Genomic DNA, 72089 nt, shown 5'->3' on the forward strand with positions numbered 1-72089 from the left:
TTTTATTTCTCCCCTTATTCAGATGGAGTCGCCTTAACTGGATGTTTGCCAATTCCATACAATCCGTGGTCAGACAGTAGATGGAATTGAAGACATTCTTCAATTAAGTAAGTGAAGTACACTCAAGCCTGTTTTTTTTTTTTTTTGGCGATGGATAAGGACCGCATAAAAAAATTCATTCATTTTTCCATTCTTCATTTCATTTCATTCTTCATTCTTCTTCAATTTTCATTATTCAATTAAGTAAGTAAAGTACACTCAAACCTGTGTTTTTTTTTTTTTTTTTGCGATGGATAAGGACCGCATAAAAAAATCGCCCAAAACTTCCCGAGTGGCTATAAAAATAGTTTGTAACACAATCAATATATATATATATATATATATATATATATATATATATATATATATATATATATATATATATATATATATATATATATATATATATATGCGGTGGATAGGGACCGCATAAAAAGAGTCTCACGTAGAAAACAACTCAAAAACTTTACGATGTAACTAGGAATCGTTGTTGTTGTTGTCTTGTCCATGAAGTGCAAAGAAAAGCACTAGGTTACTCCGAAGCTGTCGAAGACAGCCTCGGCGACCTCCACAGCCTTTTTCGAAAAAAAATCAAGTCAATTCTAAGAATTGTTTCTTTTAAAGGAATTCAAGACACGACGGCTACTTTGAATCTTTTCAAACTTTTTATAATCTGATTTTCAAATACGTATGCGAACTTTTTAAAACTTTTCCTTTTCATATGTTCTTATTTTCAACATACAAAATTTTTCAAAACGTATAACCTTTTTCCTTCGCAGTCGGAAAACACGCAGACAACATGTAGTAATCTGGTTCAAAACCACTTTGGTCATTCGAAGTACCTACCTCGCACTCGTTTTGTAAAAATACATAACTTTATGGATTATTATGTCCCAATTTGCTTGAAATTTTCACAGTGCACAAAAAAAAAAAAAAAAAAAAAAAAAAAAAAAAAAACCGCACATAAACAAGTTTGTGTGTATATAATTAATACTTTTAAGGATCAAAGAAAAAGGAACTGTTTTACATTTAAAAAAATCTAAGGAATTAAATCTGAATTAGGTTCTGGTAGCAATAAATCTTCTCTTCCATATTCTTTTATGTCACTACTAGTGGTACTCGCACGGTTTGCCCATAGTAGAATATTAAAAGGTCATTTGGTTTACCTGTATATTTACAAATAATGGATGATGAATTTTTCGCCAATTTGCCAATGTTAATTTGCTCGCCCTTTTTATGGTAAATTACTCGTCCACGTTATGGCAATTTGATCGCCCACGTTATGATAATTTGCTCGTCCACGTTATGGTAATTTTCTCGGTAAAATGTTGTTAAAGTTGAAATAGAAAAAGAACAAAATCGAATTTATGAAAAATCACTTCGAGGTGCTCCCCCTATGCTACGAACTAATTTTGTCCCAAATTTCATGAACATCGACCGAACGGTCTAGGCGCTATGTGCGTAACAGACATCCAGACAGATATCCAGAAACACAGACTTTCAGCTTTTTTATTAGTAAAGAAATAACTCCGAAATAGCTATTCTATATTACTAGAAAGTCGCCCGTCATGGTATGACGGGTGAAAATTGCTTCTACATTTGAACGAAGCCATTGCCTGTTTGGGGATATTTTGATAGTTGAAATTTTAACCTTAACACCAATGGCTGAACCCTAAAAACTCCAGTAGATAGCGTCAATTCGCAACTCCAGAGCTCGAATACGCTACCTTGCGGTGATTAACAATACTACCGAAAAGGGTAAAACATTCCATTCCACGTGTTTTCTTTGGGGTAAATCACAGGCTTCAGACAGTTTGTGGTGTAATGTAATTTCAGAAGAATAGAAAAGAAAGCTTCCCACATACACGATAAAAAATTACTGTCATTCACAAATCGTCAAAGCAAGTTATAAGTTACGGAATTTGTTTGTTTTACGTTTTTAATCCGCCATTAGAAAGTGGCTGCAGCACCCCCTATAGTTTATTGGAGTTGCGAATTGTTTAAGTTCCTTTGTTTTCCTAAAATGAGTCTTACCAGTAAAACTGTTAAGTTGCCGGATCGAGTTCAGCCTTGTCACAATAAAGTTTTTCTATGCATGTTAAACATTACGGAAACATATTATTAAATTATCATGTCGTGGTGCGAGTTTCATTGTTGAAACACGCGGGTTACTTTAACGTCAGCTATTATTTATATGAGGATATATGCGAACATTAAATGCAGTCAAAACTAACTTCCTAAATGATAGAAACAAACTAATTTTGAAACTAATGCGTTTCCATTTAAAACAGTGCTGCCCAAGATACGGTTCGAGGGCCAAATGTGGCCCGCGAAGCTGATCACTGTAAGACGTTGATTTATTAAATTATTACTAATTACTAATTAAAAAAAACTGGGAGCCTTCCAAAACAATCGATTATCTACATTCGGTACTACGAACGATTGTTGCAAACTTGACGTCATATAGACAGAAATTCTTTCCTAAAAACAGTTGGAAACTTCCCGTCAATAAAATAGCATGCTGTGTCATAACAACAAATCTTGGTTTCTAATTTTTTTTCCCTTTTCGATTATTTTCTCGTTATTATTTTAAAAAGATTTAAACATATTTTAATTTTATGTGTGTTCTGTTCCGCGAGATTTATCTTAGTTTAAGGTGCAGCCAGCGAGTAGAAAAAGGTTAGACAGACTGTTTTAGAATGACGTGTTTTATTACTTCTACTAGCTGCGTTGCCCGGCTTTGGACGGTCTACCTCGAAAATAAAAGTTGTGTCAAGTGACGCGTGTTCAACAATCAGGCTGGAACAAAAAAAAAAAAAAAAAGAAAGAAAGAACAAGAAAAGAAAAAATACGTAAAATCTTGCGGCAGATTGCTGGAAAATAACAACCAAAAAGGAAACATTTTAAATCCCTCGATTACAGGAAAAGCCTGAAAACAAGAGTCATAATTTTATTTGTTCATATTCGAGAAAAAAAATGGCTACAGATATTTCTTCTCGCTGCAAATTTCAATAAAAGCATTATTACGGAAAGTTGAGATAAAGCACTGAATAATAATTTGAATTTAGGAAAGCATTAGAAAAATAGGGATTTTATGTCGAAATCTAAGTATCATAATTTATAGTTTTTAATTGATATCTCCGCTAATTATTATCGGAGGATTATGTGAAAGAGCCAAACATAAGGATGGGAAAATTATGAATCTATCGATACCTGGTTCGGTTGGCAGTTCACTGTTGCTTGGGAGAACTAACTCGGACATAGATAAATAGGTACATACGCTCAGTTTTTAATTATATAAGATTTTGCTGGTAATCTTATATTTTTCAAAAACTAAATTGTGTGCATTTGAGAAAAAGAAAAATACTATTTCGAATCAACACATCACTTGTTTTCTGCGGATGTCTATACCTAACTTTTCAGAACTTTCTAACCAACCTGTTCTTAATTTATTACAGGACTAAGTTGTTCCATTACTCTCGATTTATTTGCCCTTTTCCCTATTTCTTCCTTTTCTACTGAGTAATTTTTGTAAATTTTTCAATTTACGAGAATTTACATTTGTAAGAGTCATTTGCAAATTTTTCAATGTGATTTCTAGAAATTATTTGATTGATTTCTATACAGTTTACGTTCATGTACAAGAGCTCATTCTTCAAAGTTCAAAACTGACATTTTTTGCCAAAAAGTTTTTTTTTTAAATTTATTTTTTGTGTTGCTTATACATTGATCATACATAAAGAAAAAATGATTTAAAAAATGCTTTGAGAAAAAAAATAAGTAAAAAATTAGCCAAATATATCTCCCTCAGAAAATGAAACACTCAGTTCGTTATTGATAAATAAAAAAATTGATTTCGATAGAACAAACGGTGTTTTCAAAATTCATTATCAAAAGTAAAATTTTACTATTTTGTGCCTTTTCTTTTTAATAATAGTTTACGAAATTAATTATTTTAATGCATGTTATCAGTGCTGAAGGGTAATTAAACATTTAGACACAACCCAGGTACTTACCGTTGAGTTGACAAAATGCCGCTTAAAAGACTGTTCCGATCTGTAGGAGGATCGTGGAACAAAATTGTTCGACAGAGGACTACTGTTTAAAAGAGAATTTTTATGATTCATGTCAGAAATCATCGTGGCAGGGGTCAGCCTCCACGCGAAGCCCTCGTTCGAATGAAAGTTTTCTCACCTGTTCTTTTTCGAAAAGATGCGGGAGAGGTGTTGAGGGATAAATGGGGGAGGGCATTTTTTTATTGTATTATCTTCTTGGATGTTATGCGATAGACCCGAGCGCATGATCTTCAATCAAGAAGGTTTTTGATACTAGTGTGTCTGTTTATCGCCATTCTTGGCGACATTTCGGTATGGTGGGTTATTTGTACTTCAGTAAAGTTCTCTTTGAATAGTATCATCGAGAAGAGATAAAATGGAAGGAGTGAAGATTTTCGTTCGTGAAACAAAGACACCAAATCACGTGATAGATTTTAAAGCAGAGCATTGGAGGAAATCATGTTTCTTTAGTTAGTTTCATACGAAACGTGTCAACCATTCGTCGTTGTTATGTCACGTGACTTGAGATCTTTTCTCAAGCTTTTGCTACGCCAGTGATTGGACTTGCTGCGTCCATTTAGAATTCCTGCTCTAAGAATAATAGATTAAGCGTGTATATCATAGATTAAGCGTGAAGCAAACGTACGTGTTGTAATATTTGTACAGTAAGATGTAAAATATTATTGATTATTGTGTCTGTTTCCCGGAATCAGCTGAACGTTGCAATAGTCAAGGAAAAGAAAGAGTAAAAATAGAATATTTATGCAATAAGTTTAACTTCAATGCTACTCTATTTAACATCAGTTAATTATGTCACGAATACCTTTTCCGTTTGCAAGCCACGGTATCTTTTTTGAGCAATCACGATTGCTTATTGTTCTCACTTGACTGTTTTTGGCGTTCCTTTGATTTTTCCCACCGCCACCCTCCGCACCATCACTGTCGACGGGCTCCTCACGATGCTGCACCTCTAGCGAAAGACGTCTCCAGGTTGCATCCACGTCCTACACACACGCGTATACATACACAACTACACTCGTACACACACAAACACATACACACACATACACCTACACACATACACCTACACACACATACACCTACAGACATACACCGACACACACATACACAAACACATACACACATACAAACACATTACACACACACAAATACCCACACATTCATGCCTGCACACAGACACAAACGCATATGCCTACACACATACACATACGTCCCCCCCCCATAGACACAAACACACATGCCTACACACACATACACATAACCCGTACACACACACACACACACACACACCCCACACACAAACACACACCCCTACATACACACACTCGTGATTGCGAAAAACATAATTTGAATTCAAGATGTCAAAATTCAAATTATTTTTTTTTTTACTTGGGATAATTTAGTTTTTCTTTTATACTTTATACGCTTCGTTCATTTTTAATATAATCTGACCTCCGTGTCTAGTCCACTATCCCTTCTGCACAGTTACGAATATTATACTCAGGATCGTACTTGTTTCTGTAAAAACGTTTGCGAGCTAACTTCAGCTTTTGGGTAGTTATATGGGTGGAGAGTTTCACTAACAATAGCCCGTGATTTTACACTTTAAACCACAGAACTCTACACAATTTAGTTACTGTTAACAACTTTTTGAAGAATTATTTCCGATTTTGCCACACGTTCTATGTTTGAAAAATGTAACTGTGCAGTTAAGGCAACAAAAGTCTATTTTAGTTGATTTTAGCGTTTTAAAGGTAAAATCGATGGATCCTGTTTTGGTTTAAATAGTTCTACATATTTTAATAGCGCAAGAGCCTAAATTCTCTGCACTATGCGTAACTAGTCGTAGTCTGAAAAGCGTAAAAATCATGGGAATAGTGTAATGGCTCATTTAGGTGAGTGATATGTAGCTACAGCTTCGCCCAGAGTCAAACGAGATTTTTTCTAAATTAAATACATAAATAAATCAGAGCTATAGTGTTGTTCCTGTTTTAATTTTCAGTTATTTTTCTCCCTCCGCCCCCCCCCCTTCATCTTTTTATGATGTTTTTATGTGGCAAAAATAGTTTCTGCCTCGACAGCTTAAAAATGTGCGCATACGGCATGTCACTTTGACACTGTTGCTTTCATTGTAGTTTTATAAATTACGAGCAAACTATCAATGGGAGAGCAAATTAACATAGCAAATTGGCGAGAAAGTCATCGTCCTTTATTTGTAACTAGTGGTACCCGCACGGCTTTGCCCGTAATAGAAAAATTAAAAGGTCTTTTGGTTCGTCTGTATATTTACTAATAATGTATGGGGAATTTTCTTGCCAGTTGGCTTGTACCCATGTTACGGTTCCACGTTATGAAATTTCGTAATTTACTCGTCCATCTTATGATATTTTTGTTCTTAAAATTGGAATAGAAAAAGAACCACATCGTATTTTCGAAAAATTGCTTCGAGGTGCACACCCCCATGCTACAAACTAACTTTGTACCAAATTTCATGAGAATCGGCCGAACGGTCTAGGCGTTATGCGCGTCACAGAGATCCAGACATCCTCCGAACAGAGAGACTTTCAGCTTTATTATTAGTAAAGATCAACATTATTGTCTTTTTTTACCGAGTTCAAAAGTTTTTCAACAGCTGCAATAGTTTTACTTTTTCTTACATGTTTTTTAATCATATAGATTCAAAGAAATAAATTTATGCTGACACATCCACACAAAACACTTACATTCACTACAGTAAAACGTTGTGGAGTCATTTGTTGGATTTGGCAGTGCCAAATTTTGATACATCAAACTAGATCTGGCAATACAAAACTTATGAAAGACGGATCCACACAGAACGCCGACTTAGACTGCAGTAACATTTGGTGACGTTACGACTAATTTTGATCCCCCTCCCCCCAGTGGCAGATCAAGGGGGGTCATGACCCCCCTTAAACTTTAGACCACAGTATCCGTCCACATTGTGTTCAAACAGTTTATGAATAAAATGTAAACGATTTCAGTAATCTTTTCAATTTATTAATTATTTTTAAAAGTAAATAATTGAAATATTACTTCTTTTTAATGCTTAAATTAATTAGTAATGTTTATGCCCTGCCTTATTCCTGGCCGATTTGGTGCTTTTTATTGACACCTAAGCAGTTTCAGAAATTCGTGCCCAAACCTGTAGGTTCGTTCATGGGGGGGGGGGGGGGTCAATCTTTAGCATGTCCCCCCTAAAATGACAGTGTACATCCGCCCTTGCCGCCCCCCCCCCAGCTCCTCGCTTTTCCGTCATCGAGCAGAAATCTTGGACTGCTCACTTCAATAGTCAGACGACTCGGTTTTGTCGCCAAATCCGGGCAAACCTTTTTTCCTGGTCTCCGGGGAGCAAGTCTCGCTAAACGGGATGAAAAAGCTGTTAATGGCGATCTCTTGTTTGGTCCGAGTCGCACCTCCCTCATTAAGACAACTCTACTCGGCACGGTGGCACGTGCTCCGAGCATTTCTTTTCGTGACGGCCACTTTTATTTATTTATTTTTTTTTTTTTATTATTTACGCCTTTCAATTCCTTCCGTGAAAGAAGGTCTTTTCCCAAGGCCCTTTGATGTTTACGTCAGAACTTCCGCCATTTTTGCTCTCAAGTCTTTTGCGTTGTTCTTGCTGTTATGCAATCCTCATACATATAATTGCCAATGATCGAGTAACGCGCGTGTTTCAGCAGTGAAACTCGCTCCACAGCATGATAATTTGATAATGTCTTTTGGTAACGTTTAACGTGCAGGGAAAGGTTTTATTGCGACAAGGCTGAACTCGATCCGGTCACTTAACTGTTTTATTGTTAAGACTATGTCATTTCAGGGGAATGAAGTAATGAAAAATGGGTCAGCAATGAACGCTATCTACTAGAGTTAGGGTTCATTCACTGGAGTTAGGGTTAAATTTCAGCAACTAAATATCGCTAAACAGGCAATTGCTTCGTTAAAATGTAGAAGAAGAGAAGCAATTTTTACCCGTCATACCTTGACGGGCGTCTATCTAGTCTTTACTAATAATAAAGCTGAAAGTCTCTCTGTCTGGATGTCAGGAGGATGTCTGGATCTCTGTGATGCGCATAGCGCCTAGACCGTTCGGCCGATTTTCATGAAATTTGGCACAAGGTTGGTTTGTAGCATGGGGGTATGCACCTCGAAACGATTTTTCGAAAATTCGATGTGGTTCTTTTTCTATTCCAATTTTAAGAACAAAATTATCATAAGATGGACGAGTTAACTACGAAATTATCATAACGTTGAACCGTAACATGGGCACAAGCCAATTGGCGAGATACGAAATTATCATAACATGGAACTGTAACATGGGTACAAGCCAATTGGCGAGAAAATTCACCATACATAATTTGTAAATGTACAGGCAAACCAAAATACCTTTTAATTTTTTTTATTACGGGCAAAGCCGTGCGGGTACCACTAGTTATTAAATAAAATTCAGCTAAATATTCAAGGAATCGGGGTCGGGAGTTGGCCATTTTCCTACTAACTTCGTAACCCTGGTAGAAACATTTACGCTTTGAATGCATTTCATTTTGATTCAGTGATATTTATCTTGGACTTGCGTCAATGTTAAGTCTACAAGATATGTTAAATTTTTATTATTAACTTCTTTTCCATTTCTTGAAACCAAAACTTGAGAATATATTCAGAATCTCCGCATTTTTTTTCCAATTTTTTGGTGGTAAAAAATATGCTTTCGTGTTGTTGTTAATGTTTAAAAAAAATTGAATTGGTCAAAAAAAAAAAAAAAAAAAAAAACCTTTAAAAAAGCTGTATTTAAAAAAAGTTTTCTATGCAACCTCTTTATCAACAATCGTTAATGTTAAACAAATGTGAGTTGCTGCAAAAAAAAAAAAAAAAAAAAAATTAAATAGCTGAATCCAAAAGATATTCTGCTTACATTATCTTCATCAAGAGCTTTTTCCCAACAAAATTTGTTGGAGGCAAATGTTTTTTGAACTGTCCAAAATTGAAGGAAAAATTGTTTAACCCTAAAAGTAAAATATGGGAATGAGAGGTCCTCGCCGAGATCTTTTGAACAAAAAAAAAAGCTTGTGCGAATCGGACTATTCAATCAAAAGTTGTTTGGGAGGACTGACAAACAGTCCCACGATTTTTCCTGTCTCAAAACCTTACATGCAGTTCTTTAATTTTTCTGTATTTATTTAATTTGTACTTTTGTTTTTAGCGATATTTTTAGGATGCATTAAACCTTCTTTCATGCCTTTTTATTATTCTCTCTCTCTCTTTTTTTTTTCCTCTTGCAGGAAAGTTGGCTAAAATGCAATAATTGTAGTCTTTACTAATGACAAAGTAATATTCTATGTCTCTGGATGTCTGGATCTCTGTTACGAGCATAGCATCTAGTCTAGACCGTTCTGCCGATTTTCATGAAATTTGGCACAGAATTAGTTCGTAGCATAGGGGTAAGCACCTCGAAGCGATTTTTTGAAAATTCGATTTTAATATTTTTCTATTCCAATGTTAAGTCCATTTTACAGAGCGAATTACCATAGCGAGCAAATTAACATAGAATATTGGCGGGGAATTCACCATCCATTATTTGTAAATTTTCAGGCGAACCAGTAAATGCTCTTTTGATTTTTCTACTGCGGGCAAGCCGTGCGGGTGCCCCTAGTTTTAAAATAAATTGATTAATTTGAGATGAAATCATTTTGATACCATTCATTGATAAATAACACTAACCACTATTACATTAGCCGGAGTCTAACTGCATTTTTATTTATTTATTTATTTATTTATTTATTTATTTATTTATTTATTTATTTATTTATTTATTTATTTTTTTTTTGTTACAAACGTTAGAAGTGAAAAAACGCAAAAAAAAAAAAAAAAAAAAAAAAGAGCAAAATTGAATTTAAGAAGAAAAAAAACACTGACTAATTCTCCAAAGCATTTTTTTTTCTCCCCGAGTTCCGTGAAAATTGTTTTTAAAAGATTCTAACACAGATGCAGCATGTGAACACGAACAGTGCAGACAAACATGCTCTTATTTTTATTTAGCACACACGTTTGTAAAGTTCATTTTATTGGACCAAAAATGGTAGTTACGTGTCAGTTTGTCTCCTAACGGATGTTCTAATTCCTACATTTCTGTCTCTTAAAAACTTCTATTTGTGTGGGAAAATAAATTGAAGTTGACGAGTGCCTTTAATTCCCCGATTTGTGACCAGTTCAGCGGAATTTTCTTTTCTCCTTTTTTTTTCTCCTTTGAAGAAAAGCTGGTTCTCACGTCCCGTTTTAATTTAAGGTACTTTTAAAGGACTGAGGAAATACATTAATGTTCCGTAAGTGGAAAGCGGTTAAAATTGGTAGCGAAACGTTTCAACCAGATCTGTAGGTACTGTACAAGAAAAGGAATTCACGCCCAGACCCATGTTTTATTCTAAGGTATCAAACAGTGTTAGAAACAAGAAGTTCCGTCTAGAACTAAACAAGCCTACTTTTCCGTATAAAAATTTTAAAAAAATAAATAACGAACAAATAAAATAGCAGCACCTCTTAAACAAAGCAGCTAATACACTATTTCCCATTAAAAATAAATTCTTTAACAGCTTTCAAAACGAAAAAATAATGATTAAAATTAATAAGCTCATTAAAATAAATACATCATATCAAAAAAAAAAAAAGAAAAGAAAAAAAGACTGATCGACAGACATTTTTCCCCATCTCAATACCCTACTTTCCAATTTTTAATTTTTCGATGTTTATTTATTCTTTTTTTATTTTTGACTTTTTTTTTTTTTTTTGTAATATTTTCAATATGCATTATGCCTTCTTTTATGCTTTTTTCGTCTTTCTCTGACTTTTACATGACGTCAATATCAAAAGTTGCATTTTGAGCAACTTTTTATATTGATATAGATTATGATATATATATATATATATATAGATTTAGAAATTTATTTTTTTTTCCTGAAATAAAAAACATTAACTAGATAGTAAAGGAAGATAGAAAAACACGTACTTATTAAGTGCGCCCATTCTAAAAAACACTTTCTTCAAATATTTTATACTTTAAATCCTACGTGTGCTGCTAAGTGTTAGAATTTGGAGATATAAACTGAAGTATCACACCTGTCAAAAAGAGTACAGTTGAGTTGTTTATTGATCGGTTCGTCTCCATCCATCAAATAGATTTAAAATTCTTTTTGGCAGGTGAAACTTTTTAGGCTCCGGGCACACGAATTTTCTCTCTTTTTTTTTTCTCCAAGAGGTTTTAGAAATAACGTGATTCATAATATAAATTAATTTCAGACAGAGTAAAGAACACTGGAAAAACAGTGACTCATTCTATAAAGTGTTCGTTATGATTGTACTGTAATTAGAGTGTCAAATTCAATATCAAATTTCATGTTGATGTATCCTCATGTACATAATAACGAATTCACTGATCGAGTAACGCTGTTTCAAAACTTTGAACTCCTTTACGAAAAACAATCCTGATATAAATAATAGCCGATGATCGAGTAGCCCGCGTGCTCAGGGCCTGATTACCACACAGGCCATTTAGGCCTGGGCCTGGGGCCCCATACTCCTAAGGGGCCTCAAATTACTTATGCATAGAATTACAACTATGCAAAAAATACATGCATTCTTAAAGTAATAATTAAAAAATGATGACTTTTTAGTTAGAAGTGAACTTTCTTAAAGGAGAATTTTTATTAATTCTGCCAGCAGCGAGTTTACTATGTCACAATCATGAGGTGCTCCAAAGGGGACTTATGAATGCACATGATAAATGATTTGCATGGTTCTGTGATTGACAAAGGCGCTCCCAAAAATGCATTCGGACCAGGTTATAGAGTATTCAGGGGGCCTCAAAATTAAAGGGCCTAGGGCATCACTTTCAGTTAGTCGGGCCCTGCGCGTGCTTCAACAATGAAACTCGCTCCACGGCATGATAGTTTGATAATATGTTTTGATAGTGTTTGACTTGCAAGGAAAATCCTTACTTTGACAAGGCTGAACTAAAACCTGTCACTTAACTGTTTTACTGGTAAGACTGTGTCCTTTCAGGGGAATGAAGAAATGAAAAAGTGGTCAACAATGAACGCTACCTACTGGAGTTAGGGTTAAACTTCAACTATTAAAATATCAGCAAATTCAGCTTCGTACAAATGTAGAAACAATTTTCACCCGTCATACCACGACGGGCGATTTTCTAGTTCATAATAATAGCAAAATCTATCTTACTAAAGTTTGGATCAGGGATGGATATAGGGGAAGGATCATTCAGGGTCCGATTACCGCACAGGCAGCCTGGATCTGGGGCCTTATGCAAAAAAGTACAAGTGTTTTTTTTTTGGTAATTGAAAAAAAAAAAAAACTTCCTTAAAGGGAATCTTTTATTCTTTCTGTCAGTAGCGAATGTACCATGTCACAATTATGAGGGGTCGAGAGGGATTTTTAAATGCCCGTTATAAATGATTTACATAATTCTGTGATAGATAAAGAGGTCCCTCAAAAATGCATTTCGACGAGTGCCAAGCCTGTAAATCAACCACTGCATTCCGCTATAGAGTTTTCAGGGGCCTCGAAATTATTGTGGGCCTAGGACCTCACTTTTAGTTACTCGGGCCTTGGGATTGCGGCTCATGATCCCCTCCCCCCCCCCCCATACCGTCGACAATAGCATCCGTCCACATTGTGATCAAACACTTCTTCTTTACTAATAATAAAGCTGAAAGTCTCTCTGTCCGGAGGATGTCTGGATGTCTGGATCTCTGTGACGCGCATAGCGCCTAGACCGTTCGGCCGATTTTCATGAAATTTGGCACAAAGTTAGTTTGTAGCATGGGGGTGTGCACCTCAAAGCGATTTTTCGAAAATTCGATGTGGTTCTTTTTCTATTCCAATTTTAAGCCCATTTCTCACAGAAATTTAATAAAATGGGAAAGAATTTGTTCTGAAAATTGCTTTTATTTTCTTTACTTCTTTATCTTTCTTCTTTTCTTTTCTTTTTAAATAACAAACCTGAAAGTCTCTCTGTATAGATGTTTGGATCTCTGTGACGCGCATAGCGCCTAGACCGTTCAGCCGATTTTCATAAAATTTGACACACAATTAATTTAAAGCATGGGGGTATGCACCTCGAAGCGATTTTTCGAAAATTCGATTTTGTTCATTTTCTATTAAAATTTTAAGCCCTTTTTCACATAAATTGGATAAAATGGGGAAGAATTTATTCTGCAAATTATCTTTCTTTATCTTTATGTTTTTTATTTCTTTATCTTTCTTCTTTTCTTTTCTTTTTTTTTATCTTTACCAATAATAAAGCTGAAAGTCTCGATCCGGAGGATGTCTGGATGTCTGTAGGATGTTTGGATGTCTGGATATCTGTGACGCGCATAGCGCCTAGACCGTTCGGCCGATTTTCATGAAATTTGGCACAAAGTTAGTTTGTAGCATGGGGATTTGCACCTCGAAGCGATTTTTCGAAAATTCGATGTGGTTCTTTTTCTATTCCAATTTTAAGAACAAAATTATCGTAAGAACGACGAGTAAATTACGAAATTATCATAACGTGGAACCGTAACATGGGTACAAGCCAATTGGCGAGAAAATTCACCATACATTATTTGTAAATATACAGGCGAACCAAAAGACCTTTCAATTTTTCTATTACGGGCAAAGCAGTGCGGGTGCCACTAGTTATGAATAAAATGTAAATTATTTCAGTAGTCTTTTAAATTTATTTTTGAAAGTAAACATTTAAAATACTTCTTCTTTTCATTGCTATGAAATTAATTTGTAACGTTTATGCTTTATTCTTGACCGATTTGGTGCTCTTTATTGACCCCCGAGTTAAAAGCGACCCTTAGGCCGGGCCTCATGTGTCTAACAGTAAATCAGGCTGTGCTAATAAGAGAAGAAAATGGGCCTTAAGGACGTTGAAGTTTGCAATAAGACTTAACATTTTCAGTAGCTGAGCATCTGAGATTTTCCAAATGCAAAATTCTAAAGCCTTTTTTTAAACACTTATTCAAATTTCCGCGTATGAATCAAGCAGTAAAAGTAGATCCATAAAGAGCTCAATTTCAAATCATGGAAACTATTTGATTGCAAATAGAAAAGTAATTTGTTTCGGGGAAAATAGAAAAATTCAAAAAAAAAAAGAATTCAATAATATTTAGAAAAAAAAATCGTAAAGGATATCTTTCTTTGAAAGAGATAGATAATAGGACAACTTTCTGAACGGCACGAGACAGCGTTAAATGTAACAACGTCTGTAAATGTAATTTTGACAACTTTTTGAATAAATTTTTTTTAAAGTACAATGTTTTTAAAGTAAACTAAAAAGTATAAAATAATTTCTCTAAACTTCGTGTAGATTTAAAGCCCCATACAATATCAGAATTTTTTACAGAGTGTCTGGAAAATTTGCGATTACGAGTTTGTAATAGCTATCAAAATATACCAGAGATGAGTTAAGCAGAAATAAAAACACATATCTACAAAACAACTGTTCAAACAAAACATGGTAATAATAATAATAAGCATGAGTAATACGCGAAGTTGCTATCCGTAAGCAACATGCGACGCTTCTAGGATTGCAAAACAATTGCCATTTTTGATTATTTAAAAACATTTTAGTGAGAAATATCCCCCCCCCCCCGAGTCTCCTTCCTGGCTACAAATGTTCATTATTTTTAGATTTTTACCTATCTAGCCAATGTTAACAGTTAGTGTAATGCTCCTTTCCTCTTCAAACAAAACTAATGGCTATAAATCCGTAGAAAGCTGAAATAATTTCGGGGCGCGATCTCCAAAAAAAAAAAAAAAAAAGTAATAACGGAAAACGGTGGTCATGTTGGGATCCTGGGAATTATCTTACGTAGGAATCGGCAAAAATGGCGTCAGATGATTTTTTTTTTTTTTTTTTTTTTTTACCGAGGAGTAATGTCTCCTCATTTGTGCGTCTTTAGAGAGCAATTTTGATCCACAATAGTTACAAACTCCGTTGAGCAAGGTGTCCCTCATACTCACGAAGATTGTTGACTTCTCTGACGGACTCGTAATAGTGTTCATGAAGTAATTTAATAAGAAATAATGTTTTATTTGTTTTTCCAAATTAAACTATTTTAATGTGCATTAATCACACAGACCACACGTTTAATTTTTACTTTTGCTAAGGGCCCACTGTTCGCTTCGCTCGCCCCCCCCCCCACTTCGCTACCTGCAGTGGCGCAATGCAACCTGCAGCGGATCCGCAGGGCCTGATTAACGCACGGTCCGGCGGGTCCGCGGACCTGGGCACCACAAATTTAGGGGCACCAAAATAGCTTAGCCTAAATTCACTTACTTACTTCTTTTTTTTTAAAGCTCATTTTACTTTTTCTCAACTTTAACCCATTCATGCCGGTTGGTACAAAAATATACCAACCGGGAAAAAAATTATAATATATAGACATAAAATAAATAAATACTAATAAAATTATCACAGTTTATTGTTTTTTTCGAAACCGGCATTAATGGGTTAAGGGAGAGGAGGCTCAAATTTTTGTAAAAATCAGATCAAAACCTCATAAAGTTAAAAACATTTCGCATAAAGAAGTCGTTGTCCCTTAGCTATGGAATTTCAAAATAATTACTCGGATGACATAGATGAACATTTCCCAGAAGAATTAACACACTTTCAAATTTTTGCAAAAGGTAACCCTTCTCCTGGAAAATGTTTTAAAAGGATAAGATCACTAAACATTACACATACATTTCCGAATGTGGATTCACCCCTGCAGCTTCTTCTTACCTTGCCCATGAGCAGCTGTTCCAGTGAACGTTCCTTTTCATTTTTGAAAAGAATAAAAAATCATTTGAGAAGCTGCGTTTCTCAGTATAATTTACAGGCGTTTTCCTTATTGACCATTGAAAATTCTGTAACATCATAGATTTCAATTATTTGATCGACACATTTGCCTCTGTTAAAGCCAGAAAGAAGCTTTTTTAAAGCTTGATGTCAGAATTAGTAAGATTTTTTTTGCAGTTTTAAATTGTTTTTTTAACTCTTCGCCTTAAGAGGCAATTTTAACTGTGATTAGTTTGGTGACTATCAAGTGTTTGGTATTCAAATCCCAGATTTCCTTTCAAATGTAATAATGTTTCTTTAAAATGTAGTTTCTAGTAATTAGGTTTCTAGTATGAAACATTGACTTTAAAATTGCGCGGATTTTCTCATATGGGGGGGGGGCACCAACATCTACTCAGGACCTGGGCACCAGTTTGGCTTGATCGGGCCCTGAGCGGATGACAATGCTTTTATCCCTGGATGTAGAAGACATCTAGGGCTGAGGATAACATCAGGACAAGGACAGCATGTCCGGCCTCTTAAGGTTTAGAGGGGTCTGCGACAACGCGGAATGGCTTCCCCTGGATGTCCTACATATTGACCTAGCAAATATTCCAGAAGATAAGGTTAACAGACGCACTCATAGACAGACGCGCACAAGAATTAATAGAATTGCCATTCCCCTTCTATAAAAAGGATGCCTAGTGAAAACAAATCGCCCAGGGCCCTGCAAGAGTCACTATACTGATCCCCAATGCACATTGAATTGAAAAACCAAATCACAGAACCCGCCCACGTATGTCAATATATATTTTCTCAGAGGCTGGGGGGAGGCAATAGCTCCCCCCTCTCTTTCGCCTTAAACAGACATGAGGAGAGCAAATGTTATTATAAGATAAACCCAAGTAACACTGAAACGTTACGTCATCGTTACATCACGTTGCAATTAGTTGAAACATCGTTACCGTTTCCCACGCAACGTGATATCACGTTGCTTTATCGATTCGTTACAAAAAGTGTAGTTTTGAAACGTTACATCACGTTGCAAATTTCTTAAATTTGTAACGTTGACAAACAGTTGCAAAAGAAACGTTACTTATCGTTACTTTTCGTTGCACCTTGCCTCGTCTTCGGCAACTTCCGAACCCTAGTGGTCATTTTCAGTAAACAACTTCTGGCTTGCTATGCCGCCATTGTTTTGCTGCTTCGCAATCGCGATCTCTCATCACTTTTAGCGGTAAGTACTTTGCATTATTGTTAGAGTATTATTGTTGATATACTTATTTAATTTAAAAAAAAGTGTTATCACATATTTTTGTGAAGTTAATGAACCGCCGTTGGTCGGAGTTTGAGTATTTTCCCCACCGTTACTTTTATTTATAATGTTGTTTGAAAGAACAATGTTAGATGCTTTTATTTGAGTATTTATTCATTGATTTCTTAAAAAGATGCTGAAGCTTGGGGATATGTTCCATTAATAAGCTATAAAAGCGATAAATGATACCATTTTTTACTCATTTAATCGGCTTTTTGCAGAATGTTTTGACGAAATAATTGTAACAATTTTTTGAGAAAAATTTTGTCATGTAACTGAAATTATCTTTAGTAATAATACTGCAAATTTTTGTTAAAGCACTGATATAAGAGGATGTTTTTTAAACTTTCATGCCTTTCGAAAAATATTTCTGGAGTTCTTTAGTAATAATAATAATTATTTTTTCAAGGATTTATTTATGAAAGAAGTTTTTATTTAATTTGTAGTAATATCGTTAATTTTGACTATTAATAGAACTCCACTTGTTGTAAATTCGGCTATGCTATGTTATGCTCTGTTTATTTTTAAATGTCAGGACTGCTTTTACAAAATATTGTAAATGAAGCAACAGTGTGAGAATACTCGAACGCCTTTAACGGCATGAGACATTTTTTAAATTAAAAAAAAAATTTTTTTTGAAGATTTTATAAAAGTATATTAACAATAATTGCATTAACAAAAAATGCAGAATACTTACTGTATCAAAAATTAAGGGTTCAATGAACCCACCTCCATTCTCTCCAAGAAAAAAAAAACATTTTTTTTTTCAAAGCTTGAATAAAATTTTAATACATCGTTTAAAAGCAACGTGATGTAACGTGATAAATAAAGATTAATGTAACGTTTCAAAAATCGTTGATGTAACGTTACTGAAACCGTTGATGTAACGTTACTAAAAACCGTTGCTTTTGCGTTTTGCAACGAGACATATTTTCGCTCTATCAACGTTACCAGTAACGTGATGTCAACGCTTCAGAGCAACGTGATGTAACGTGATTTATGTTACTTGGGAATAAATACCTTTGTGCTGAACAGTAAAGAAAGAAAAACAACATTGAAAAAAAAGCACAAATTTGCCAATTTCAGCAATGTCTTTTCATTCATAAACTCATTACTTTTTGCGTTGAAAAAGGCGTTCCCTGTAACGCCGAAACACGTGTATGCTGTAATTGGCAAATTTGTGTTTTTTTTTTAACGTTGTTTTTCTTTCTTTAAATATTATTATAATTGATAAAAATTATACATAAGCTCTTTCCAGAACAATAAAAAAGCAAGAAAAATATATAATATATCGACCGCCGACCTTTTTGTTAAAAAGCAAAAAAAAAACAGTAGTACTTGAAGGTTAAATTTTATAGCCAAAGTGAATTCTAATATAAATTAAAGATAAAAATAGAACAGTAATAGAAATTCTTATCTCCGTATGCAAAAAGTTGCTATAAATAGTACAAAACCTGAAATTTCGAAGGTTATTCAAATAAAATTAGCTTTGTTCGCTTCGTCAAAACCGGTTTAGAATATTCTTGATACTCGACACACTGCCTCACTTCTTTTTTTTTTTTCTCTCTTCAAAACTATAGAAATGTAAATGGCAACTAGAAAGAGTCAACTGTTTACTTCCGCTCCTTTCCGTCATAGCAACATGAAAGAGAAACCACGAGAAAGTATTTCTTAATTTGTTGGGTGTAGGCTATTGGCTTTTATTACATTACAATATGATGTCGTAAGATATTTTTAGCTTTTATTTGCTTTATTGATAAAAAAAGGAAAGTGAGAGCTATATAAGTGACAGCTGTTGTCTTTAAAGTTTAATTCTTCATCTGATTGTATTGCGTAACCTACATAACGTTGTAAATTATTTAGATTTTCATGCGGATTATTTGACTTCTTTTCTGATCAATCTATATTTTTGACGCGTTTTCTCAACCATGTTTCTTTTTTAAGTATCATTTCTTAATTCTTTTAGGATGGAATCTGACATTACGGATGGAATCTGCGACCATCAAGAGGTAAGGTGTCTAGGTGTCTTTTTAATTTTGCAAAAACTTACGCTTTCAGATTTTTTGGATGTAATTCAAAACTCAGAAACATTTCATTTTTTTATGAGATTAAAATGCGTTACGTTCGGATAAAACTTTTTTTTTTCCATCATCGGGAAATCTGTCAAAATTTCAATAAAAGTCGAACCGATGAACGATGCGAAATCTTATGACCAGTTTCTGCATTTCTCAGTTTCTTTAAGAATAAAGACCGTCAGAAACTTGGAAAAGCGTTTCTTAGGCGCTTAGAATACAAATACAAAAGTGAGAATTATCTACAAAACAGCAATCCTTTGAATCAACAAAGCTCCTTAAAAATTCCTCAAAGTGTTGTAAATCATAATCTAAGTGACTTTAAATTAAAAAAAATTGGTATTAGTCTGGTAACTAAGAAATAAGTTAATTTTAAAAAAAAAGAATAATAAGTTCATTTCTGGGGGGGGGGGGGGGGCATACCAATCTTTATATTGTCATCCAAAACTGGTTTTTGTACAAGTGTCAAAAATGTTACTGGTGTGAAACTTAAAATTCTCAAATTGGTTCTGAAAAAAACATAGGTACTAACAGGTGAATTTCTGATGCAAAGTAATTTTTCAGCATACTTTAAATTCAAACGAACTAATTGCATGAAAAAGTAATGCTCCAGAAACTCGCTTTTTAGCTGGCTTCATTTAATGTTAGAAGTTCAAACAACTATGACAGCATTTTTTAAAATTATTATTATGATTGTGTCTAAATTGAAATGACATAAAGAATTGAACAGCTTTTTTGGGTTGGGGGGGGGGGGGTATTGAGGTTTTATGTTTTATGAAAATAAGAAAGTTTTTTTTCCTCTCACCCTCTCTGAAATTTATTTAAATTTATTAAACCTAAAAAAACATTTAATCACAAGGATTTGCTGTCACATTTGAATTTTGATAGTAAGCGTTTCCAAAGAAAGAATAAAGAAACAAATCGGGTTTGTTTGGAATTTATTATTTTAAAATTTCCTTTTTTATTCTTACTTTTTTCTGTTGATGTAGATACATTATATAGTTCATCAAACAAAGAAAAAGACTTAATAAATTAATCAAGGGCGTCCATATGCAAAATTTTAAGGGGGGGGGGGCTCAAAATTTTTCCCTATGGTTTAACAGAATATTTTCCCCATGGAAACCAATTTCAGTACAGATTAGAGACATTAAAATTTGATATTTTTAATAACTTATTCATTAATGGGTGGAAAAGAAATTTTTATACATTTTTGCAATGAAAAAAGTACTAAAAGCAAGGAAGTTCTCATTTTAAAGGGGGGGGGGGGGCTTGAGCTTCCCCTTGCCCCCCTATATGGGCACAATTGAAATTAATACAATACAAGTAATTAAGTATCAAAATAAAATATAGCAGCAATAAAGTTAATTTTTTTATGGTGAAGTTTTATTTTGAAATCACATTTGATTAGTCCCGATCTTTATGGGTGTGGGTGATTCAGGCTTGTGTCAATTTTATTTTAAAAAAAGTTACGGTATTATTTTATCCTATTCTTATGTATTTACACCTGATTTAATAAGAAAAAGAAAATACCTTTGTGTGGCGAAGTAAAAGGTAATCAACAACTGCTAATTTGTGAGATAAATCGTTGTTGATTATCTGATTTTATGTCAATAATACTGGTCATGCTAGTAAATCAAATATAATTTTTTTGTCTCTGCTTCAAATCATTAACTGAGTTTTTTTGCTTAAATTCAAGTAAAATCATTATAACATAATTCAGAATGTAGGGCAAAGTGAAATAGTTAAAATAACTTTTCGAAATTGAAAAAAACGGAAATTTCTTTTGAAAATTGCAGTACACAAAGAAGAAAATTGCAGTACACAAAGAAAGAACAATGTTTTTCATAAAACTTGCTTTGAAACAAGTTATTTTTCCTTTTTGGCCCAGTAATTTTTCACTTTTTTATAGGGTAAAGTGAAAAATAAAAATTTTTCTTGTGTAACATTTTTTTTTTTTGGTTTAGTAAAATTATATTTGATCAAATGGATGAGTATGAATAGATAATGAAACAAACAACAAATAAATAAATAATAATTAATGAGGAAAAAAATATGCAAATATAATATTGAATGAATAAGAAAATAAGTGAATGAATATTTAAGTGAATTATTTAATGCAGGAACGTAGTTGGGTTAGTAAATTAATAGGTAAGTGATTTCATAAATGATTGAATAAGTAAACAAACTTTTTCGCTTTGCCCAGTCTACTTTGTCCCGCATGCACTTGACTAATTACATTTAAATAAAAATATGCTCACTGGACTATTTTGCATGTGTTAAAATTCTTTACCAGGATAGGTAGTGTTGAAAAGAGAATAAATATTTCACTATTTCACTTCACCCCTACCTAGTAAAAATTCTACTTAACCATTTATAGTATAAAATGTATTCAAATTTTTTTCCAGTTTTTCTCCTGGTAGGTGGTAGGAAGGTATAAAAAATGAAATCGCAACTAAAATCAAAAATGTCAGTTTGTTTGATATGCTGATCCTCACTGTAAAGTCACAATGAAATTTATCTGATGTTATTTTTGTTTGTAAATGTGCAAAAATTGTTTTCGGCACAAAACTAATTAATCATCTATTCAACCATGCAACTTTTCCTTTGTTACTGACTGCCTTTATAAGATCACAAAAACACTTTTTTTTTTGTTGTTATTAGTTTCTGAAATATGTCTTTAGTTTTAGCATTAATTTTAATCCGATAAAACCAATTATAAATCTGTACCTCAGAGCCAGAGTCATATAATCGCTACTTTGTAGGAGAGAGAAAACATTTGCCTGGCGTATGCAAAGGATGGGACTTGCGCTCTTTTAACACTGGCAAATAATCAAAAAGGATTCTTTTTTTAGAGTTACGTTCATGTAGCTTGATGCGGAATAGAATTCTAGAAACAATGCACAAATAAACGGAAAATTGCAATTTTTGGACTTACGCTAGTATTAGTCTAGCTCTGAGGTACAGAAATGTCAGAATATTGTAAAGCTGTCATATCCATTCAGTATTTGATTTTTATGACACAATAATTTTAAAATTGTGCATGTATGTCTGTTTGATTTAATTATTATTCAGACTGCATATTTATTTTCTCCTAAGTTTTAAATTTTAATATTTTAGTTGTTTGAAGATGTGAAAGTGCAGAAGCCAAAATATGAAGCTCAGTTTTATGTTTCTTATGAAATAGTCATTGAGGTAAAATTATCTTTGAGTTATTCCTTTTTGTTGATAAATTGCATGTCTTTGTTATTATTACTATTATTTTTTCTATATATTCATTTTGTTATTGAATTGACTGGAATAAATACAGGCGTTCCCCTCGGTACTTGTATAGATGGTTTCGATATTACACAGCAGCAAATTTGCAATTACCTATTATAACACAGTTTTTATATTATACAGTACAAAACTTGAATTTAATACTTCATTGTTTTGATATAACTCAAAAGTTATGTTTAAAAATAATGGAATTTTGTTTTTGTCTAATACATTCTGTTAATCTTTGATAATAACTCTAATAAGTTTTTATTTTTTTTTTCATGAAACTTTATTTTAATACTAGTGGTACCTGCATGGCTTTGCCCGTAATAAAAAATTAAAAGATCTTTTGGTTCGCCTGTATATTTACAAATAATGTATTGTGAGTTTTCTGGCCAATTGGCTTGTATCCATGTTTCCGTTCCACATTATGATAATTTCGTAATTTACTCTTCCATCTTATATTTTTGTTCTTAAAATTTTAATAGAAAAAGAACCACATCGAATTTTCGAAAAATCGCTTTGAGGTGGACACCCCCATGCTACAAACTGACTTTTTGCCAAATTTGCTAAATTTCACGAAAATCGGCTGAACGGTCTAGGCGCTATGCGCATCATAGAGATCCTGACATACAGAGAGACTTTCAGCTTTATTATTAGTAAAGATAACGCGGTACACATCCCTTGATTTACATTATTTCTAAGTCTTGTGTAACATGGTTTTGGTGTAACACAAAACACGGTTTCGATACAACACGATACATGTTGACATGATTTTTACTATGTACATGATTAATTAGTGTAAAAAATAAGTTTAAAAGTTGTTTTTAAAAAAGTCTTGTATAACACAGTTTCGATACTGCACTTAATAAATTAACCATGTTACACGAGGGATGACTCTATGTTCAAATAGATGAGATGTTAAAACTGTTTGAGGGTTAAAAGACTTATTGACTGATGCATGAAAAATATTTAACCACTTTATTATATTTCTATTGGTTTGAAATTTGGCTACTCCTATGTAACTGCTCTAGTATTTGTTTATTGCATGAAATATGGTATACTTTTCTGTTATAGGGTACATCGCTAGGTTAGGCAATTTTATGTCATTGCCATGTTTGCTCTTCTTTTTCTGATTTTACATTTTAATAGAACATTTAATGTTTATTAATGATTTGATATAATTATATGGTAAATTATTTTGCATTTGGATGCTTGTTTTTTATAAGCTGTATTACTTTAATGGAATTTATCTTGTTATTTAATGGTTTTTCTTTATGTTTAGCAGATTAGTTGAATTTTTAATGGCTTAATTTAGATAATTTGCAGATTGTTTTCCATTTTAATGTAATTTTTAGTACTGTTCAGAGGCTTGTTTTGTTTAGAAGTCTATTTAAAAAACAAAAAAAGGTATGGTATCGCCAAACATGTAGTTCTTTGTAATTTTGACGAAACATGTCAGTAATAGATGAAATGAAAAGTAATCACCAAGATTAAATAGGTACCAAGTGCAGGTGGCCCACACAGGAATTTTGCAAAGAGAGGGTCCAATGTCAATAGCCTCATTCTCATATCATACCCCAATACGCTGTCAAACATATTGATTTGATTTTATTGATTCTTAAAAACTAAAAAATAAACTATTGAATTAATTTACGCATTTAATTTTCTCATAACTAAAAAATGGATTCAGCAAAGAAAATTCCTCGTTGTAGATGTACCATATTTGGTTATGGAAGTATAGTTGTCCCTCACTACTTCATGCTTCAACTTATGCGGCTTCACTACATCACAGTTTTTTCTAGTTTTTTTTTCAAACATAGTAATTAGCCTTTTTTATGCGCTAGTGTAAACTTTTTTCTACAAAAGAATAACAAAGTATATGTCTTTAAAGTAAGGTAAGCTTTTAATTAAGTTCTGAGGAACTAGTTGAGGGAGTGGAGGTATAAAATCGCCGAAGAAAGTGTAGGGAATCGCTATCTCATTTCAGGGTTGGGTTTTTTGCCGGCAAAAAGGTATTTTTGCCAGGCCAGTGGAAAAAACCATGGCAAAAATGGAAAAAAAACGGCAAAAATGGAAAAAACGGCAAAAACCTAATTGCAAATAAAGTAGCATTATAGAAGAATCAAGAAACTAATCAAGAAATAGTGACAATATAATATAAATAATGCACTTTAATATTTTAGTTATGTCTCTCCATGTTACTTCTAATTTATAAGGTGAAAAATAAATAAAAAACAAATGTTGGGATTGCAAAACTTAAGATTTTAAATGTTTCCTAAAACAATTTTTTCAGAATTAGCCAATTCCTTCAATGCTAAAACAAAGAATGTTTACTTAAACTTAGTAAATTAATAATAAAAAAAAAATGAATTCTAATTATATATATTTAATTAATCACTTTTTTTTTGATCCCACTAAGATTTTTAAGTTATTTAATCAATAACAGAATATTTACTTGAATATAGAAAAAAATTAACTTTTCCTCACTAAAGAAATAATGCATTTTTTCTCACTTACTGGGAAAATGGATAGCCAAGAGAAGAATTTAAAAAGAAGAAAAAAAAGGCTGATCAATATGTGCATTCTATATTCACCCTACTTTTTAGTGATACTAGCTCACTCTACAGAAAATGGCAAAGCCTTTTATCAAAATCTCTTCATGCTTTTACTTTTATATAAAAGGAAAAAAAACTGCTCGTAAGTTGTTAACACAAAATCTATTTTTGCCTATACTTTGACAAAAACCTATTTTTGCCGGGCGGTAAAAATCGTGGTTTTATCCATAGTTTTTTCCGCCTCTGGCAAAAACTTGCCAACCCTGTCTCATTTTAACCACTAAGCACTAACTGCAAAGTATAAATCACTGTATTATTACTAGGGGATAAATACATCTGTAAATGGTGTTCAGCAATGTAATAGCTTTTTAAGCTGTATACGTAAATGTAGAGGAAGAACAGGGGCTTCTACAGTCACTAACGTGCAATTGATTCATCATTTCATTTACCATGAAATTTGACTTACCATAAATAATATTAATGTCTAAGAATTGATGGATTAAGTCTTCATTTGGACTACAATCACCAATTTTTATGTGCACATTGTTTTAGCTTTTCACTGGTGTGCAGCTTTTCTTGTATTTTCTTGATACCTTTTATGAGGAATGATTAACTTAGTTTTTTTCTACATAGACATTCATAATGAACTAGGGGGCTATCGCCCCCTGCTCGCTATCGCTCGCCAACCCCCGGAACTGCTTACGCAGTTCCCTGTGGATCGCTTCGCGATCCATGCTCGCTTCGCTCGCTCGCTGTATGCCAATACATTAGCCTAGCTAAAATTTTCCGTAAAAATTAAAGTTGGTAATTGCATTTAGGTCACCATCCATTTAACCAATATGAAAATTACGTTCATAATGTTAATTTGTCTGCTTTAGCCAGATTTTCGACAGTTTAACTTTGCTGTATGTAAGATGACTGCCTTGGCAATGTGCACAACTTTACCATTATAGATACAAAAGTGTCTGTCATTGCTTTGGAGAGATTGCACTTCTACCTGTTGGTCCGCGGAAGGTATTTTATTTCCCTTCTACCACCCATTGGAAAACCAATGAAGGCATTCCCCTATCCGCCACCTGGGGACGCGCCCTCTAGGGGTTACAGGCTCCCCCGAGGGATGTATTTACATTATTTACACTCTTATATATTTACATATTTACACTCTTATATATTCTAATCTGAGAAAACTTCCTCATATACACAATTAAAAATGTCCCGTTTGGGAGCCACAACTGACACTGCTTCAAAAGATCTTGTTCTTGATAATGCCACATAGAGCTGGCCATGACTAAAAACAGGCTCAGAGAGCACCAAACATATTTTCTCAAACGTTTGTCCTTCTTGTTGTTATTCTGAATCCTTGCCAAGTCACGAACAAAAAATGGTTTAACTAAAAACGCGAAAACTCGCCAAGGCTACTTTGCTTGCACAATACTAAAACTACTATAACCCTAAACAAATTTGGCGAAATGCCACATAGAGCTGGCCATGACTAAAAACAGGCTCAGAGAGCACCAAACATATTTTCTCAAACGTTTGTCCTTCTTGTTGTTATTCTGAATCCTTGCCACGTCACGAACAAAAAATGGTTTAACTAAAAACGCGAAAACTCGCCAAGGCTACTTTGCTTGCACAATACTAAAACTACTATAACCCTAAACAAATTTGGCGAAACCTTTCAGCTGAGAATAAAAGGAATAAAGTAAATTCTTTCTCGGTTATTCATTTTGAACTGAACTGTCGTACTGAAGCAGAGAATAGACGACGCTCAAAGCGCCTACGCGTTCAAAACAACATTGCCGATGAACATGATTGTGGAGCAATGTGTGAAGAATGCGAATTTTGTGGTGCTCTTTATTGGCAGAAAGAGCGTAATACTGCAAATAAATATACTAAATGTTGCCATGACGGAAAGGTGCGGTTACCGGCATTGTGTGACGCACCTGATCTGTTGAAGGAACTGCTGACTGAAAATTCCCCAGCCGCTAAAAATTATCGGCAGCGAATCAGAGAATACAACTCTGGAAATGGCTCGTCTTAAATTGGATTCAAGAACGGTTTCCTGCCTTCTTTGAGCTTTTCTTTGCTGATTAAGGTTGAAATGGGCCACAGCCCGACTCAAACTCATCTCAAAAAAAAAAAAAGTTCGTTGAGTATTCTGTGATTCAAGATTTCAAAACAACGTAGAAGTTTGTTTACATGATTTATCGGCGAAGTGTTGCCAACAGAGGTTTAGAAATTCACCCCTTCATTTGCCGGCACGTAAGAGAATTATATATACAGATACTTTTGAAATTCATATTAAATATGTATCCCCTCTTCTTTTTTTGCAGACAGAGAGCCTTTGTTTCAGTCTCAAAAGGAGTTCAGTGCGTCGTCGGTATTCCGAATTCTTGGCGTTGCAGAAAATACTCATAAAGGAATTTCCTGCCTTGTAAGATCATTTAGTAGATTGAAAATTGCTATCTTTCAACCTATTTAGTTTTTATTTGTACATACATGTGTTTATGAGTATGTTTGTACGCACATATATACATGCAGTATAACTTTGATTTAATAATATCCTATTTAACGATTTACTCAATTTAATGATACATTTCACTGGTCCAGATTTGACTGTATTGAATATCTATGCTCCTCAATTTTATGATATCTTTGATTTAACAATATCCTATTTAATGATTTACTCAATTTAATGATACATTTCACTGGTCCAGATTTGACTGTATTTAATTCTATGCTCCTCAATTTTATGATATCTTTGATTTAACGATAACTTTTTTCAGTCTCTTGACAATCGTAAAATGGGGGTTTTACTAATAACAACTACAATAATATTCTCAGAAGGAAGGTTTTCTTGTCCTGCAATAATAACAAAATGTTTATTTTCTGTAATGTTAGTATCAGTCTAAATAACTGAGCATTTATTTAAATTTCAATGTGATAAGGTGGTGAGAGGGTACTAAAGATAAGCTGCAGAAGGGTTTCGAATAATGCTAAAGAGAGGGTTTAGAAACATTAATGCTGGTTTATTTACATTATATAAACATTTGTATGCATGATCTAATAATATAATGGTATAAGTACATAATATTGTATAATGGCCATTTTTAAGAAATATTAATTAAAAAACCTTGCTGATCAGCAAATAGATTGAAGTGATGTGTAACATGATGTGTAATCAAAATTTCAATTTACAATTTCTAGGATAAAGTATTAATGCAAAAGTGATGGAACATTACAGAAAAAAAAAACATACCACCTTTTTATGCTCAAAAGCACTTCGATCGGCAAATCACAATTTTGAAGACACCAACATCATTATTTATAAAAATCATAAATCGCCCCGCACATAATTTATTAATTATTTGGTGATACTTGTTGCTTGCGTTTTATCACTAGATTATGAACCACTTTTAAGATGCATCAGGATTTCACATCTTGGTAATCATGCTCATCAGATGCACAAGGGTTTACCAAGAACTGTAGATCCCCTTATTCTCAGTTCGGCGTCCACATCTCTAGGACATCTGCATTCGTAGATTGAAGAAATTTACCTTCCTACTTGTTTTAGCAGAAAGCTCAAGACACAAAAAAAAAAAAAAAAATCGAAGATCACATCAGCAGGTGATTCAGCTAGCAGAAAAACTTGAAAGAGTCACCAATTTGTGTGCATGACCCCCGAACACTAAGAAGTGCCGGGGAGTCGAGGAAAACCTTGCGAACTACATTCTTGCAAATTCCACAAACTCTTTTTGAATGACAAATCAAGCCATGCCGGAATGTGTAGGTTAACAGTAAGGTTGCAGTTATAAGTGGTCGAAACCGTTAGAGGTAGAAAAAGCGATCTTTGGGATAAAGGTACCTCTTGCATGGAGGGTGAAACGCAGTAGAAGGCAGGTGTGGTAAATCATGATTGTCACAAATGATGTTGCTATTTCTCGTGTAACACTTCACAATATTTTATTATTGTTATTAATGTAATGTCCTGATGATACCAATCTGCCACGCTGGTGTTGAGGACAGAGGCCACTGAAGTTACATAAGATCCTGGTGAAAACATTAGTTTTGCCCTCTGCCCCTAGGTTACAATCTCTTTGAATTTGACCTATTAACTTTGTGTTTCATTAAATTATTATGGGTCTAGAGATTGTTTATTTTTTATTTGGATTATGTAGTAAGCACTAAAAAACCACATAGTTATAACATTGTTTACAGAAATAATTTTCTTAAAAGTTTGTTTGTAATGTGAGTAGCGGAGTAACACAGTCTATTTTGTGTACAAAATACCTTATGTTATTGGCAGAGTTACGTGTTAATATGAATTAATAATATATTTGCTATGTAACACATGCTTTCTAATCTGGCCAGATAAAAGAGAACAAAAGCATAAATTGTTTTGTAAATAAATGGCAGGGTTGATCAAAAAAAAACGTTTTTTTTTTTTTTTTTTTTGAAAAAAAAACCAAGAAACTTTTTTTTTTGGTTTTTTAACCAGGTTTTTTGGTTCAAACTGGGTTTATTTGGTTTAAACACTATTTTATTTGCAAGAAAAGCAATTTTAATTTAGGAAAATCATGAAGATTTTATCAATCAATTGTTGAGGAAAATTTGTACCTGTTTTTTTTGTAATTATTTAAATAATTAAGAGTGAAATCTTGTAATTTCATTTCTTCACATGTAGAGATTTCTATGAGAGAATATTGTTTGAAAACCTTTAACTACGATTAAAAAAAAAAAAAACCCTAAATGGACCTTGAAATAAATAATCAAGAAAGTAATTTACTGTGATAGTTCAGACATTATTAATTACAAATAACCTAGAATAAATTCTTGTAAATTAATTTCCTCCTAATCATAGCTAACAGTAAATAAAAAAGTAAAATTGAAATCATGCATTCTTAAACATGGAAAGTATTTTCCAGTATCTGCAAATGAACCACAAGTCTGATGTACATTACAAAACTTCAAAAATCAAAAGTTCAATGTATAGTTTGTTTAAAGATTTTAAGGAAAAAGTTTCAAATCATGTAATTTATTTACCTAATGTATTAGTGACAAGAATTATTGAAACAGGACAAGTAGGTTTTAAGAAAACCATTATGTTTTCCATTGTAGATATTATTTCTCCTGGTTTAATGCATTTAGGAGTAGTTTTTTTGTGAAAGAAAAAAAAAAATTAAAAGCCTCAGAATGAAAATACTCTTTTTAACATATTTTAATAAACAAGACTGCCATAAAACTTAATGTTTATTGATTCTTCCACCATTCATCCATGAGAGTTCTTTTATTATATTGGGATAAAACAAGTTCTTTGAAAGGTGAAAATTCGGCATTAAATTTTCTTTTTCAATAAGAGCACTGAGTTACATGAATAGTTTCTGTTTTCATAATTTTATATATTTTCTTTTCTTGCTCTGATTGCATCGTCTACCGGGGATGTGAAAAATGTGCAGGTAAAAGCAGTTTTATGCCTACTCTAAGTGTTCTTGGACTTCTTTAGTTATTTTTTCTCTCTTGTCATTTAAATATTCTAGCCTTAAAATGTATATACACCATGCATCACTTCAATGGTACTTATGTAATCAAGCAAATTGGGTAGTAAATGAAGTTTTGGTTGAAATATGCTTTTCGGACTATTTTGAAATGCAAAAACTGAAAAATAATTATAATTGAATGACTAAAAAATGAGCTACTTGGATTTTGTCTCCGTGTAATTTTAGAGAAACTTAGTTGATCTGCTTTGTATACTTATGTACCTAATAGAAATGCTGCATTGATTTAAAAAAAAGTAAAACTGTTTACCTTAAAAAAATTCAGTTCCTAAATTTATTAAGTACAAAATTTATTTATAAAGCTTTGGTAGTTGCTTTGCATCAGTTAGATTTTACTCTTTGCAATAATATGTAAAATTATGAAGACATTTGGGTGAAAATGAGGTAGTTTTTCAAAAAAAAAAAAAAAATTTTTTTTTTACAAAAACCACTTGGTTTAAACCACCAGTAGTTAACTACAACTATTTCTTTTAATGTAATGATCTCAAACTGCTTTCGAAATGTAGTCAAACTGAACTACTTTTAGAAGACCCAAATTTTGCTGAAGAAGTCATTTTACTCTTGGTCAAAATTTTAAAAAGTTGAATATTGAAAGAAAAAATTATCTTTTAAAGCAGGGTTTAAAATAGTGAATAGGTTTATTTAAGCATGAGAAGTAATTACAAAACATCAAGTCATGTTTTTGTAGCTCAGAAATGTCGGAAAAACCTTATTGCTGTATTCATATCGGGGGCTTAGGATCACACAAAATGTAACTACACCCACATTCAGTTAGAGTTATGTTTATGTGACTCTAAGCCCCACATATGTATCCTGCATAAACTTTTATTTCAAACTAGCAGTACCTGCACAGTGATGCCTGTGCTACGAATTTAAAAAAGTCTGTTGAATAAAAAAATCCATGCCCCCCCCCTCCCCTTCTGATAGTAAATCTTCATTTTTCTTCAACTAAAATACTTAGACACTTTTTCAAAAAACCTATTAAAGTCTCTTTGGAATTTAAAACTATTCGCTAAAACACATAAAAGGATTTAATAGTAGCTTTCTGCAACTGTATAGTTCATCGCTTAACGCACAAAAAAAACCATGTTACCGTAACCCTGCTTTTTAGCAAGTGAAGCGTTTTTGTTTTGTTTTTCTGCAATTTATAATGTTTCACCAAATAAACAATACTATAATAAAAAAGTTATGAAAAAACAATCACAATTGAATAATACGACAAATCAAATTATTTGCTTAGAATAAGTAGCTATCATCAACTATAAGAAAAAAAAAATGTTGAAGAAATAAGGAAAACAAAACCCAATAGAAAAATCCTACTAAATCAAATTATACACCTGAATATCGGAGGGGTGGGGGGAGAAAATGCATTCAAAAATCAGTTCGCTGACCACATCAGTCCCACAATAGCGTAGCCGACCACGCTTCAGAGCCGCATGGTTCCTCACGGCAATCGACACTTTCGGCTAGCGCCCTCTTGATGAGTTAACTTACCCGGCCATCCATTAGGAATTCATAGAACTAAACAATTAATTAAACATTTAATTTGCAATTACATATGTTTCGATCAAGCTGATTTAAAAAAAAAAGCCTTCCTCAATAAATGGACTATTCATCACAAAAATAATTTTTCAATTCAAACCAGTAGTTCCTGAGAGTAGCATGTTCAAACAAGCAAACTCTTCAGCTTTATATTATTAGTATAGATGTTTAAGGTATTTTTAAAGCCTCATGCTTTAAATTGCTCTTGACCAAAAAATTTTTTCTTGCAGAAAATGTCCACCAATGCCTTCAAAGTTTCCTTTCAAAAATCATCTTGATCCAAATTTTGTTGAAAAAAGAAGAGAGGATCTTGAAGTATTCCTTAAAAAGTTAGTTTTTTTTGTCCTTTGAGTTGACTTTAAAAACTCATAACTATTCTATTGACTATAAATATTTAAACCTTGTTTACATTTTTTTTAGAGCTGTTTCTATCAATTTTAGCAAATGAAAAAAAAAAAAAAAAGAATTGAAAATAGTTTAGTTTCTCTCTTTATAACTCAGGTTTTGAATTAAAATTAAAAGGGGGTGAGAGGAAGAAATTTGTTGATCTTGCTTTGCTTTTTGCCTACTGACTGACCTAAGACATCAATTAATTACAACTATTATTGCTTCCTTTTATAGAGAACATGTAGTTTTGTATCCACAAAACATTTCCCAGTGACATTTCATTGGACATTCAGTTTAACAATCCGTGAATCAATTTTTGCTGACTTGTTATGATCTCTGTATGTACACTGGCCTCAAAAGTTAAGGAATAACATATTTTTCGAAGCTCGCCATTAAAAAATGGCAGTAAAAGTAAAATGCATAGTTTGCATGAATGATACTAACGAACTTTAAAACCATTTATAAAAAAACGATAGTTGCTACTTTGATTTTATAGAAAAAACCATATCTTTATGAGTGAGAAAAAAAAATGCAAATATCCAGCTTTCATACTTTTGTCTGTAAGTTGTGTTAATTTTCAACTGTTCTTAGCAATTTCGGTGACAATAGTCAATACAGTTTAGAAAATGTCTCAGGGACGTGGTTTGCCCGATTCGTTAAGGTGGCGGGCAGTTGGATGGATGAAAACGGGATTGTCTCAGGCTGGTACTGCTAGATGCCTCAATGTGTCTCATAGTGTTGTTAAGCAACTTTGGGATCAATACCAATCAGAAGATTCTGTGTCCAGAAGGCCTGTTCCAGGTCGAACACGAACTACAACACCTGTAGAAGATCGTTTTCTAGTTCTTTCGGCCCGAAGGAAAAGAACCACTATTGTGCCGCAGCTCATTGCAGACCACTTTCTAGCATCAGGAAGAAGAATCTGTGCTACTACGGTGCGAAATCGTCTTCACAATGCAGGTCTCTATACAAGATGACCAGTTGTGTGTATTCATTAGCCAGGGCTAAAGCAGAAATACATGAAATACACCGCCAGCTTTAGCCCTTGCTAATGGGCGGTACTGAATATACCTTGCCTCGCTTTCAATCTTCGAGTTGAACCGAACCATTGCTTCGGTCACTCATTTGGTCTGCTAATTCTATATTAGCTACCAGTTTGTTTGGCACTCTTGACTTCCTTAAGAGGTTTTCCATCTCCAGCTCAGTCACTTTCCTATGCCAGGCTGATGAGTGCTAATAAGCACGAAACTGCAGTCCTCGGCTGGAAATGACTGATCTGGCGGTGTATTTTATGCAGTTGTGTGTGTTCCGCTCAACGAACCACAGCGGAGGGTCCGCTTATGCTGGGCAAGAGAACATGTTTCCTGAACACAGCAGCAATGGACTTCTGTGCTGTTCATGGGCGAATCCAGATTTACATTGGAGAGTGATTCAGGGTGCCCACTAATCTGGAGGGAACAGGACACTAGATGCCATCAATCCAAAAGCGCAGTTATAGAGATGGTGGAATCATGGTTTGGGCAGGGATCTCACTCGGTGGTCACACTACCCTTCATGTGTCCCATGTAGGAGCTCTGACTGGTTTGAAGTATCGGGATGAGATCCTTGATCTATATGTTCGCCCATATGCTGGTGCTATTGATAATGACTTCATTCTGGAGGACGATAATGACGACCTCACCGAGCTCGGATTGTTGAGGCGTACCTTAATGATCACGGTTTGGAATGAATGGAATGGCCAGTTTGATCTCCAGACCTGAATCCGAGAGAACATCTTTGGGACTATATTTGCAGACAGGTTGCTGCTTTAAAGCCTCCTCCAAGGTCCTTACATGAGCTGGAAAGAGGCTTACTCTGTGTCTGGTCTTCCCTTCCTGTTCCGGCCTCCAACAACTTAATAAACATCATGGAAAATCGATGTCGCTAATGCATTAAAGTTAGGGGAGGGGGGACACATTCCTTATTAGAACCCAGTTTTGTACTGGTTCTATAACGTTTTACTACATAACACAATGATGTTCTGTTTTCTTCAAGAATGGAACTACTTGTGAACAAATCTAATTTTTAAAGCAATGCTTTAAAAAAGTTGAGCTTATAAAATCTACAAAAAAATGCCACACAGAAAATTTGTAAAACAACCTAATTAAGCATGTGTTTGAAACCTATAAGGATAAATGTAATGGAAGTATGACATATCCAAATTTTCTCAATGTATAAAACATAAATGCAGTGTTGTTGATAATTTTGAAGTAAAAAATGTAGTATAACAATTTGATACTTTCAGTGTAGGTTATTCAGTCTAATAAATTTGGTTCTAAAAAAATTTCAGAACTCTAAATGTATGGATTTTTATCATTCCATATTTTACCTTACAATAGAACCTTTTGCAGTAAAACCCATTACAAAGAATTAGTGTAATGTGAAATTATTTAAAATAAATATATTGCTTAGTGTTTATTAACTAGTTTCTAATTTTTCAATTTTTAGATTGCTGGCGAAGAAAGTTTATCTGTCAAGCAAAGCTCTACATTTATTTTTGCAGACAAATGTGACAATAAGTGAAATAAAAGAAATTATTACTGGGAAAAAAGTGCGTGAAATTGTCAAGGATGTTGATGATATTCAAAGCAACAGGTAATTATGTACCGGAAACTTCAAATTTCTCTTATTTTGAAAGATTAGAAAAGAGCCTCGAAAAATAAAAATATAGAAGTTTTAAAAGTACTATGTATCAGCAAAAACATTATTGTTTGTTCTATGAGAGCTTATTATAGTCAAAGTAAATATAAACATTTGCTGCTTAATTGCCAACATTTGCCTTAATAAAGATTCCCACTTTGGCAATTCCACAAAAAATGGCCCTGGCATGCTAAAATATTTTTTTTTTTCAGATTAAGGGAGAAAAAATCTTATTTTTAGAATGAAAAAATGTCTAATTTTTAAATTTAACATCAATTTTGAGATGAAAACATATTTTTTTTCGTCAGATTTTGGCTATGTTTACCAGCACACAGACAAGCAACAAAATAAACATATCGTTAAATTCAAAAGTCATATTTTTCTAAATCACAAAATTCTTTTTGTAAAAACTAAAATAAACATGTCTTACTATGATTGTTAATCAAAAATTTATAATAAAAACTTTTAATAAATTATCAACCCTAGAAAATATTTAGACCACTTTTTTCATTCATGCACATAACTCATGAGTAGTGAGATTTTCCCTCCAAGTTAAATTAGAGGAATAAAAAGAAAAATATTTCATTTTATAACTTAACTTGATTTGTGAATCATATATAACTTTTCTTTTATCTTTATACTTCTGGTAGAAAATATTTAATAGGGCTTTATACAAAATGTCACACACACATTTGCATGGATTTCTTTACATGTTGGGTCTTTACTTTGAGTGTAAGGGAGAGGCTGTCTTAAATAATTTATCTGAAAATATTATATGTTTGTTTATAAAACCATGCCTCTGTGAAAAAATCAAATGATGTTTGATGTAGTAGTATATATTTAAAGAAGGTTATATTTGAATAAAAAAGAATACTTAAGGAAGAATTATTTCCATACCTAAAGAAAAAATTAAATATTTTTTATCTACGTACTAACATGGCAGAGAGGTTGATGATGATAGGATAGAAGAGAAAGCAAAATCTTTGAATTGGCAGCAAAGTACGAGTAAATTGAGAAGCATAAAATTCAGTCATCAACTAACTTCTTTAATATGATAAATGATCCTACACCTTCAACAAAAGTACCTTTATTTAATTAAGTTGTTATTGACTCAGAATTACTGAATCTTTGGAAAAACATAAACGAAATTCCATGTATCCAAAGAATGAATGTTGTGTCGGCTATGAATTGCAAAATTATGGCATGCAGGCATGGGCGCCCATATACAAAATTTTAAGGGGGGGGGGGTCTCATATTTTCCCTGTTGTTTAGCAGGATATTTTCCCAATGGAAACCGATTTCAGTACAGATTAGTTATTAAGAGTTGACATTTTTAATACCTTATTCATTAATGGCTGGAGAAGAAATGAAGCAGTGAGAAACAAAGTGATGCAGGTAGACATTTTCACGTTTTGAGTAAAACACGTTTAAAGATTAGCTCCTAGGTAGGCTTTCATTGAATTTTTTTTCTAAATCATGCTGTATAGCAGCACCTACCAGGGCTACTAGTACCATCTCTTGGCCTAAGACAGAGGAGAGGTTCACCTACCATGTGTACTGGTTATCTCCAAATTTTTAATTTTGACACTTGCATCCCTTTGCTTCTCACTGCCTCAAATGTTTTTACATTTTTGCAAAGAAAAAAGTATGCAGAGCAAGGAAGCTCTAGTTTCTAAGGGGGGAGGAGCTTGAGCCCCCCATTGCCCCCCTATTTGTTCACTTGTGCATGCAAGTGCAGATGTTCTGCATCAGTTTTGACAGCAACTTTTCATGATTGATCAATTGAAACAAAGGTTATTATTGAACTACAAGAAGATCAGTGGTGTTTAGTTATGCGGATCCTATACACTTAACTTCAAGGACCAGAAATAGAAATTTCAGTGATGGTCCTTTCAGGGAAATACTGGAATGGCCAGATGTTTTGTTTTAGGGACCAAGTATTAAAAAAATTAAAGCCACCGATTGCAGTTCACACAGAGATTACACCCCCCCCCCCCATCTCCAGATGATGGCCTACACCTCTCTAATGTTACAGAGCAGCCCTTTGCCTCAAATGAGATCAAAAACCCTACAAATTGAATCCCCCTAAAAAATTCAACAGTGCACAGTCTGCACTACAACTCCCCTTCCCCTTCAGCACTCCTAGTTAATAATTCTTGAGTTTTAGTTAATGTGTATAAAAAAAAGTGACTTTTCAAATAAACATATTCCACACAGTCACACACATAACAGAATGTATTAATTTTTTACTGGCATCATATAAGCTTCAGGGAAAAAAATATTGTTTGGAATATTTACTTGATATATTGAGACTGCTAGTGCCTCAGATGTTGATAATCTCGATTAAATGAAATTTTGTTTAAAAGTTTGTTGAGATCGCCAATTTTAAAAATTTATTAATTAAAGTACAGTAGAACATTTTTAACAGATTAAAATGAACCTTTAAAAAGTAATGTTTTACAGTTGAGAAACTAAAAGAGTAAAATAACTTGTAGTATGTTTTAAAACGTCAATTGAATTTTTAAACAATGTCAAGTTAAATATTGGACAATGCATTAAAAAAAGCAAAAATTTGTAGAATTTTTTTTACTTTCAAAATAAAAGTTTATTATTTTATTAAATTTCCTTTTTTTTTTAAAGGAAATAAAACAGAAGTAAAACACCTTATCATATAAGCTTCAGGGCCTTCTTTTCCAGGGCCTACTTATTTCCAAAAAAAAAAAAAAAATAGATTTCATTATTTGCTTGTTTAACAGAAACCCTGATTGATCGAAGCTCAGTTAATCAAATTTCTACTGTATGTAGATAAATGTTAAAAAAGCATGGTTCATTTTGTTGTCAAAACTGCTCATTAAATCATAAAATAAAATGAGAAGTCGTCGATATTTTCTGTTGTCATACTAAAAAAAAAGAGATACTTGAATATTCTAATAACTTCATCTAATATATATATATATATTTTGTTATTTGCAAAGAAACAGCGTCAGAAAGTCACATATGTAACTGTAGATTTTGGCCCTCTCTAAATCGATGCTTCTGTCAACGTAATGAGACTAGTTTATGTATTACTAACTGCATTGCTGGGCATTGCACGGTCTACCTTGAAAGTGAAAGCTGTTTTAAGTGACCCATGTTAAGTAAAATATGGAGAATGCTATCTTTCATGATTCTAATTCGCTTGTCTAAAATCACCTTTGAAAAAACGTATAAATTAGCTGTTGAGAGGAAGTAACTGAACTTTCACTCCCTCGGGAGTTTATTATAAGCTTTAAAGCATTAGTTAAATAGGAGTTAAATTCAGGCCAGTAAAATCAGGGTTCGTACGGGTCATGGAAATCCTGGAAAGTCATTGAAAATTAATATTTTCATTATAAGTCATGGAAATTTAATTTAAGTCATGGAAAAATGTCTTGGGCAGTAATAAAGAGAATTAAAATTTTGTGTGATTCAATCGTATTGCATATAAAAGCTATTAATACTCGAAAATTGAATGATCTCAGAAACGAATCTGAGTTTAGGAATCCTATTGCATCCGCTTCTGTAGCACTCGCCCGCCTTTTTTTGTAATGTGATTTTACTGCTGAAATATCCCTAATTTTTAATTCACCATTATTTTTAGAACTTATATGTTATATTCTGTAGTAGTGGACTTAGCATGTTCTTGGTTTTACCACACCCACTCAAAAAGTGTGATTTAATTGCATCCGAGTTTATTTCAACCACTTGTAACTGTCGTTTATCTTAATTTGTTGAAAGCTTTAGAAAATGAAGACTTTAGTCAGGCGATAGAACATACAAATAGGGGAATTCCAATAGTCAAACAGTGGTGCCCAACGTGCAGCTCGCAAAATTGATCCATGTGACCAGCTGCAATATCTGGTTTAGAAAAAATGAATTTGCTGATAAACATGACTTAACTTCAATGAATGAAAATACTGTCAAGTTGCATGGATGATTAGAAGCATTGTTGACACCAAATGGCAATATATTTTTTTGAAATAAATTTACGATCGGAAACTTAGTAAAAACTCATTCCACTTTAGCCCCATTCATTACTATTTTGCTCTATTTATTAAATAATTATTAAACATTTAAACATCAGTGTATTGCATTCACTATATTTTTACTTAACTGAAGTTTATATGATAAAGACAAATAATAATAGTTTATTAGTTTCTGCAGTGTGCACTGATATTTTTTTAGTCAAGTAAGTGCTTTGATGAGGTAGTGGCATTCATGTAAAAGTTTTGCTAATGCCCACTTCCGAAAATTGGCAGGTTTGACATTAAATAGTACCATTCTCTTAACAACAAGGTCATGAAAATTTTTATGAAGTCATGAGAAAGTCTTGGAAAAGTCATGGAATTTTTTCATCCAAATTGAGTATGAACCCTGTAAAATGTTAACTATATGGTATGAGATTATTATATCCTAGGGTGTTGTCTTGTAATTGGAATGTTCGTTTCCGTTTTTCATTTGCTATTTAGTTGTACTAGATGGAATGGTGTTTCACATTCATTCATTTTGATTCCATTTCAGGTATGTCCTGTGGCTTTTGAAAAAAAAAACATTTTAACTGTCACCTATGAAGTCGGACCCCAACTAAGACTCTTAAGGATACTGCGCGAAATTTATTTGGTGCCCCTCCCCCCAACTTATACTGTATATTAATAAAATATTTTGATGCTTATGTATTTTTTGCAGCAACGCTAAATGTCTTACATTGTATTATAAACTACATAAACACTATAATGTTGCCGAACTTTTGCCTGGTGGCAATAGGACATAAATATCAAATACCTCTAATATAACATTCAAAATGCAATATAATATAATATTTAATCTGGAGTAGCTTTAGGAGAGGTTATAATTTTAAATATGTAGGTTTTTTTTTTCAGACTTATTTATTTTTTATTTCTTGCTTTGGTGCGTATGAATTTGCTCCATTTTTAAAAGCTTTAGCTACAGATTTGGTGCCCCCCCCCAAATATTGGTGCCCTGGGCCCATGCCTTAATCTGGCCCTGTATGAAGTAATATAAGAATAAATTGAAATAGAAAATTGTTACATAAAAAAGAGTTAAAATGTAATAGCATTTTTAGCACAGGTATAATTGATATCATTTAATTTTTGAAATATTACCAACATATACATGTGTGTATTTGATTTTTCTCTTTTTAAAAAAATAATTGTCTTCAAACTTTTCTTTAGGACGATAACTGACCGACTCAGAGATATGGCAAGTACATCAAGTGTTTCTTCCTTTGATGACAATGCTGAAGGTGCTGGAGTTGATGGGAAAACTGTACAAAGAGACACAGAAGCTGCAAATGAGAATTGTGATCAAATATCTGTTGACTTTTCTAATAGTTGTAATGTGGATTCACCTAGAACTAAACGAGTAAGCTTTTGTGAACAAGTGACTGTGGCTCAGATCCATGTTGAATGAAGAAAAATTCTGAAATAGTTAAAAATGCATATATTTTTTAAAAAAAGTATTGTAAAATATGAAATATTTTTGAAGCTTTCTATTTTATTCTGTGGAAGTCAGAGACATTTGATTGGATTCCCGGATTGACTGCCGTGCGAGAAGGTTGTAAAATACTTCTCTCGCACGAAGAAGGAATTGCTTTGCTCGCAGCCGCGCTGCGTTGGATTTTATCGCTCACTACGGCCAACGGTTAACCGTTAGCCTCCCTCCGCCTCACCGCTTTGACGCTCTGCTGACCCTTCCCCCCTCCCGTCGATGGCCTCGGCAAGCGACGGACAGCAAAGGAGTGACTCACCCACCTCGGGGGACTCCAAATTCTTTAGGAAACCTGAAGCTGACACTGATCTGACCAGCGAAGGCACTCCAATGGAGGACACCTCGCAGGATTGGGTGAGTAAGGTCACTTCTTTTGCCCATGCTGTAGACGAGGCCAAACTTAACTTTGCCCTGAAACCCCTTGCAGGAAAACTTAGAAAATGCAACAATCTCACTGAAGTACAAAACTATAGAAATTACATTGAAAAGTTTTTCCGATTAATCCAAAGTAACAAAATTGAGCTCGGTAAAAGGGAACAAAAAGTCGCAAACTATGCTGAAGAAGCCCTTGAAGTTGCCAAAGATAGGGAAGCCTTCCTCATCCGGCATTCATACGCCGAATTTAAAACCCAGAATGAAAATCTCCTAAAAGAAAAGGAAGAGTTAACCTCCCAACTTAATCTTGCCCTCTCCTCAATTAACTCCCTCAAAGAGGAGATGATGTCCTTAAAAACTCAATATACTGCTAATCCCAATATTTCCAACGACAGAAAACGTACCATAAGAAGTGACGATGAGTCGGATGATGATCTAAGCCACAATAATATCCCTAAAAGAATGGCAAAAATCCACCTCTCAGATAATCAAAACATTACTAACAACTCAATCGAGCTTAGAAACCGATTCAATCCCCTAAATGATAATATGGACCAGGATATCGAACCTGACGATTTTCCCGCACTTGCTACTAAGACCAATGACAGCATTCCAAAGCCCCAAAACCCCACCCCCACACAGCACCGCCCCCCTACCACCCCCCACAATGCTCAAGCTCCTGACACCCACCAAATCAACACAGACCTAAAACAGCAGAAAGAACGTAAACAAAGGATCCCCAATATTACCATAGTTAACAATACTGACCCCACCCCAATGCTCAAAAAACTTGAAGAAATATGCGGCCAGCGGATTCTCGGCAAAATTTCGGGCCCAGACCTCATTGTCGAGACCCCCACTGCCGACATACATAGAAAAATTAGGAGCTACATAGATTCTGCCAATTTCCAATCCTTCACTCGGCAACTGCCCAGTGAAAAGGAAATCAGATCTGTCATCCGGGGACTTCCTATCTCCTACAACACTCAGGAGCTTGAATCTGAACTAGCCGAACTCGGTTTCTCCACCTCAAAATGCATTCAAATGACCAGAGGTAGAGAAAAAACCCTAATGCCCCTCTTTTTTGTGCAACTACCCAAAAACGAAGAAAATAAAAAGATATTTAACCTTCAGGCAATTTCCTACTTCAAAATTAAAGTCGAGGCAATGAAGCGCAAGGATGGCCCCACTCAGTGCTTCCGTTGTCAAAGACACGGGCACTCCTCCCACCTCTGCACTGTTGAGCCAAAGTGTATGAAATGTGGTGAAAACCACTGGTCAAGAGAATGCACCAAACCCACCTCCACCCCCCCTAAATGTGCAAATTGCGCGGGAGCGCACCTTTCAAACTCCATCGAATGCACTAAACGACCCCAGCCTCGCAAACCCCAACCCTCATCTATCCCCCAAGAAAATATTTGGCAAAAAAGAGAAGCCGAGTTCCGCCAAAAGCAGGAAACTTTAGCCGCCCCTAAAATGACAAACAACACACAACCATTAAACACCCAAATTGCGGCCATGTTCGCATCTATTATCAACCAATTACAGACGCTAGCCCAAACAATATGTTCCACACTCATAAACAGTCAACATGGCCAGCCATAGACATCTAAAAATTTACTCTTGGAATGCTGCCAGCCTCAACTTTAAGAAGCGAACCGAGCTTACTGATTTCATTATTCAAAATTCCCCCGACATTATTCTCGTGCAAGAAACTTTTTTGAAGCCAAGCAATAAATGCAAAATTCCAAATTTCACCTGTCATCGGACTGACCGAGTGACTGGTAGAGGAGGAGGTACTGCAATTTTCATCCGCAGAAATATCCCCCATTATGTAAATTCCATCCAAACCACCAGTTTTGAAAATACCACTATCACCCTCGAACTCAGAAATAACTATAAATTAACAATCTCAGCCATCTATATACTGCCGTCCAATGACATCATTGAAGCTGAGCTCAACGTCATCTGCACTACGAACCCCCATTTCATTATCGCTGGGGACTTCAACGCAAAAAACCAGCTTTGGAGCGCAGGCTTACCCAATGTAAACGGAGATATTATCCATGATTTGTGTATCGAGAAAAATTATGACGTCATTGCCCCATCCAAGCCCACCCACTACTCCCTGAGAACTCCAACCACCATTGATTTCGCAATCTCGAACACCAGCTGGCCCGTTATTACGGATGCAGTGGATGATCTCTCTTCGGATCACCTCCCGGTTTTGCTCCTCTTCGGCCTGGATTATAGCCTACCCAAAGTCCAACTCACGGCCCCTGTAACTAACTGGAGGAAATTCCATCACATCATGAGATGTACCGTCCCTGGAAACCCCCCCTGTAGGACAACCCAAGACATTGATAACGCCATCTCCGACCTTTCCAGCGCTTTTAATCAGGCGTATAATCTTTCAACGCACAATATCAATATCACCAATCAAAGGTACTCCCTCCCCCCCTTCATTAAAGCCCTTATTGTGCGGAAAAATAACCTTCGTAAATCCCATCACCATAACCCTGATCCCGCCATCAAAACCCAAATTAATAAACTTCAAAAAGACATCCACTCCCTAATTGCAATTTATAACGATAACAGGTGGACTAATTATCTTGAAAGCCTAAATCCGGAAAATTCCTCCCTTTACCGTCTAACTCGCTCTCTTAAAAATTCAAAATTCAATGTCCCGCCCATTAAAGACTCCCAAGGCAACATCCACCAATCAGAGAGCGAGAAAACAAAAATCCTGGCAGATACGTTTGAAAATATTTTCAAACTTAATAATGATAACATCTGCCAGAGAAACAAAGTTTTTGTCACCAACTTTGTGGAAAATAAGCTCAGAAACCCCAATAATGATGACCCCCCTCCCTTCATCTCCCCCACCTTTATTAGCAATATCATCAAGAAGTTGAGCGAAGCCCCGGGCGAAGACCTTATTACCAACAGACAACTCAAGTCAACACCTGTTAACGTTATAACCTGCATTACCAAGATCATTAACTCCTCCCTCAGATTGCATTATTTCCCCATATCTTGGAAAAATGCATTAATTCTCCCCTTTCATAAGCCAGGAACCACCAATAGCCCTGAAAATTTCAGACCAATTAGCCTTCTAAGTAACCTTTCTAAAATTTTTGAGCATGTCATTAAGACTCTCATCAACAACTACCTTGAAAGCAATAACTTCATCCCTGACGAGCAATTCGGCTTCAGACCAGCACATAGTACTGTGCATCAGCTCGTCAGGGTTATAAACTACATTAACGATGGCCTAAATCATAAAAACTCAATAATAGGCATCTTCCTAGACGTTGAGAAAGCATTTGACCGGGTGTGGCACGAAGGAGTCATCTTCAAACTAATGCAAAACGGTATTCCAAATTTTCTTACCCAAATCATTAATAGCTTCCTGAAGGATAGAACCTTCCAAATCAAAATTAACTCCACCCTCTCCACTAAAAGAAGCATCCAAGCAGGCCTTGCTCAAGGCTGTGTTCTCGCCCCTGTCCTTTTTAATATTTTCTCTTACGACTTCCCTATGGACAGCAGAGCTCTAACCGCCCTTTATGCAGATGACGTAGCGATTATTGTCAAAAACCCCAGCCGAGCTTTTGCTCACAAAATCGCCCAGCGTTACATTGACGAAATTGAACGGTGGTATACCAATCTAAATTATTAAAATATGCATTTAAATGCAATATCATAGGAAATAAGATAAGTTAGACTATGTAAGCATACCACATAACTCATATTTAATAGACAAATTTCAAGTGTAATAACACAAAGTTGTACTTACTTCAAATTTCCTGCAGATGATCAGAAAACAAAATGGCTCTCCCTTCCCTCCACAATCAAAGTGAGCTGCTTACTTTTTTCCACAGAGTTGAGTTGCTTGATACCTACTTAAAAAAAATTTTTTTATCCGAAAACTATTCACTGAGGCACAAATATCTTCACTGACCCACTGTACCCCTTGACCCACTGTACCCCCTTCTCTACAAAAGAAATATGCATATATGTTGTAATAAAACATTTACAAAAAAAAAAAAAAAAAAAAACAGCTGGGGGAAATTAAATATTTCTCAAATTGTGGCATTTTCTATGGTACAGATAATGTTAAATTGGGGGGGTCATTGAGCACCGTCTTAAAATTTGGGTAAAAAGCTAAAACTTTTACTGCATAATGCTATTAAAAAGTCTTTAAAAAAATACGGGGTGTCCTGGATTGTTGCTGAAAAAAAGTTTTTTTTGACCACCCTAATGTGTATGTCTTTTTTTTTTTTTTTTTGTATACTCAGGACTTATTTATTCCTTTTTTTTTTACCTGTACAGTTATTCTGAGCTTATGTTTTAGAATCCTAATAGTTTATTTTGCATCTATTTATGATTTTTTTTAAATATATTTTTTACATTTAGGATTGCATGAAAGCATTTGACATTTTGTGATTTTAAACAGATACCCTAATACTCAGTATGAATTTTAAATGAAAGAAAACTTGAAGAGATAAGTGTATAGTAATCCTTTTAGCTACAAACAGATATTTTCTCTTCATGACTACTTTTGAAAAGTTTTAAAAGTTCATTTTGCTAAAATATGAAAATTTTTCTCTAGTCATTAGTAATCAAAATATTTGGATTTCATCACTATAATGGTGCTATCTAGTTAATCCAATTTTAAAATGATTTCATTATATTTATTTATTGTATGTGTTATTAAATGTAATGCTACATCAAAGTATGAAATGGAAGATTTGGCAAACAAAATTAACACAATTTTCAATGTTGTACATATTTCATTGCATTATATTTTTCTTTTATTGTGATGTTTATTAAAATATTTGATTTAAAATGTTCAAATAAATAAAATTCTTCCTTGATCTGGCACATTAAAATTTGTACAAGATGACTTTGAATTTAATCAAAATCATTCATATCATTTTCAAATAAAAGCTCAAATTAATAAATATGAAGTAGCCTTTTTTTTAAACTAAGTTCAAAGTCATCTTGTAGACGTTTCTTATGCAGAAGACCCAGCTAAATTTAAGTTAAATTGTGTTTTCAAATTCACCAAATTAAGACAAGTAAATGTGTTAAAAGAGTTTCATATCCTTTTTGCAAAACAAGAATGTATCGTTATTTGTGGAACTTTTTACAATAGTAGATCGCTTGTTTTGTTCTGCATATTATGCATATCCAGCTCTTGTAGACCACGTTTTTAAATTCTTTTTATACTATATATTCAAGATTAAAAGGAGTCATTTCAATAAAATGTGCCAATTTATTTTTATCTTAAAATTAGTGATATTGATTGTAATCAAAATTATGAAGTTGTCAATATTTTATGAATTTGGAAAATAAAGATATAATGGAGCAATGTATTATGTCCACTGCAAACTCTGTCTTTTTTGCTGCAATTCTCACTGCAATTAAATTTTATTTTGTATTCTCCCATTTAATGATTTATATTACTAATATTGCTTTGCTTGTTTATGATTTAATTAAAAATAACCTATCTTTCACAGAAATCAGTGAAATATTGCTGAACTGTCATGTTAGCACCAGCTGTCGACTTTTTAAACTTTATGGATTACGATAAATCAGTAGCGCAGGTGAAGGTTTTTTTTGGGAACCTTGTGAAGGGTTTTTTTTTTTTTTTTTTTTTGATCAAAAATACCTTCTGGGTGGGGAGAGGGGTTTGATCAAAACAGCCCTTTCACTTTCATATGTTTAAACTACTTTATTAGAATATGCATCTATGTTAAAAATTAATGCCTCTAGGGGGTGTTTTTACTGCCCCCCTTCACTGTGTCACTATTTCAGGTTTAACAGTTATATTTTTGTTGCTAGAACATCAAATCATTTGCCAATCTATTCTAATGAGAATCAACTGAAGAAGTCTTTCACATGGAAACACTGAGGCAGGTTGAGAAATTTAATCAATGATTCCGAATATGCTCTTGCTTTTGGGTTCTTTGTCTAAATCGTAAACATGTCACTATTAACCCTTTAGCTTTGCTTTTATTGCATTAGAAATGCAAGCCCAATTTAAGATAGACATAACTACACACAGGAAGAGACCAACAAAGGGGATAGAGGCAAGATAAAACACAAGGGCTATATACGAGGGCCATCCGTAAAGTAGTGCCCATTTGTGAAATAAAGAAACAGAAATAAATATTAACAAATGTATACATTTTATTGGAAAGAGCATACCTTAAACTACTTCTCCACATAATTTCCAAGCAAATTTAAGCATTTGTCATAACGTGACAAGGTTTTTGTATTCCAGTGTCATATTCCTCCGCCGCCAGGCGATTGAAATACGTAGTCATGCCTTCTTTAAGTTCTTCATCGCTGTCAAATCTTTTTCCCGCCAAAAACTCTAAGTTTTGTAAAGAGATAAAAATATGAAGGGGCCAAGTCCGGGCTATACGCTGGATGGTCGAATATATCCCAATTGAATTGTTGCAGAAGTTGTTGTGTTAGCCCCGCTGCACGAGGCCTGGCATTGTCATGTAGGAGAATGATGCCATCAGACAATGGACCTCTCCGTCGATTTTGTATTGCTCGCCGTAATTTCTTTAATGTTTCACAACTGGCGGCGTTCTCAATTTTTTTTAAACATTATGAACGGCCACAGAAACAAACACAGGGAATGCTAGCGTCACGGAACTTGCAACAGACAAGGCAGACAAGCCACTGAAGTGGTTTGACCTTGATCGGCGGTTACTCACGTCGTCAGCACCTCATGTGGCGGAAACGGGTACTACTTTCCAGATGGCCCTCGTATTGTCCAAGAAGGTGGTAATGTATGTCATTGAACACAGAGGCGGGTAGTGGACGGGAGTCATGCCCCCCCCCCCCAAATTGCGGAGTATAGTATCCAACAACACTGTGTTCATCAATTATTTTTGAAAGTAAATACTTGGAATATTCCTTTTCATTGCTTATGAAAATAATTTGTAACGTTTGTGCCCTATTAAGTGCCTTATTGCTGGTTGATTTGGTGCTTTTTATTGTCACCAGTATCATTCTTCAGCATGACTACCTTCCCCAAAATGGTAGTCTGTATCATAGAGAAATGTGTCCTAAACACCAGTTGCCATGTAATGATCTTTAAACAGCTGAATGATGTCATAGGGAGGATCCAAAACATTATAGCTATAGTTCATGAGCTGTATGTCAAATAATCATTATTAATAATTTTTGCATATTGTCTTAGTAAACACTGTAGGTATTTCTTCTTCTTTAGTGTTATGTAACATTTGCTCATGCTATTGTGTTATCAGTTAATAAGAGCAATTTTATATTCGTAAAGCAAATATGACTGTGTCCAGAAATTGCACTGCATGGGAAAAGCAGTCCTTGGTAAGTGAGGTAGAATTTTACAAATTAAGAAAAAAAAATATATTTTTGAATATAAGTTGTTGCTGTACTGAAAAAAAGACTTAGTTGCTTTAATAGGAACACCTATAGTTGCAGCAAAGGTAACCTAGCAGCATTGTGAAGGCTATGCAGATCCTAATCGCAGCATTACGATGCTGCTAGGTTAAGTTTGCCTCAACTATAGAGTCAGGGTGAACTCTTACAGCCTTATTCAAAATCATGCATAATCCTTTGATGTTGCCGCTGTTGAAGATAATCCAAGGATTTGCACAACATCGTTATTCACAATCACAAATGTAAGTTAATTTGAGCCTACCAGGTGCAAATTATAGCCTCGAATCTAAGGCTTAATTCCGCTATTATACTCTCCACAGCACGTTTAAATGTAGGTAAATATAAACAATATGGTGGATATGATGTTGCAAAATTATTGCTACTTGTCTTCAGGTAATTTGAACAATCTTCGTGACCTGCAGGAGCTCGAAAGAGTTGAAAGGAGGTTTCCCTATTTTTCCAACTGAAAGGAAGAATGATTTAGAATTCTTGGACTGTATAGATATTCAACTTGTTGAGTTCCAAATTGGAAAGCAATACGGAAAAAAATCATTGCATACACCCGCTCGTCTATCGACGTGATGCAGGTTTTTTTTGTGTCCCCCCCTCCCCCAGTTTTAAAGGATTCCTTCGGCCTTCCACTTCTTGGCCACAGCTTTCAAATTCTTGAATTTGTTTTTTAATTGTTTTGCAGTTCTGTGCTGCACAGACCCAACAGCATTATATTCTTGTGCCACTTTTTCCCATGTGTCATCTTTCTGCTTATTCTCCACAACATTTGTCTTTTTGCATTCTAAAATGCCCTTGTATTTATCAACTAAGGTCATTAATAATTCCTGCTCAAGAACAGAAAAGTTTGATTTTATTTCTAACGTAGCTGCCATATTTTTTCGTTTACGCAAAACACGTGAACATCAAGGGGGACTGGGAATGGTGGGAATGTAAACAACGTCAAGAGACCAAACACAGCCAATTAGAGAAGCTTTTACATCTGTGTCAGAATAATCGCTCGCTTCATCTATTCGAGGCTGGTGAATAAGAACAGCGGCTTAATCCGGAACAGATGATAGATCAATCCGCAGCCGAACCGTAATTGTGAATAAGGCTGGTAGAAATTTCAGTCTCAATTTTTATTCAGTCACAAGTGCAATCTGAAAGACTTTATCTCCTGAAACAGACCCGAGAGCGTCGGGGGTACTTTCATCAAAAAATTAATGGCCATGAGTATGTCATTCTTACTGGAGATAAACAGCCAGGCCCAGCTTTTGGGGTAGGAAATTTCGAAATTGAAATTTTTTTTACGAGTATGAAGTTTCAGTGCCATAAGATTCACTGCTTTAATGCTAAAAAAAATATTAATAATAATTTAGAGTGTGTACCAGTGCTTGGGTATGCAAAACATAGTTCGGAATTTAACTAGAAATTCAATTTACTTTTAGAGGCGGCTAATAGCGCGATTTAAAAATCTTTTGAAAATATTACTTGTTTTAGCGCCATAAGATGCACTACTTTAATGATCATAAAAATATAATTTAAAGTGTATACCAGTGCTTGGTTATGCAAAACCCAGTTTGGAATGTAACTGGAAACTCCCTTTAATTGTAAGTTTTTTGAAATATTATTTTATATTATTATTCAATGGCGGGGAGGGAGGGGGGGGGCATTTGTCAATATCGCCTAGGGCAGCAGAGCTCCTAGAGCCGGCCCTGTATACAGCACTGAAGTCACTTCCATGTCAATTACAATGTGCAGCAGGGAAACTTGCTGATTTGAATTGGATGCTAATTAGCAAGGCGTGGTCAGAAAGGAGTGGGGAGAGCCATTTTTCATTTTTAGGGGGGTCCTGAGTTTTAGTTACCTCACAAGCCAATTGTGGTCATTTGTTGGACAAAGGAACAATGTGCGTTCGCCCTCGAAGCTTACTTTTCTAATAATCATTTGGTGTCGCCACCCAATGTGCTTTACGAAATCGGTACAAGCTACAGGTACCCTGCAACTTTTATATGGGGGTACCTCAAATCGATCTTTTACAACGACAAGCCCCGGACACTGCAACACCTAAAGGACAACATTTGGCTAACCATCGCCTACATTGCTCTCAATATGCTCCAAAGAGTAAAACAAAACTTCAAATCTAGGGTAGAAAATACCATTTTCATCCTAATGGTGCTATCAGTGCATCATTAATGGGGGCCGCCATTTGGCGAATGTAATTTTTAAATCTTGTTAAAATAAAAATTAAGAATGTATACAATATCTTATAAAAAAAATTAATTGATATATGAATCTATAATTTCAGAAAGGGTGTAAGTCAAATGGATTTCCGTAGGATACGTCCTTTCTGAAATAATTGATTCATATGAAGTATCTTTTCTTTTACTAACTTTTCAAATCGGCAAGTTTCCCTGCCGCACCATGTATAAATATTTTTTTCAGGCCTAGAATATGACTAGATAAATGTGAAAATGAAAGGGAAAAATTGCTACAAGTTCCCCTAGACTTTTTGAAAACAATTTAATTACAAAGACATCTATTTACAAAATTTGTATCGTAGCCCTTTTTACGGAATGGCTGCACATCCCGGGCAGTACAATCCCAAGAGAAAATTTTAAATTAGCTTCTTAAATCTGCAGATACTCATTTGTTGGTAAACTATTAATTGCGCACGATCGTCATAACATAAGTAATAAATGAATATTATTCAACATAATTTTTTTCTAAGAAATTGCATTTTACAAGATTCACTGCTAGAGTCATGATTATCTGACATACAACTCACTGACTATTGATGTATTAGGCAAACCTGTCATACTTAATTGATCACCTACATGGAATTAATGTACAATTTATCTCAAAACTAGATCTTCAATTTCTCTGTCATTACGTTGATCGTTGATTCGCTCCCGTGTTAACATAATAACATCTTTAAACTGAGCCTGGGGATTCTGGACTTGCTTCTTTTCAAGTGATTAAGGTGCATCTGGTGGCTGAGGGAAGACAAGATCACAGCATAGACAAATCTCATAGGTGGAAAGTAGAGGAATATGGGGCAAAGTGAAATAGTCAAGATAACTTACTTTTTTCAAAATGAACATGTTGGAAATTTGTTCTGAAAATTATGGTATATAAAGTAAGAATAATATATTTAAAATAAAACATGTATTGAAACATTGTTTTTTTGACAGTAAATTTGTACCTCCAAAAAAAAGGATGGAAAATTCACTTTTTTTCACGGGGCAAAGTGAAAAATAAAATTTTTTTTTAACTGAAACATTTTCCATTTGGTTATTAAAAATATTTTTGATTAAACAAATGAGTAAATTAAAAGAATGAATAAAGCAATAAACGAATAAAATAACAAATAAGTTAATAAATTAGAAAAAATAAATCAGTTAATAAAATAGTGAATGAATAAGAAAGTAAGTGAATGAATGAATAAATATCAGTTAATTTGAATTCATGAAGGAACGTAAATGAAATAATTGATAAATGTAAATGATTTGATAAAATACTGAATAAGTAAATGAAACTATTCTACTTTACCCAGCATTCACTTGACTAACTGTACAAAGTATTTAAAATGCAAAAAAAGCTTAATATTTAACAAAGAAACACTGCACTAAACATTAATAGGTCTCAATTAATGTTAAAAATGTTAATGACAAGAAATTTATCATTTAATAACAGAAATAATTTTTTGACTTACAATAAAATGTTACACTATGAGCATCCATTTTTAAAAATGGCATGTATTATCATATTTGTTAACTTTCAGAGGTAATTTTTTCTTGACTTGAATAGGCTTCATGTGTTACTATATAGTTAAAATATTATTAGGTAAAAGTAGAGTAAATATTTCACCATTTCACTTTGCCCCACATTCCCCTACCTATTTAAGTGACATCCATTAGAATTGTGGGCAGCACTTTGATAGGCAATCAGAAACAAAGGCAAGTTCCAGTCCCAATCCTGTTGATTTCTGAAAATATAAGTTACTGATTAAAAATTTCATTTTTGATGTCCGATATTGTTGCAAAAATATTGTTAGAATTTCACCAATGCTGAGAGATTGACATAGTCTTTTGAATACAATAGTGTCATAATTAGTTCATTGACCACCTTGACCCTTAAAAACAATAAAACTACATAAACATTAATATGCTCAGTTTGCAAAAGAATACATAGTTTATTTAATTAAATTTATTACATATATAATATTCTTAATTAAAGCAGCATAGTATTGACAATAAATGAATATCTTTAAAGCATCTCATTTACATTAAAATGATCGATGAAACCGAAGAAATCTACAAAATATGTACATTATTGCTGAGAGTATGTACAAAAAGCATGACTTAGTAATCAAGCTGTATCAAAATAATCAGCTATCTAATGTTTTGAAGCACAAAAAAAGCAAAATATTGCAGACACGTGTTTTGGTGTTACAAGGAACACCTTTTTCAGAAGCTCAAACTGCTTTGCATTGAAAAAGGTGTTCCTTGTAACACCAAAACACGTGTCTGCAGTATTTTGCATTTTTTGTGCTTCAAAACGTTAGATGACTGATTATCTTAATTTTCAGCACAAAGGTATTTATTCGTTATTGAGCTGTAAACATGTTTATTGAATGGGAGAAAATTGTAAAATAATATTGACTGTCTATGCAAATAACTACTAGAAGTTAAGAAAACTGTAGGCGCAATTTCAGGACTTGATCTATTTCGTAAATTTAAATTAAAAATAAAACTTTACTAATGTTTTTAGCAGTGAGTTACCACCTAAGGCTAAGCCCCCCCCCCCCCCCCCCCCCCAGTACTACATGCAATATACCGAACAGCTAAGTTATCACATCCTGAGACTGCAGTTTTGTTCTTGTTAGAACTCCTCAGTCAGGAGTAGTGAATAACCCCTTAGCAGGGGTAGATCGATGGACCAGTAGCTACAAAGTTTCAGTGGGTCCGTACAAACTTTGTGATCCTTCTTTGCACCTTGATTTTGAATATTGTAAAATAAAAAATAAAAAAATAGCCAATACAGGTTTAAATTAAAAAAAAAAAAAACAGTAATACAACTAATAGTGACAATTAACAGTTTTCAGGAGACATATGAGCATCTGGGGAAGAGAATTAAACAGGCATCTTTTTTCTATTCACCAATGCCAGTAAAGAAATTTGAGCCAACAAAATCTTACTTTTTAAATTGTTTTGGGAAGAAAGTCAATAGATTGGTAAAAACAATATGCTATATTGCTGTTGAAATTTTGAAAAATCTTTTCTTACAAAGAAAACCTTCACATTCCAAACAAAGGTAAACTTTCAACAAAATGATGATGATTACAATTTTTGAAAAGAAAAAAAAAACATTAAATTTCACTGGCCCTATGGACCACTAAAATTTATTTTCTGCTGGTCCAATGGATATTGTGGTCTTTGCTCCAGTAGACTACCGTTAGCTTCAAGGCCTGCCCCTTGTTATTTCTTTTTTGAAACATTACCATTTGTTTTTGTGCTTAGTTATAGTTACTTAAAATTAATTAAATGGAATTATCTGTACAACAAGATACCTAAAATACTTCTCCTTTATTAAATAAAGAAAGAAAAAAATCAGTATATAATGACAGTTCACGTGTCCAACCCGAAAGCAAAAAATAATTCTTTTAACATTCCAGCTTTTAACTTTTAAACTCTGCAATCACAACAAGTTATCATGCCGGTGACGTCTTAGATTGAATCTGCCTGATTTCGGTTACTGGTTGAAATCCTCAAAACATTACCCTCATTAAAAATTTATAGGAGTTCCTAATATCGTATGAACTTAGAATAGCAACAATTCACACTGCTTAAAAATTTCCTTTAAATAAAAAAAGCATATTTTTCACAAAATTCTCCCATTTCCCTGACATAACAGCTTGTCTACAAACGAATAATATTAACATTACTAGGCTGACTATTTACATCAGTTATTTCATCCTTCACTTTATCTGCTAACAAAATGTGTTCGGCTATATGAGCAGCAATGTGCTGTTTTAGATCCTGATGCGAGCGAAACACATCCTTACAAACCACACACTGATGGCCTTTTCCACCACTGTGGGAAGAAAAATGCTGGCGGAGGTTGCTGATGTGCGTGAATCTTTTATCACAGACGGGACAGACGTGGGGTTTCAGCCCCGTATGGGTGATGCTGTGCTGTCTGAGGTTGCTGATGTGCGTGAAACTCTTGCCACACTCGAGGCAGGTGTGCGGTTTCTCCCCAGTGTGAGTCAGGATGTGCTGTCGGAGGTTGCTGATGTGCGTGAATCCCTTGCCACACTCGTTGCACACGTGTGGTTTTTCTCCGGTGTGGATGAGGATGTGTTGTCGCAGGTTTGAGATGTGAGTGAAAGCTTTCTTGCAGACGACACACACGTGGGGCTTCTCCCCCGTGTGGGTCAGGCTGTGTTGGCGAAGATTTCCAACATGCTTGAAGGTTTTGTTGCACTCCTTGCACACATGAGGCCTCATGATGAATGTAAATTGCGGGAGCTTTGACTCATTCAAATAGTGCAATCAAAGATGAAATACAGATCACCTGTAAAAAGTAAATACATTAATATACAACGTTTAATCCTCAAATATATTTGTTCATAGTAGATGATAAGCCAAGAATAAAATAAATGTAGCGATTTGGCCAAACAAACATCTTACAGGGGTGCCACCCCCCCTAAATATTGCAGAGCCCCCCCCCCCCTCCTCAGCCGCAAAAATGAGAAATATACCACGTTAAACATCCTTCCTAAAAATATCAATGGCGCAGTCTGCATCATGAACCCTCCCCCCCCCAAGTGGGCACCCCTGCATTTCACCATTTTTCCTCAATAAGACAAACATGCAATTTCTTAGGAGAAAATATAGCGAATAGTTGTCAGCCAAACATCAAAATTCATTACAATGCATAAAATATATTTTCAAAAAAGCATACATTTAAAATTAGATTTTTTGCTGCAAGTGGAAAAACTGGTAAATAAAATACAGGCAAAAATGGTAATGATTCTTAAAAACTCAATTTATGAAACCAGACTTGGATGAAATAAAAAGCTTTCTGCAAACACGTAATCTTAGAAGAACAACTTTCTGGACTCCATTATTTTACGAACTCATCTATGAAAAAAGCATCAAATTCGTTTCAAGGGATTTAAAAAAAAAAAAATCCGAATATTTCTTAAACATGTCACAGTAAACCATTACAAAATCTTAACTATTTTATTAGTATGATTGCTTTCAATAGAAATAAACTGAGGTATTTTTTTTCTTTTGTAATGAGCTATTTCAAAAATCATTCTTCAGGTGAATGAAAGAATAAATCACTGGTGAAGAAAAAACATTCTGGAAATGGTGCTAGTGTAAAATGTAAAAGCACTTATTTTGGTGAGCAATAAAATGTAAATTATTTTATTTTTACAGTGGATGCCGGTCAATTGAATCAATGATTAATTGACTCAACCGCTCTAATGCAAGGTTGGTATTTTGTCCACTTTTTCGTAAAAAGTCCGGGACCCTGGAAGAAACTGGACAAAATGGAAGAAATGAAAAATCAACTGATTATCCATACATAAATTTATTGTTATGGCATAATAAAATGAGTTTATAATTCTAATACATCATATATTATGAATTAATCATTTAATTTAAAATGTTTGTTAACTTTAGAGTTTAGTAAATCAAAATAATAATAATAATAATAATAATTACACATTGGTGCAACTAATTTTAGATCATAATTTATTTAAAAGTTAATAAAATTTAACAATGTGAATAAGCTACTGGGCATGATTACTACACAATTATGTATTAGAATAAAAAAAAATAAAAAAATGAATAGAATAGTCAAATGAATGGCTTGGAGACATACATACGAAACGAAGATTTATAGACTAAAAGCGTTCAATTGTTTTATGTTTTTCGAGTTAATTGATGTCACCCCACAGTAAAATATTTATGTACTCTGCATGTTTTTATAGAAATGTAGTGTCAGTCATAGAAATTACTACTTTAGTAGGATGGTGGGTACTCAGAACAGTGTACTGGAAGAGACTATAATGAACAAGGGGTTAGATGGCTTTAAAATGGCCATTAATCTTCATTGGGAACTAATAAATTGACTAGGAACAGCCGAGCTGGGTTCAGAATCTGTTGCTGATCATCACATTTGTACTTGTATTACAAGAACAGATTTCACTTCATGTCAACATTGTTGCCATAGTGCTGATTTTGCTTTCCTGCGGCCTCTTTTTCGAACTTAGAAACTCCAAACAAATTCACCAGCAACCATTTAGATAGCCAAAGACACTTTATCAGAGATTGCCGTTATTGTTGTATATCTTAGATAACTTAGTCGTTCTTAGTGCGCAATTTGACTCACTCGTGGAAGAACCAAAAGTATCCTTTGGACTGACCACTTCTACCGTTTTCCAAGATCTGGTAAGTTCAGATTTGTTTTACTATTTTGTCAGTTATAAATTAAGCTGCTTGTTGACTTTAAATTTTTCTTAGTTTTCGCAATCTTTCAACATTTATCGAAAATGAGAATGTTGGGCTACAGTGTTTAGTGGCCTGGAGCTTCATTTTATTCTCTGTAGGACTGCTTTCGTCATATTTTGTGTTACTTATTGTAAATAATGACAAGAAAAGACAAAAGAAAGCTTGGGTGGGGGGAGGGGGGGGGGTTCGGCTATATTACCCGTACTCATATTCGTTTTTTGCAGAAGATGCTGACTGAAATCTAAACCAAATATAAACTGATAATTTTTTTAAAAATATATTTATTTTGATGAGATTTGGAATGTGAAATGTGATTTTACATTTCAATTTTCGAAATTTTTGTAGATCTTGTTTACAACTTGTCAGACCTATGTATTTTATGAGACCTAAAGATAGTTACCTAGCCTTTAGTTGATGAGATTTTTCTAGTTTTCAAATGTTTCTATGTCAAAACCTAGGCAGATATTAAAGAACGTTACCTACATTTACCATGTTGAACTTTGTTAATCACTCGAGACTCCCGTAGGAGTACAACTATGGGCCACGGGAAAAAAATTCCCCTTTCTATTCTATTCATTTTAGAATTTTTTTTAAACATTTGGTTGGAAAGACGAGTTGTATAACAGGTTAAAAAAAATACTGTAAAAGAAGCAAACATAAGCAGGGTTGGCAAAAACGCAGGTTTTTTTTTAAAAAAGCCCATGGACCCATAATTTTTTGGGGTTTTTTAAATAAAACCCCAAAAAAAAAATCCCAACTAAAGCTGGGTTTTTTAAAAGAAGTGTGGGTTTTTTGTCTTTTTTTAGGGAAAATGTGGGGGTACTTAAGCATATTGTAGCGTAAGTATATGGACAAAGCACAAAAATTGTCTTGGGGTAAAAAAAGCTGGAAAATTCAGCCTTTTCTGAAGAAAAGTAAAAGACAATGAAACTCAAGAATGGTGAAGTTTCAAATTTTTTAGTTTCCATGATTACCAACTTAAGGCAAAGTTACTTCTCGAGTGATAAAATCTATTGTTCGTTTGTAATCACTGCATTTTTTTTTTTTTTTTTTGCATTTTACTTTATTGTATTTCATTTTGTTGTGCAAAACAACTGTAGAACCTCAAGTAGTTTAAATCCCTTTTTACTGAATTCCAACTTAATCAAGACATTTCTTTGAATTTTATGTTGCCTGTTTTTCTAATTCTGTGTACAGAGCAAGAAATATTAAACTTCTTCGTAAGATAATGAAAATACCGTATATTCTATTCTGTTCTTCTGTTCGACTGTTTGTAAAACCTGTTAATTTCTAAAAAATATACCTTGTGTATTCAAGATTTGTGATGTGTTGGTTTGAAGAAAATAATTCACACGAACGCCTTTTAGCTAGAGTATAGTGTCCTCTGTACAATCTAAAAATATTGAGAAAATCAGACATGACAGGACTTAGTCAAGATGATTTGAGTTATATATTGACCAGTTAAAATCTTTGAAGTATTTTTTTAATGCCGTTAAGAGTTAAAAAATACTATTAAAGTTCAAAATTCACTTTTTATGTCCATTGTCTGTGGTGAAGAACAAATAAAAAAGAAGTTAAAACTGTGAAAGTATTTGAATTAATTTTTTTCAAAAACTTCTCAGAAAATTTTAAAGAACCCAAAAGTGGGCTAAATAATGGTTTTTTTAAATGGGTTTTTTCAAAAAAACCCATTGGGTCCAACCCAATCGGGTCCAATCCGGTCAACCCTGAACATGAGTTTGATTTTGCTAACAAGTCATAATAAACTCTTTGCAGCAGGTCAAGATTTAGGAAATTCAGAGAAAAATCAGGAACCTTTGGAAATTTTTTGGAAAAGGAAAATTAAAAAGAAAGAAAATGAAATTAATGTATACCAATAATAACCTTTTCATACTTTTGTATGAAAAGGTTTTGTTTTTATGATTGTAACTGTCTTAGGGTGAAAAAAAAAAATTTCCTGAAATTTTAATCACTTAGGGGTTTTTGCTACGGTCTCACTTTTTCGCAAAATGCGAAAATACTATCTAAAATACAAAAATGAAGCAAGTCTTTTTTTTTTTGCTCAAGTAAGAATTTAAATAAATAAATGATGCACAATGTGAGAGAGGAAGCTAGCCTGGTGGATATTCAACTTAATATTCTTAGAAATCTTAGCCAAGATGAAAAAATTACTATTGAGGAGTGGACAAAATCACTTTTAAAATAAAACTGAGGTTTTCTCAATAAGTACATTTTTTACTTCCTTTTACAAAAAAGGAAGAGTTGCATTAGCGAAAAAAATTTTCACTCAAAACTCCACCTTAATTTCCATTTTGCTCACCACCAAATGAATGTCGACCACATGTGGATAAGTGCCTAACAACGTATAGACACACGAAATATCCATTTTGACAATTCCCGAGTTAATTACAACGAGTTTTCTTGTGACGTCTGTATGTATGTATGTGCAGATGTATGTTTCATAACTCAATAATGGTATGTCCTAGAAAGTTGAAATTTGGTACGTAGACTCCTAGTGGGGCCTAGTTGTGCACCTCCCCTTTTGGTTGCATTTGGGTATGTCTAAAGGGGTCTTTTGGACCTTTTTGGGGGGAAATCATTGTTAATTTCAATGTAAACTCAAGCGGTGTTATAATTTGGCGGACACTTGCCGATAGATCGCCAGTCTTTTGGTCGCCAAGTTTTGTCGCTAGCTTGGGAGGCGATTTTTTTCATTTTTAAAATTTGGTTTCAATTTGGCCGCTGTTGGTGATGTTTAGAGAGTAAACTATTGAATCAAATTAAAATTGTCAATAATGGGGAAATGATATTAAACGGAGTAAAAGGAAATCATGAGATGCACACATCAGCTCTTTTTTTTTTTTCAAGTTAAAAATATAGCTATTGCGTATTTATTTCTTTACAGATTTCATGTCTGAACTATGAATTTAATTTCTAACTGTAGAAGAAACACATTGAGGAATTTAGAAATACATGTGAACACCCCAATGGCAGAAAGTTTTGCACCTGTCTGAGACAAGCTTTTAGAACTTCATAATCTGTCTGCAAAATTTCGAGCAGTTTTAATAAAAATAAGAGTTTTTTTAATTAAGGCAGGAGATGCATACCTGCCAACCTCCGAGAAAAAAAATCCGGAAGATTTTTCTATTTTTATCCACAAGATTTTAACGCAAAATAAAATCAAACAGGACACCTACCCTCTTTACATTTAACAATATATTAGTTATGAATTTCATATCAATTGAAATTACTTTCGTTTAGTAAATATTACTTTTATTGCTTTCTTTAAAAGTTTGGAAATAACATTTGTTACTCATCTTAAAAAAAGAACGAAGCAAAAACAGCTCGAATTGAGAGAATGAGAAGATAATTGGCGCCGAAATTGTGCCCCTAGTTGCCCGCCGCGACGCTTGCTTTGATTGGATCCCGATGAAGTCATGCGCTGTATCACTCAGTGACGTCATAATCTTGCCCCGCTTCTTCTCGTACCATTCTCTTACGGCAACCTTTCCTTGGCTACTTGACCTAAAACGCGGTGCCGCGTTCCACAAAAGTATCGTTAGCGCCAAAATTGGCGAGATAATTATTTTTCCTACAAAACGTGAAAAATCCGGAAGATTTTGCTCATAACCGGAAAAGGACATAAAAATCCGTAAAACATCCGGGAAATCCGGAAGGGTTGGCAGGTATGGAGATGCCCCCCCCCCCCAAAGACGATGGCGCACCCTCCTAAATTCTTTGAAGCACTCCCCTCTCAAGAATGAGATCCAGGAGATCAAAACCTTTCTCAAATTACCTCTTCTTAAAAGTTTTAATGGTGCAATCTGACAATCCCCCACCCCCCCTGTCCTTGGTGGGCACCTGACATTTGCAAACATGTGTCGGCTGTTGAACAGGGGTCCATCCAGGACTTTTCACAGGGTCCATTTTTTTTTTTTTTTTTTGTGAAGAATCATAGTTTTGTGCGGGGGAGGGGGGGGGGGGAATTATAAAATGAAATTTCAAAGTGGGTGTTTTTGTGATATTTTTTCTTTTTTTCGTTAATAATATTAATTTCCGTTAAAAAATTGAAACAAAAAATAAATAAAATTCAAGCAGTGATTGAGCATTTAACTCTTGAAACTCTCAGAATTTTGTTTAAAACTTCTAAATTTCGTGATTTCAATAAAAATAAAAAGAGAATTTATTTGTTTACCTCTTAACAAAGCGCACTAAACATCAAAAATTCGGTTTTCAAAGCGGATGCAAAGAGATTGCAATTCTCAAAGTGAAAGTTCCAAAAGTATAAAAACGGCTCATAAAAGAATTAATTTTTTAAAAATTGTTTTAGAATTGCATTTTAGAAGCCTATGATAAACTGATCATTAATATCTATAGACACAGTTGCATCAAAACTAAAATTAAACCATCTATTCAGTATTTAAGTTTTTGACTCATAAACAAAAACAGCATTTCGTTTTAAAATCTTGAAATAATGGTTTTAATAGACTTTTCATTTATTTGTCTCCATATAAAGCGAAGTTAGGTTGAAAAAAAAAAGAGTAAAATTTCAATTCTCATATCGGATGCAATCAGATTGCATTTTTCAAAATGAAAGCACTAAAAATATAAAAACTGTAAATAAAAAAGTTTATTAAGATAAAAAAAAATTTAGAATTACCATTTAACAGGTCTGCATATTGAATTTTATTAATATCTCTGACACTTTCACCGAAAATTCAGAGTTGTGAAAAAAAAAGGATTAGTAAAGGTTTAATAGCAGACACTAAATGGCAATAATTTTAACTGGTAACCCTATTTGAAGGGATTCATTGCATTGTCGCTGACAAATGCTTTTTTTTTTAAGTCATTAGCAGGAAGAAAAAGTTCTTACACTGCATTTTTAGAGAAACTTATAACACCACCACTGCTAAGGATATGATAAAACGAACAAACAAGAGAAATTTTTCAACACATTAGTATTTTTTACTTATTTATCACTAGCATCACAGAAATGTGTTGACTTTTTTTTTTTTTTTGTACACAGAAATATGCTCTTATTTTGATTTCAGATTTGCTTTTTCAGTAAAAAATTTGAAAAAGATCATTTTGTTTTGGTTTATAAATGCCGCAGGCAGGCAGTCGAACAAGAAAAATAACAATCACTTGGTGCGATCATTTTCTCCCTGCATCAGCAGTTCATTTGTCAGGATCAAGGTTAGCCTTGAACTTTTATTTTTTGAACTTTTCCTTTCGCCCACCGCTTTCCTGATTTGAAGTGAACTGATTGAGATAAGAAATAAATAGAATCGTTAGAACAACGAAAATGATTTTTTTAATACAGTCCGATTTGCAAAGCTTGTTCTTTGAATTTGTAAATATTGTTAATATATTGATTTTTTTTTCGTTTGATAGTACTGTGATTTTTTAGTCAATTTTAGTAACTCTCCATGAAGTCAAAAGATGCAAACGCCCAGAAAGAATCGGAATATGGTAAGATTTTTACCTGAAATTCAAACTTAAGATACCGATTATTACACATTATGTTTTCATAATATCCCACAGTTGCGGACAGTTTTTTTCCCCCCACTGTGGACAACCTTTTTTTTTTTTTTTTTTTTGCCGACAGCTTTATTTTTTCCGCGCGGACAGAACTGTCCTCATAGGGTTTCATTGTCTGCGACATCGTCACCCGCAGCGTTTCTGCCACTGGGATGAACACTAACATTTGACATTAAAATACATTTAACATAATTTTACTAAAAAGCATTTTTTTAAATTTTAGCTTGTTTACTATATAGATCTTTTGAACTCAGTGTAACAACCCTGTAATCACTGCAAATGATCTTTATAGGAATTTCGTTATTTTGCTAAAAATGCGGAAAAAATTTACTTCAATAGTGAGAAGGCATTGAAATTCGCGGGAATCTCCCAAACAAGTTCAGTAAGTTAGCAGCTATGCCAAAGCTGAAAAGAGGTTCTCTGAATGTTTCTCCAGTGTCATCTCCAAACTTTCAATTTGGCACTCGCATCCCTTTGTTTCTCACTTCCTCATATCTATTCTCATATAAAGATACTACAAGTGGGCGCCGCTTAATGTGATCACGGGGTAATGTTATCATTCGCTTAATGTGATCAGAATCACGAAGTCCCAGAACACTTTTATGTTATCACATGTTAAAAAAGTCGGATATTGTAATCAGCGTCTTCGTTTGTTGTTATCACTTTTTCATAAACTTTCAAATTTTTCCCCGTTTTTGTTCCTCAATTAACAGAAATGCATAGGCAAACCCTGACGAGACTAACTTCATGTGTAGCATTTTGTGGTTTTCAATAGTAGTTCAAAATTTTTCTAGGAATGAAGTTACAGAAAGTTTGGTCCCAGTGACCACAGACTTCCCCTTAGAAAACTTTCTTTGGCACCTGAAAATATTCAGCCGCTGGACATGTTGCAGGCATTGATGTAGGACCTCCATTGTTGCCATTACTTTGTAAGCTGTTAAAGAATTGTGTTGAGATTGAAAACAATGTGAAGTTAAATTAAAATTTAAACAACAAGCAAAACCATGCTGGAAAATATAGAAAAGCTGAATGTGCTTTGAAAATGATTTACGAATGTCAGAGAAAACGGTCATATTTTACTTCATCTATTACCATGTGAATCAAAATTGCATAATTTAGCTTTAACTTTTTATAATTCAGATATTTTCACTCTGTTAATTTAATAATTTATAATTTAAAACTGTGTTCAGTTGAGCCATTGTGATTTTAATTTGAGGTTGCCCAAATAAATGCTCCTTAATTGGAAAAAAATAATTACTTTGTGTCTCCTGGATTCTTTTCAGTTATTCTTATCAGTCGGTTATTGTTATCAAATTATAATTTGTCCTAAAGTGATCACATTAAGTGGCGCCTACTGTATATCCCCCAAGAAGCAAAACAAATCTGATTGAATTGTAAAATGGGGAATCTCACTTTGTAGTGCACCTTGCTTTGTGATTCTATAATAATTAAGATTTTGCACTGATTTTTCAGACAAACAGATTCCATATGAGGGGATGTAAGTGCTGAAACTAAAATTTTGGAGACAAATACCAACCCCTCTCCTCTGTTTTGGGGCGAGATGTAATACTAGTAGCCCTGGTAATGCTTATGCTATGCAGCGTGATTTTTATAAAAAAAATCAATGACAGCCTACCTAGGACTGCAAATTTCAACGCGTTTTACTCAGAACTTGAATAATTATTGAATATAACTTGAAATAATTATTCGCGACATTAATCCCAAAATCATTTTAATTTACTTGCTTCGTTTTCGAATAGAATACACTTGATTGCAAATCGCTACACAAAAAACAAATAAACACCCTGAAAACAAATGATGTAAAACAATATTCACAACAACTTACTTGAAAGTACTCTGAATTTATGCTAGAATTAAAGCATAAAGTTCGCATTTCACTATTACGTGAAATTATACAATTAATGTACACGTGAAATAGTACGTTATTACACGTAGTTAACTTAAATCAGAAGGCACTGTTTAGGAAACTAAAATGCAGTGCCATCATAAATGTACACCTTCGTTTTGATAATAATTAACGCGGCAGTACTTGTGGTGCTGTTAAATTATTGCTGTATTAGAATAATTAAAAGATTTATACTCACAAAACAAGTATTTGAGATAAATAAGAAAATCCTATCTTATGGTCGTTTCTTGCAGAATTTCTGTCATTTGCTTTAAAACAGTGACAGTGACAGTTAGCTTGTTAATGAAACGTAAACACGGAGAATGAAAAAGAAGGAGTAAGCCGAAAGTTTCGGTCAAGACAGACAAATAAAACAAGATGTGCTCGAATGGTCTATTAAAATAGAGTCCCTAAAGCTTAAAAAGGGACTTTGATACACTGTTTTTAGTTCAAATTAGTGTTTATTTAACACAGACTTAAGTTGTGTCATAATTTAGCGACCACTTCGCTATATCCCTTTGCTTTTGGTCGTCAAGTTTTGTTACACCAGACATATGTTTCGAGGGGCACAACTACAGATACGCTCCTAATGAGCAAAATGGGAAGATTGGGCGCCGGGAACATTGAGCGCCGAACATATTTCCCTGCGCCTAATATTCTCTCGGCGTTCAATATGCCCGGCGGCCAATGATCCAGCCGCCCAATATGCTCGGTGCCCAAATCTTCCTAGACCGCCCAATGAGAGTTGGATGGCATCGGGGCAGATGCCAAGGTCGCCAAAAATACTAGGGGTGTCATTAAGCGCAAGCATTGTAATAATAATAATAATTAATTTGAATTTTGACATCTTGAATTCAAATTATGTTTTTCGCAATCACGTGTGACGTGAGTTTGTGTGTGTCCCAGTAAGCAAAATATCTTGCCTCAGTATTGCATAAAGGTTGACATGCAAGAAAAATCATCTTGCATTAATGCTGCCTCAATGTTGTTATGTTACTCCATTTATGCTGTCAGCAGGCTGCCACAATTTTGACTGACAAGGTGTATGCAGCATAATATCAGGAAAATATCAAGGTATGCTGCTTTTGTAATATTGCATACGTATTGATATGACAGGATAATACCGAGATGTTGTCATGACAGCATGAAATCAAGGTCTAGGCAAGATGATCTTGCTTTTGTAATCTTGCATACGTATTGATATGACAGGATAATATCAAGATGTTGTCATGACAGCAGGAAATCAAGGTCTAGGCAAGATGATCTTGCTTTTGTAATATTGCATACGTATTGATATGACAGGAAAATGTCAGGATACATTGACATGACAGTATGAAATCAGCACGTTTGCAAGGTGTTTTATCTATTTATTTATTTGTATTATTTTCACTTTAAACTCGAGAATTAAATTTAATTCTTTAATTATTTCTGTTATTCTTCAAGATAGTTTTCTAGCCTAAGAATATTTTCTTAAAGCTGACATCTGATCGGAAATTCATATAAGGGCATTAATAGTACTCGCAATTCAATTTAAAAAATGAAAGTTTCTTCGTTTTGCGTAATACTTGAATTATTTTTTAAATTCATGCTTCTAATTGTATTATAAAGACATAAAATGCCTAGTTAGGAATAATTGCGGAAGTTTTTATAACACATTTAGGAGTAAAGAAAGCAAAATAATAAATAAGTAAATAAATACAATAAAGTACATTCCCAAATGGATGTCAGCATTGAAAATATCCCATTGACAAAACACATGAATTTATCTTAAAGAATAACATAAATAACCATTGAATAAAATTAATCTTACTCATGAGATTGAAGTGATAATACGAAATTCTGAGCTTCATGTCCTTTGTTTCAAAGTCTAGGGACGAAAAAAGTTATTTTCGGCCATTTTTAACATTGATCGCACATCGTCTGTGATATGACTTGTTTAGTACTATTAATAAACAAATGCAGTTATCAGTCAATCATAAGTTATTCCTAAAACAATACGATTCCACACTAATAACTAAGCAACCAACTTAACGAAGTCTAAAGAAATGCAACGCCACGTGCAGCTCCTCTAAACCGACTGCATCGGAGGTCGAAGGAGAAAGATGTGCCAGCAAAACGAGGGACGCTGGGTAGAAAGAACTGTGCGCATGCGCAAGTATCAACGAAGGTCCACCTATTCTATTGTGTACTAATTACCTTGACGGCGACAGAATGAAATCAATATCATCTTGACGGCGTCAACATGTATGCAATGTTGTTATTGTAAGGTAATATCAATATTGATATTTTAAGATGAATGCAATGTTGCATACGTGTTGTTATTGTAATATTGCATTTTAATCTTTATGCAAGCTTTATGCAGTATGAAACACGTCAATATTGACGCCGTCAATATAATATCAAGATCTGTCAAGGTTGATGCAAGAAATTTTGCTAGTAGGGGTGTGTATACGTGTGCAGACATGCGAGTGTGTGTGGTTGTGTGTATATGTGTGTGTAGGCGTGTGTGTTTGTGTCTGTGTTTAGGCATGAGTGTGTGGGTATGTACGTATGTGTGTAGGTGTGTGTATGTGTGTTGGTGTGTGTATGTATGCGTGTGTGTGTAGGATATGGACGCAACCTGGAAACTGTTTTCGCTAGAGGAGCAGCATCGTGAGATCGGTCGACGGTGGTGCTGCAAAGGGAGGCGGGGGGAAAATAAAATCATAAGGCCGTCAAGTGAGAACAATGAGCAATGTGCTTAAAAAAAGGAGGGGGGGGGGGAGAAAGAAAGGAAAAAGAGAATTTCAGATGGCCACAAAACGCATGCTTCACAAGACAAAACAAAAACTATGTCAGCAACAAAGAACAAGCTTTACAAGAAAAGAATTAATAAAAACCAAGCAAAACTAGGGAGATCTAGACATTGGTAGAAGGTCCCGGTAGGTCATTGCGACCTCCCAAAAATCCTCTTATTCAGCGCATTTTTCTTGGTGATTCAGAGCAAATCTAGAAACATTAAAAACGTATATAATAAAGAAGTCAATTAAAAAATAATAAATGAAGAAGCTGTTGGGAGCCCCCCTCTCCCCCCCCCCAAATCGCTGCTGTTCCAGTGCATTTTTTAAATCATTACCTACTATCCTCGCACCCCATCAAGGAAACCCCTCGTCTTCTTTTTTACCGCCGACTCAGACTTGCCAAAAGATTCCCTTTTGTTCCATTATTGGTTATCTCCGGTGAACCTAGGCACAGCAAGGATATTTACTGTGTTCTGTCCGAAGAGGCAAAGGGAGGGGTGATTCTCCAAAACCCTGACGTTTTCCAATCACATTTTTTTTAAATGAAAATATGCTGAAAAAATCTGAAAAAAAAAGTACTTACTCTTGTTAGAAACTTATAAGAAGAAAAATAGAGGGAACTCACTTTAACTACATTACACTCTCAATAAAAAGGGGTCAAATTTTCATATAGCAATACACTGACAAGCAGCACCAGGAGAATTACAAAATGAATTTCTTAATGGGTTATCTAAAATTTAACTATAGTAATAAAGAAATAGCTGAAGCCTAAATCAAAAAGTATGGCTATTAAATGACAAAACAAAATTTATGTAAAATCTTCCTTAAAAGACACCCCCAATTTCTTCGAGAACTAGTCCCATATAGGCTTTTCCGTATAATTCACTCTCAAAAGCTTACACTCCGAATCACGGACATTCATTTCAATGAAAAAAAAATCGATTGCTACATTAAAACTTTAAGTTAGCCAGCCGTACACAGTATGATAAAATTTACAAAAAGAAAAGTTACCTTCTCATTTACTACGAATTGATCCATAGTGCAGGAAATATAAACATAAAATAAAAAGGGAATCAGCAATATTATAACATATATATTTCTTTTCATTTAAAGCAACTACGAAATTTATAGCAACTTCACTTACCTTTCCGAGCAACATTTAGATAAACAAATGTCTAACCAATAAATCTGTTTTGGAACGATTCGTCTAAACAACAACAACAACAAAATTAAATAAATAGAATTATTCTACGGATACATTTTTCTTTCTTTTTTTCAATCAATCTTATTTTGCAACTAATGTATTGGAAATAAATCCTTCTATTTTACGGGATGCACTACCATTGCTTGAGAAATAACGTATGAGAGTAATTTTTTAGGATAGGACTATGACATTTTTTAGGGCAGGACTAGAACATTTTCCATACAGTTTGCCTGTTACGTAGGCCCAGGATTATATTTTAGGAAAATAATTTTATTTTTCTATTCTAACCTACCACACACTATCAGCAGAATTAAAGTTTTTCATTTAGTAAAAGAAATATTGTCCAGGAGAATGACAGTGAAAATGTTACTTACCCTATTCTTGAATTTCAAAATGTTAATCAGAACAGCTGACAAATAATAACAAAATACTCAAGAAATACAACAAAATGGTGATAATAAACAGTTTTATAGTACAGCAGATTAAAAATTCCCTTTTTTTTATCTATAATAATTGTACTCATTCGTAGGACAGGAGAATGACATGAAAACCTGGGGACAAAGTTTAAAACGATGTACCTTGATGAGTTAAATAATTAAATTTATTTAAAGAATGCTACACCTTGAAGTATGCTTAATTTTTTTTACTGCAAATTGAATTTGTGGAATGTTGATATAAAATTTTTAAATTATCTAAGTACATTCGTAAAACGGATGGGGACATGCCAAAAGTGTGACTTTCTGGATATTCAAAAATTTTTGTAGAAAAAACTAAACGAGTTATTGTTTTAATAAGAGTTGAATAACATCAGATAAGTTATTTCTAATTATTAAAAAAACGAAAACACTTTCCGAGTTGAACAATTTTTGTGTTAGGCTACTGGGACATAATATTGTTAGGATTTTGGAGAATAACCCAGAGGTATTTTTCTCTGCGCATAAATCGAATGCAAAGGGGTCGTTTAATAGAATTCTTATCAGTAAATTTTGCTTTTTAGAGAATCACGACACAGCACACACTCAGAGCCATAGCATGAGAGGAGCAGGGGCGGATTGGATCCCCCAAGAAGGCGCACACCTTGGGCGCCCAAACGGCGGGAAAAAAAAATTCTCCTAAAAGAGCAAAAAAAAAAAAAAAAAAAGCGAAAAACGGAGGAGCACACGTTTAATGACGCAAATAAAGTAAAATAAAATAGAATTTAGAAACAAGGGGGGAAAAATCAAAACATGCAAGCTCGAAGGCAAATAAGTAAATAAGTAAATAAATAAAAATAAATAAAGAAATAAATAAAAAAGTAAATAAAAAACCGAAGGCGCTCTGGTTTAAGAGTGCGAAAAAAAAAAAAAAAAGAAGTCGCACAGGTTTGAGAGAGCAAAACAAAACGACGGTGCTTTGGATCAAGGGCGCAGAAGAAGCCGAAAGTGCAAAAAAGAAAAAAACCGGTTGGAGGGCGTGAAAAAAAAAGTCGCCCAAGTTTGTGAGTGCAGAAAAAGAAAACCGTCAAACCTTGATATCTCGAACCTCCTTATCTCGAAACCCTTGATGTCTGGAAACAAAAATTTTCCCCAGCATTTTCTATAGAAACCCCTATGTATTTTCCATAGTTATCTCGAAATTTATTTTTCGAAACCCTTGATATGTCGAAATGTTTGCACAGAAGCTAGTTTCAATTGTCGTTTTGCTTTGGCAGTTTTTGTAGTAAAACCAGCTCCATGGACAATTGCTTAACGTTTTTCGTCCCTTTTCTTTGAAATTTTGTGAATAGGGGATTGGGGCAAGATAATAGGGGAGTGTTGGTATGAAGGAGGTGCTATGTTTTCCCCAGAGTTTAGAATCTTTGTGCATTTCTCTCGAACATGTTGTCCATTTTGAGGAAAGGGGTTCGATTTTTCGTCCGTCAGTTTTCAAGCGAAAACGGAAAATGTGTTCCTCATTTTCATCATTCAGTTTTTTTAACTCCTACAAAATGGCTGCTGAGAACTTTTTGAATGTGAGCTTACTGGTTAAAGATAAAATTAGAATTTTTAATTTTTTAGGTGAAAAACCATGTTGAAATTGTTGTTCATTTCAAAATCTCATCCTGTGCACTTTCGACAATTAGAAAATTTCAAATCTAGTGAAATATTGAAGACTACTTTATTGATCGTAATTCGAAGTGGTCCGATAGTACATATATAAATGAATATAGCGTACGTGGTGTGTAAATGTGAGAGTTACTAGTGTAATTTTTTAAAAACCTTGATAACTCGAAAACTCAATATCTCGAAAAATTTTCCCATCCCAAGAGATTCGAGATATCAAGGTTGTACCGTAAGCCGCACAGGTTTGAGGACACAAAAGGAAGAAAAAAAAACCTGAAATGCACAGGTATAAGAGGGCGCATCGGCCAGCGGGCCGATGGGCTGGTCCGCCTCTTTGGAAAGCCTTGATGCAGTGAAAGAGCAGATCGGCCTACTCTAGTGTCGCCATCTCTTGGTAAGTAATAACACGATACAGCATAGCTTATTTTTTCATACACAAACGTTATAAACGCCCTTCTAATTGCTTAAAAAAAAAAAAAAAAACCTTTTCGAATTTTCAAAATTAATTTGAATTCTAAAATTTTGAATTACAAAAAAGGAAGTATTGTATTCGCGAAAAAAATTTCACTCAAAATTCGGCCTTAATTTCCATTTTGCTCACCCCCGAATTAATGTTGAGTTTTTTTTCCAACCCGACCACACGCAGAAAAGTGCCTAAGAATGTATAGGCACCCGAAATATCCATTTTGACATTCCGCGAATTAATTACAACGACTTTTCTCGTTACGTCTGTATGTACGTATCAGGGTTGCCAGACGTTCCGGATTTCAAGGGACAGTCCCGTATTTTGAAAAATTGTCCCGCGTCCCGGGGAACTTCATACGGGACGGCTAAAGTCCCGTATTCTAACTGATAACAATATTTTACAGAACGAGACATTATTTTAAGGGAAAAAAATAAACTAAAACAAAAAATGTGAAATAATGAGCAATAAGAAAATCATGTAGCATCACACGCAAAAATTATTTTCCTTTTGATTTGGTTTGTATGTTTTTGTTATGGCGGTATACCATGAGGAACCGAATGGTTGCTTCTAGGGGTGCGACATCGATGTCGATGTTTTGGAAACATCGATGTTTTTGTTAAAACATCGATGTTTTACTTTCGATGTTTTCGGAACATTGATGTTTTGGTTTCGATGTTTTTTCGATGTTGATGTTTTTGTATCATAATTGAAAATTTTAGTAAAATTTGCTTCAATTTTCTTGCTAGGTTAATGATGTTTACTTATGGAATTGCTCCAAAAACTTCATTTTATTTGCGCACATTTAAAAGGATCGATTTTTCTGTGTAAAGGATGATTTTTGGTAAGATCACTACCAGATGGTAGAAGATAACTGGAGAATGAGGAAGAGATCAAAGCTATTGGAAGAACTCGACACTGGTAGTCGGTT

At 34.0% G+C, this 72089-nt stretch overlaps 2 protein-coding genes across 2 annotated transcripts; one reads left to right on the plus strand and one right to left on the minus strand.

Moving 5' to 3' along the window:
* The first annotated feature begins 18881 nt into the window (after nt 1-18881).
* LOC129232142 (sorting nexin-10-like) lies at nt 18882-40800 on the plus strand. Its single transcript, XM_054866382.1, has 7 exons — nt 18882-18995; nt 19239-19281; nt 22462-22536; nt 27491-27591; nt 32485-32583; nt 35129-35275; nt 40531-40800. The coding sequence occupies exons 1-7, from the start codon at nt 18988-18990 to the stop codon at nt 40766-40768; spliced, it is 711 nt and encodes a 236-aa protein (XP_054722357.1). The 5' UTR covers nt 18882-18987; the 3' UTR covers nt 40769-40800.
* A 13534-nt stretch (nt 40801-54334) lies between these two features.
* LOC129232144 (zinc finger protein 596-like) lies at nt 54335-55203 on the minus strand. The gene has a single exon (XM_054866384.1). The coding sequence runs from the start codon at nt 55165-55167 to the stop codon at nt 54577-54579; it is 591 nt and encodes a 196-aa protein (XP_054722359.1). The 5' UTR covers nt 55168-55203; the 3' UTR covers nt 54335-54576.
* Between the last annotated feature and the right edge of the window lie 16886 nt (nt 55204-72089).

The sequence above is a fragment of the Uloborus diversus genome, unplaced genomic scaffold (genome assembly GCF_026930045.1).
Source record: "Uloborus diversus isolate 005 unplaced genomic scaffold, Udiv.v.3.1 scaffold_11, whole genome shotgun sequence".
NCBI classification, from domain to species: Eukaryota; Metazoa; Arthropoda; class Arachnida; order Araneae; family Uloboridae; genus Uloborus; species Uloborus diversus.

Coding starts and splice junctions, on each gene's coding strand:
- LOC129232142 (XM_054866382.1), top strand. Junction 27,592..32,484: donor ATAAAGGAATTTCCTGCCTT/GTAAGATCATTT, acceptor TTTTTCTTGCAG/AAAATGTCCACCAATGCCTT. Junction 32,584..35,128: donor CTTGAAGTATTCCTTAAAAA/GTTAGTTTTTTT, acceptor TTCAATTTTTAG/ATTGCTGGCGAAGAAAGTTT.
- LOC129232144 (XM_054866384.1), bottom strand. CDS start 55,167: ATGAGGCCTCATGTGTGCAAGGAGTGCAACAAAACCTTCAAGCATGTT.